The following is a 72,089-nucleotide window of genomic DNA, read 5'->3' on the forward strand; positions in this document are numbered from 1 at the left end:
GTTGGATGTGCTTAATAACAGCATAAAGTCATTTCCATACAAAAACACAGACAAAGTAAACAAACCAAAACACATTTCGAAAGGAAGCTTCAAGAAGGGTACGGTTGCAGGCAATGGACATGAGAATTGGGCTTTGTTGCGCTTACTTCCTTTTTTAATTGGATGCAAGATACCCCAAAATGAACCTGCTTGGATGATTTTAATGGACCTCAAGGACATTGTTGAAATAGTTGTTTCACACAAGCTCTCAGAGGCAGCTCTGTGCCGTCTGTCTTCCAAACTGCAGGACCACCGTCAATTGCTTACTGATACATTTCCAGAGTACAAACTTAAACCAAAGAACCATTTCATTGAGCATTACCCACATCTAATGCGTTGTTATGGCCCTCTGGTGGAATTATGGACAATGCGATATGAGTCGAAGCACAGCTTTTTTTAAAAAGTGGTTCACGACACCAACAACTGGAAAAATGTGCTGCTTACTCTCTCCATGAAACACCAGCAATTGTTGGCCTACCACCTGGATAGCCCTAACCTTTTCAAGGAAAAGCTCATTGTTGAAAGAGTGAAAGTGGTCACGGTCTCAGAATTGGATACCACACTGAGGTGTGTAATTGAGAGGAAGTATCCACATCTTGATAGTGTGAGTCTTTCTAAATCCGTTCAGCTACATGGCACACAGTATGCAGAGGGCATGGTTTTATCTTCCGGCCAGTGCAATGACCTTCCAAAATTTCACAAGATTGCAATCATTCTGATAAATGCACAGGAAGTGACGTTTATTTGCCGAACACTTGTTTCAAGGTACATTGAACATTTACGATCTTATGAACTTGTTGAAAGCCAACTCTCTGAAACTGTTGCCTTGGATCCAGATCTGTTGATAGACTATCACCCTCTAGAACAATACAAAGTTGGTGGGAAACTGATGGTGACCACAAGGACATTCATCCTCAACTAAGCCATTAAAAATGGTATGTTGATGAGTCACTGTTATTTCAATTTAAATGTGTTTCTGTGTTTAAATTTAACATTACCATTGCAGTTGTGTTGTTAACTTCAACATTTACCCCCCCCCTTTACAGACTTTGTTACTTCGAGTAGTTATCTCTCCAAAAGAAGCCCGTCGAATCCTGCTCACAGAGATACCAGCATCTGTTGACCAGCTCATCGATGTACTTAAAGACAAAATCCAGTTGGAAGGTGATTTCTCACTCCAGTTCGAGGACCCCGATTTTTCAAATGCATTATGTCAGTTGACTCAAATGTCAGAGTTGCCAGATGGGCGTGCTGTCTTGCACATTGTGTGGAACACTGGGGAATCTCCCCTCAGCCGATCTGATAGCCATTCCATTGGCTCAGTGTCCTCCCTTGACACAGCCAGCTTACACTCTGAGGACCGTAATGAGGCGCAGAGGAGCCCTACTCGTTCCTTCCAGGGGAGCTTGTTCGAGTCCCTTCCTTCTACCTCCTCAAGTTCTGTCCAGGGGAGCTTGTTCAAGTCCCTCCCTTCTACCTCCTCAAGTTCTGTCCAGGGGAGCTTGTTCGAGTCCCTCCCTTCTCCCTCCTCAAGTTCTGTCCAGAGCAATACAGATTCTCCCCAGACCCCTTTAAGGCGTACAACTCGGTGGCCAAATCCATTCACAATCCCTAAATTTGCGTATGATGTTGAGCTGAGATTGCGTAAGGGAAATGACGTATATGAAAGAACACAGAAGCGCCTCATTCTTACAGGAGATATGAGATCTGACATTGTGAATAAACTTTGGCAGAGTATTTTTGATATCAGAGGCGCCTATCCCAGTAAGGATGAATTAGTATCTGTTGCGTCTGGTCTTCTGGTCAAGTATCCTTGTCTAAAGGAGACAGATAGTGTAACTGGCTATGATGGATGGCTGAAGAGTCTTCATTATAAGATGGGCAACTTCAGGGCAAAGTTGCGCCGTGCAGGCTGCAATGAGGTGATGGTGAATACAAAAAGAAAGGGAGAGGATGGAGTGGCTGCTCCGTTCATCCTGAAAAGGGCCAAACGTGGAGAGGTCAACCATGTTCCAGAATATCCAGACAACCATGATGGTACCACTCTTGAGGAGGAAAGGCTTGCACTGATTGAAGAAATGAAGAAAAGGAAAAGGAACATGGGTCTGATTAGGCAGAAGATGGAACTGACTTTCTCCCATCGTCGGAGAGAAATCGTAGAAGTGCAGCCTATGGTGTCAGAAGTCCAAGAACGATGGCCTGCACTGTTTTCTCATGAGGAGGTATGGATTTCCTTGTGTATTTGTGTACTAATGCTCATTCCTGTTGCTTTAGGCTGGCATGACTACCACATTAAGCCCTGACATGGATATTATAATTAAAGACTGTTTTGTTGCTTGTGTCCAGATATCTGAAGAATTTTATCGAATCACCAGCAGAGACCTCCGGGCAACTTGGAATGCATCCCTCGACAACTATGTCTATCGCCTGATAAAACTGTACCGAGCCAGAAAAGCAGCTTTTGGTCCAGATATGGAGATGTTGCTGAATAAACTTGATGAAGAGGTGGGTAAAGTGCCCCAAACTAAACTACATGCAAATACAAAAATGACTTTAAATCATCAAAATCAAACATTGACATTTGCTGTTTACAGATATTCTTGATTTGAGTCATCTTGCTGCGTTACAATGTGTTTGTTTGTGTGCACATGTTCACAGACAACAGACATTGTGCGTCATCGAAGGACAGCAGCACTGAAAGGCCTTCCCATTTTTGTTCGTGACGATGCATCACAGTTCTATTTGAAGTGTGTGGTAAGTAAGTCAAGAGCAATTTGGTGTGATTACTATAGTTTTGCAGTGCCTTTTTAATATCTCCCCAGAGACTGGAAAAGTATTGGCTGGTAGTCTTGTGACTAAATGTGACTGTAAACAACTAAATAAGGATATGTGTTGTTTAATGGGTGACAGCAACTGTTACAGGGTGTCTATCGCTAAAAGATGTCGCTGTGTCTGATTTTTACCATCAGGACACAGACCCTGAAGAATCGGTAGTTGCAGGAGTGCCCGTTGCAATACTGACCGTCTATGTAGATGATGATGCTGCCGCATGGACAACAGTGACTGACATCGCCATCGTCTTGGAAGGGGCAGTAATACTACACAACTTACCTGACCTCGCAGCTGCCTTCGCCTGCCTGTTTGGCCTTTTGTACACAATGGACATAAACTATCCAGAGCAGATGAGGTACACCTTCGAGGCTATCCAGAACATCTTTTTCGAACTTGGATCAAGATGCTCACAGCGCACGCGATCCTTGAAAGAGAAGCTGTTGCTGTGAAGCCTGTGTATGATTGACACTCATGTGGACATCAACACGCATGCACTCACACACAGCTTTGTCATAACTCCTGCATGAACACACACACACACAAAGCTCTTCTTTGCCGACTACCACATTAACAGGCCTGTACACACACATTGTTCTCCAACAACTTCTCCATGAACACACACACACATATAGCTCTTTGCTAACCACTACATGAATAGGTCTGTACACACACATTGTTCTCCAGAAAACTTCTCCAAGAACAAGCATGCTGCACAAGCACATAGAGAGGAAAGGAGCAGTTCTTAAGAAGCTCAGTTCACAGGGCACTAAGCTCCTCTGTGCTTTCTTCTAGAAGCTAAGAAAATTCACTGAGTTCATTGTGGGTATATTTTTCTAATATATGTGGTTTATGTACACCTGCTACTCTGCTCGCCAGCATAGCTCTCATATACTGTACACACTGTTCTCTCACCCCACACACAGACAGACAGAAGAGCAGTTCTCAAGAAGCTCAGTTCTCAGGGCGCCAAGCTCTTCTGTGCTCTCCCCATAGCAGTTCAACATGTGGTTTGTTTGTATCTGTTGATATAGTGCAATAAAAATTTTGTATTAACATAATTTTTTGTGTGTTGAATGATGGGTAGTGAGTTGATAGAACTCAACTTACAGATAACACTACAAAATCTGAGTTTGTAGAACTCAAAATCTATATTTCAAACTCATAAAACAAAGTTGATAGAACTCAGAACTTAAAGGTGAAACTGAAAAAACTAAGTTAGTGGAACTCAAAATGTATGAGTAAAATACATTTTGTGGGGGGGGTGGGGGGGGGGTGGATTAAGGGGGGGGGGGTCAGTGGATCTAGCCTTCCTCCAGACCCTGCTTGGTCTCCAACAATATTAGGTTTGAAACCAAAAAATAAAAAACCCGTCAGAAAACCACCATAAAATCCCTTAATCCCCCTAGGCAAATTGCCCAATTTGTGTCCAGACTTGGATGAACTGAGTAAATCAGATCTTCCTTTATCTACAGCCCAGACGCAGCCTAGAAGTTTTCAACATGAGGGCGGATTATAGATATTTAGGGTCCATAAAATGAACAACAGGAGAAAACATAGATGAGTTCAAAATACTTTTTGAAAAATAATATAGATTTTACAGTGGTATACCATACGCTGATGGAGATGAAACACCATATCAGCAGCAACTAAAAATATGTTAATGAGAGGTTTCCAGCCACATATCTCCGTGTGGGTTAAAAAACATTTAATCACACTGGCAACATCTAATGTAAGAACAGTACTGGAATATGCGTGCCACGCTGAAAAACATGCTAAAAGGGAAGTTGGTGTGTCTGGAGGGGCTAAAATATTCTGGTCCAATTCTATATGTGACCCAGTGTTGGGATCTGGAGATCTGCCACCTGTCTCCAGCAGAGAGCGCTGTGGGTCTCCTGGGCTGGAGCCTCCAGCACACCTGAGGATCATCAGCCCATCAGGAGACCTCCTACATAAGCAGCAGCCAGACCTGTCTTCGACACTGGAGTGTTGACCAGTTTTGGTTAGCGGAACCTGAGCCTCTGTTCACTTTGAGAATCTCTGTCTGCTCAAGAGAGTAACTAGATTCGAATCTGCCTCTGTCTTCTCTGCTCACAGGAAAGCCCGACTGAAGTCTATAGCTCTGGTGGAGCTTTGCTTGGAAATCTGCCTGCCTGCCCTAGGAAGCGAAACCTGAAGATTATCAGTCTGGATACCCCAGCCAGCTCTCATGGGAGAGCTGGGACATCTACTCAAGGTCTGTACCTCACTAGCCAGAAGCTAGACGCTGCTGCTGCTGAGCTCTCTGCTGAACTCTCTGTCTCTGGACCCAATTGTTTCCCCCTCTCCAACAATCTGTCGGAACTCCATGAAGGTACAACCAGAATCAAACACCTGAAAAGTCATCACCGCTGCCTGGCTAACCAAATCATCCATCTCTGCAGATTCTCTGTGATTCCAGTCCCGGACCAGTACCAGAACCAGTTCTTTATTACTCTGTGTGCTTCTCAATTAATAAACTGTTAAACTTTTACTCCGTTTCCTGTGGTGTTCTGCATGTGGGTTAAGTCTCTTAAATCCATCATGACACCCAGAAGAAATATTTTCTGTCCAAGCCATCGGACCCCCATCCAGGAGGTTTCCGAGGAGGCAGGGGTGGCCCTAGGGACGGTGGGGGCTTTCAGCCGAGATAAGTAAAAACAGATGAGGGGTGCTGGAATTTTGGGTCACCCAACCATGCTTTAGGGAGTGTCCCAATCAGATACAACCACCTCATTAGCGGGGCAGGGGGAGAGTCCGCAGGGGCTGTTCTTCATCTGAGGTTCTAGAGCACAGGGGGATCCTGAGCCCTTAAAAACAGTAGATATGTATGGAGCATTGGAGCTATTAAATGCATTAAAGCAGGCATCCCCAAAGTCGGTCCTCGAGGGCCGCTGTCCTGCAGGTTTTAGAGGTTTCCTTGTTTTAGCACAGTTGATTATGATGACTGAAGTTGAGCAACAGCCTGTTAATCAGCTTTCAATTAAAATCAGCTGTGCTGGAGCAAGGAAATCTCTAAAACCTGCCGGACAGCTGCCCTTGACGACCGACTTTGGGGATGCCTGCATTAAAGGAAAACCATACATAGTACTTACAATTAATGGACAGCATGTTACTTTTTATGTGATTCAGGAGTCTGTAAAACTTATATTAAAGATAATGTAGGACTAAAAGCATCTAAAATGCACATGTTTGTACAATCAGCAAATTGTCAAACATCCCAAGAATGGATGTGAAGGGCAATAGAAAAAAAAGACCTTCAAACAGGAAAAAGGTTGCATGCTCCTGTAGTAATGTCATCAACTCTACCCATTAATCTGTTAGGATGGACTTGATGGAAAAATTAAGGAATTTTCCCCAAGCAGGGGGGCATGAAGGCTGAACGTGTAGAACATGTAATGGCGATTCAGCAAAATCCTCTTGTGTTTACATGCACTATGCTTACTGTCTCTACTCCAACTGAAAGAGAAAAGTGAACTTATGCAAAATGCTTGAAGCACATTGTCAGATCCACAGGATGAAACTCTGTTAGTTGAACAGTAGACCACTATGAATGTGTGCTTAACCCCAGATGAAAAGTTTGCAAAAATGTTTCTTAAGCAGGAAATTACGATCATGGCTACACAAAATATGTACACAGATGGGGGTGCGCTAGTGGCAGTTACTGTTATGATTTCTACTCAGATGTAAGGAATGTACCACTTACCATGGGTAAATCATTTGTCATTGGTTAAGACCAGTGAAGCACAGTGGAGAGACACAGGCCTGCGTTTAAAAGCTGCAGAAGGCGCATCTGATTTCTATCTATGTCCGCAACACACAAACCAGGCTGGCTCTATAGCCCTAACACAGAACTATGTAAACAGCCTTATAAAATTCTGTTCAATGCAGAAGCTCAGGTCCAAGATTTAGTATGAGATAAAACAACTAAGCATTCTTTGCTATCACAATCTGATGAAAATGATTTAAAAGATATTTTAAATGCTTTGTGGTCTGGAGGAAAAACAGACGTAGGACTATTGACAACTGTAGATCCAGTTAAAATAGTTCCTAAATTGCAATACAGATTGCGGATAAAACACAATCGGCAAAAGCAGAGGAAGGGATTAAGCCAGTTAAAAAAAATGTATTCGGTGTAGAAACATGTCTGTTATTTGGGCATGTTATTTCACAAGAAGGTAAAAAGATACAGGAAGAGTAAAATAACTCCAACAAGCAGTGGTTTGACTCTGAAATAATATATGTTAGACCATACAAATTACTGTTGTTCACAACACAAATGCCACCTAAGGAGGATCACATCACAGAGAAATGCTGCAGTTTAAAGAAGTGTCCTATGCAAATTCACTGCGGGAAGGATTGCCAGTGACGGCTGACCAGCACCACCAAACAGCAGTAAGAACTCTCACACTCTCTTCTTCAAAATCAACCTGCCCCCATCCTCTGGTTGAGTCTAATCCACCTGTGCTTCTAGAGTTCCTGCCACAACTGCCCCTAGGCAACATCCACAACATTGGAAATATTTATATGTTCTGTTTAAATATAATTTTTAAACAGTATTGTCTTCTTAGAGTGTTCAGCATGTGGGTTAAACAACTATCTAAAACCATGACTCCCTTGACTTCTGCATTCTTTTTATAGAAGTCACTGGAACTGTTGTTAGTCTCTCTTTCTATAGCATAATCCAAACTATCGGTGGTGGTTCTGAATGGGTAGGGTTTTGCTCAGAGAACCGGGCCCCTGGTTCATCATAGCTGTTCTCCATCTCCTCATGAAGCTACCAGATGGTCCCTGTTGGCCGGTCCAACCACAGCCTGCTGGATCGTTCACTGAGAGCGAGAAATTATACTCAAGTAAGAGCAGCACGACTTTAACAGATTTTTGCTGGAGTAAAAGAAAAAAGCAGCTTAAAAAATTACTGAAGAATAAAAAGTATTTGGTAAAAAGGCTCCTAACTGATCATAGCATCTGATGGACTTCATGAAATGATGTAATCAGACAGAGCAAAAAGTTTCTGTTAAAGACTAAAAGTTTAAAAATTTCAAACCAACCTTTACGTTGGATAATGTAACAATGACAGGGTGATTACCTGCAGTAATGATGTCGACCTTTAACCTTATATAACGCAGACCTCCATGTGTCATCAAAAGCTCAGCAGACTAAAGAAACATGAAAACATCAAAGCTTGTGTAGAAAATAAAACCTTTACTACTCCTGAAAGTACTTTAATGTGAAAAAGTTCCTGCTGTAAATTTCCCTCCTCACCTTCAGGGCCTCTGTAAGGTTTGCCCTGCTGGACATCATCTGCTGAGCACCAATGATTTAGAAAAGAAATCCCCACCATCTTCCTCCTGGACCTTTAATGGACATTCATCATTTATCACGTTATCAGTATTGGGGTCATTCAAGGACTGGGGGACATTTTATGTCCCTACCTTAGATTTTTCATTTAATGATGTACAAAATATAGAAAATGCACCTGTTAAGTAAATTACAATTATCCAGACACACAATACAACTGTACATGTAGTAAAATTGATTCCTAATATTTAAAATACTAAATAAGTCGTGACAAAATCTCACATCAAATATGACAGCATTTTAAATTTATTTTATGCCAAATGTATCCTATGTATTTGTAGTAATACTTTTAAATTTTGTTCCTCATAATGAAATGAAATTCTAAGATAACAACCCCCTGTGTATCTTTTTACCAATTATAGGTAAAAAGATACATGTTGATGGGTGCCAGGAGGAAATGAGAAAGAAACATATTTTTGATAGTCAGTAATACGATCTTCATTTGATGTAACTGTAATGAACTCAGAATGTTAGACCCAGAATTAGAGCAGAGACAGGGAGGGGGAAAATTCAAATAGTTTTTTCTAAAACAAACAGGAATGCGGGGCTGCTCGTCAGCTGCGGGGCGAGTCTCTGCAGAGATAGGAAATACGAGTCAGTGACTGGATTGTCGGGATGATCACGACCTGGAGCAAAACTCACTGACTTGATTCAAAGTTCAGTCCAATCACGGAGCAAAGAGTTGATGCCAAATGGGAGGTTAATTCCCAGCTTGCTGCGGGCGCCACCCCCAGAGTTCCTAGAGAGAACACAGAGCAGGTGCCATCTGACGCCGAGCAGCAACAGTGTCCTTGAGGGGAAATCCAAAGCCAGAGTCAGAAGACAGGTCCAAGTTAAGAAGCCGGCAGAATCCAGAAATCAGTCCAGAACAGATCAGACAGGGCAAAGCAAAACTCGGGATCCACTTGGCAGAAACAGGTCACAATGAGGAAAACAGAACAAAGTTTACAACGCTAGAGATAATCTCACCAAACTGGTCAAATAACCTGGCGCTAATGGAAGGCAAGCAAACATGATAAATAGCTGAGGAACTAGGTGGAAATGATCGCCGTTAATCAGCCGCTGGAACAACTAGACAGGTGAGCAGGAGAAAAGAAAAAAACAAATCATCAGCACCAAGATCATGGCAGCAAGAACAAAAAATTGATAAAGTATATTTAATAAAGTGAACGACAGAAGGTAAAGGAACATTACACCCTGAATTATATAGGTTTATATGTTTAGTGATCACAGTAAAAATGTACAAGATTTTAAAATGGAAGTTAAAAATGTATGTTTTATTTCAAAAGATGATGTTTAAAATAATCAGCAATAACAGTTTGGTTTGTTAGATGCCTTCATTTAGCTTTCATCTCTTCTGTTGCTTTAAATCGCTTTCAGTTTGTTGTTTATGGTATGTTTGTCTGCAGGTAAAGATCAAAGGGAGTTAAATGTTTCTATGATTGGAGGAACCAGAATCAACCAGATTTATCAAAGCACAGCAAAACCAGACCAGGAGGGACCAGTCTAAAGATCATTAGCCCTTATAAAAACCACAGATGAAAACAATGAGATGGAATTCACACATCTCTATTTATTCACTGGATTGCTAATAGCCCAAAAAAAATGTAAGCCACTGGCGACCATATTGGTACTCCCACCTCCCACAGAGTTATGCAGTAAAAATGTCTACATGTGTAGCATTTGGCTGCAAAAACAAGCAGTTTGCCGACTGCGGGGAGACATCTCACAGGTAATTTCACATGATCAATTTAGCACTTTTGGCACATCTGTATTATAATGCTCCATTAACACATTACTTTTATTGTGATAGATTGTATAATATGTTATATTACATTATTTATACACTTCATTTAGTTTCTATATGACTATGCAATGTGGTGGGCCTATTTGTTTTTTATTATAAGTTACAGTAATCTACTGATGCTATGAAACAGCCAGTGTTTATCAAAATGATTAATTTATCTTTATTTTAAAAGTTGTAAGTCCCCTTGAAAATGAGAAAATCATTGTTGATCAATGTTGTAGCGCACATATTTTTTACATTGCGACTGGTCTAACAGTCCCAATGTAAAAATATTGGTACTCCATAGGGAGTACCAATATGGCGGCCAGTGGCTTCACTTCAACCCCATACTACCAATGGGCCATCAGCAATTCAGGGAATAAATAGAGATCAGAGGTGGAACTGAACTGTCGACTTCCTGCTGAAGATGTTTCCAAGCTAACCTCTCAACCAGCGGGACTTCACCTCAAGACTCACTCAGGTTGAAGGTTGTTCATCTACAGATTCATTCTTCATCAGAGGAGCTTTCAGAGGATTAATCAGCCTGATTAATAGGACAGATGATCAGAGGAGCAGAGTTTTTACCTCCATCATTATTACAGGGACTAAATAATGGGTAGAGTTTGTCAGTGAAGCAGCAGCCAGTAAAGGAGTAGATCAGAGCTGCAGCATCTACATCATAGAAGGAGACCAGACCCTCCTCATAATCCACAAACACCCCCACCTTCTCAGGACCAGGATGGAGATGCAGACGGACTGGAGGATCAGCAAGAGCTACATACTCATTGCTTTTCCTCAACACAACAGTCCAGACACCATCCTCAGGACTCAGTGTGATCTTTCCCTTCCTGTTGATGGACTCTCTGGCCACTCCTAAACTCCAGTCAGTCTTTCCTTTAACCTGAACCTCAAAGTAAAATCTGCCTGAAGAGAAACTCTGACGTCCTAAAACATAAAGATAGATAGAAAATCTCTCTGGATTGTCTGGTAGATTCTGTCCTTTAGTCCCACAGTAAACCTGTTTTCCATCATCAGACAGGATGAGTCTAGGATGAGCTGTATCAGGATCCAGAGTCACATCCACTGCAGACTGCTGGACCCTCTTCATCTCAGCCTTCCTCATCATCTTCATCTTCTTCCTGATCTTCTCCTCCAGCTGAGCCACAGCTCTCACCACAGTCCCCTCATATGATGGTGGACGGACTCTGACCTCTGTCCAGTTCTTGGTGGGTGGAGCAGCTTTCAGGGAGGAGAAGCTTTGGAGGAGGTGGAGGTGGTCTTCAGACCGGGAGAGCTGCTTCACCTCAGAGCTCCTCTTCATCAGCTCAGATATTTCCTGTTCCAGATCTTTGATGAAGTCTTCAGCCTGTTTCTCTGCAGTTTTCTGTTTGTCTTCGATCTCCTTGATGAGCTTCTTCAGGCCTCTCTCAGCAGACTCCATCAGAGCAGTGAAGACCTCAACACCTTCTGCTTTCTCTCTGTCTGCAGCATCTTTACTGATCTTCACCGACTCTTTGATCTCCTGAATCTTCACTCGTCTGTTCTGGATCATCTTCTGAACTTCATCCTCTGTCTTCTTCAGCTCTGCCTTCTTTCCTTCAGTTTCTTCTCTCAGAGGAACAAACTCGTGGTTCTTATGGTCCAAAACAGCACAGAGCAAACAGACACATGTCTGGTCGGTCCTACAGAACAGCTCCAGAGGTCTTTCATGCTGCAGACACATCCTGTCCTCCAGGTTCTCCACAGGCTCCATCAGCTGATGTTTCTTCAGACGTGGAGCTGTCAGATGAGGCTCCAGGTGAGTCTGACAGTAGGAGAGGAGACACACCAGGCAGGACTTCAGGGCCTTCAGTTTGGTTCCAGTGCAGACGTCACAGGGAACTTCTCCTGGTTTGGCAGCTTGTTGCTCTGAGATGTTGATGCTAATGGCTTCCTGCTGAGCTTCACGTCTGAACTTAACAACCATCTCTTTGATGAAGGTGTTGATTTCCACCTCAGGTCTGGTCTTAAACAACTTGTTACAAAAAGGACACTGACATTTTTCATTTCCATCCCAGTGCTGAGTGATGCAGGCTTTGCAGAAGTTGTGTCCACATGGTGTGCTGACTGGATCAGTGAAGACATCCAGACAGATGGAGCACAGGAACGGATCCTCAGACCGCAGGTTGCTGCTAGAAGACATGTCTGAACTCTGAGGACAGGAGACAGAGATCAATGATTAGCAAGATGTTCCTGATCTGAAGGTCTGACATGATGTTCTGATCAGGCTACATGAGGTGAGTTCAGTCAGCTGACCAAAGGAGAAGAACATCTGATCACACTGACAGCAGGAGGCCTCAGGAGCAACAGAAGCTGTTATTCCAGGACCTGTTGTCTCTCAGAGAGGCAGAACGTCAGCTTTCTGAAACACTGTCAGTGTGAAACCAGATGCATCCTAACATCAGTTCTTGTTCACAGACTGTCTGCCTCACAGGGCAACGCTGACTGGTTCCAACACCTCCAAAAACATCAGACTTGGACATCAATGATAAGAGCTAGCTCAAGAGAGCTAACTGTTGATCCTGTGTTTAGTAACCAGTACTCACGTTGCTGTTGCTCTTTTTGGGCAAAGACTGTAGATCTTTCTGCTGTTTCAGCTTTTTTTTTGGTGGTGGTGCCATTGAGCTGAAATTATATAGCAAAACATTTTAGCTCCTGTTGATATTAGCTTGAAACACTGACAAAGTTAGCAGTTCACTGATGGATTAGTGAACATCCCAGGATCAATATCATTTCATTTAATTTGGTTTAATTTCATAGCATCAAGTCCCAACATGTCATCTGAAGGCACAGAAACAATTTTATCAGATCATTCAGACAAACCCAGCTTACACCACATGAAAAGTGAGATTTTCGTCCCCGTAAACTCCCGCAGATCTCCCTGATTTTCGTAAGTTTCCGACAATTTGCAACCCGCGCTTGTCCCCGTTTGTCAGTGCCACAAATTGTCGGGAACGGACTCTGACATACCGATCAGCTGTACTAATGGCCCTAATTAGCATATGAATGCAGCAAACCCGCGCGGCTGGCCAGGTCTGGCTTGAATAACCTTCTCAGTATTGGCTGAAACCACTATTCTCAAACAAGTAAAATCGCTCGTGATTGGCAGCACAACCACACGTGGCCACGCCAGGCTTTAATTTTCTTACTGAGTATTGGACGGAACCACTTCTTTTTAAACAAGTAAAGTCGCTCGTGATTGGTTGGCATATATATATATTTACATAAATATATATATATATTTACATAAATAAATATATATATATATATATATATATATATATATATATATTTACATAAATATATAGATATTTATTCATATATTTACATAAATATATATATATTTATTCATATATTTATTCATTCATATATTTATTCATTCGTATGGTGTGTATTTATGTTATCCTACACTACTACACAATTATTATGCTACCATCAAGGACATGAATGAATTTATACAGGAAATGAACATTTGCCAGGAAGCTGTTTATGCAAAGAAAGAGCTTTATTAAAACACACACAACTATATACAACGCGTATCCAAACACATGCGTTTCTAAAAATTAAAAGTCCGTGAACGGTCCGTTTGCTTCCTCGGGGTTGGAGGTAACTGGCAGCATTCCCTCCGAGGCAGGTCCGATGTGCAGACGCCTACTGTGCGTGGCCCTGTACTTCGGCATTGCTTCTAACCGGGACTGCAGCTTAACACAGAGTTCAGTGAGATCCGGCCTACGAAATGGCGGCGACCGTACAATCCATCCAGAGACACCGCCAACGACGCCATCTTCGTCAGACATCATGTTGACGGTGGCGGACTTCCAGAGTTCCACTTCCTCATCTGCTAGCACACTCTGCCTCGCTTTCAGCAGCTGAAAAAAAAACAATGAATCAGCGCACTGCGTATGGACACAACACATCTATTAATGCACCTGAAAAATAGTCACCAAATAAAGTTTTACCCTCTTTCTTCTGGCCCGACTCCGAGCAGATTGCTTGGCAGCCTCCGCACGCAACGTGTTCTCTGGCTGCGTATATCTGAAGCTCCTGCGTACCGTCTCAAAATACGTCTTACAGGCAGCTGGAAAACAATTAAATGAGAGTGGTATGAATAAAAAAAAAATCAAATGCAAGTCACAGTAACAAGGAAGGAGAAAACATTAAAACAAGTCTCTTACACACAATGTCGTCTTTATCAAAATCTGGACTTGCTGATATGGCTCCGAGCAAATAGGAGGTCACCGCCTCATTGTGAGGCGAGATTAGTCTGTGAAAACAAAATGTACAGCTATGATCGGTATCTATCCGTATCTATTTCCTTTTAACGCAGAATGAAAACATATTCTTTAAATCTTACCCTTGCTCCGGTTCATAGCGCCTGCAATTTGTCTCCGAGTTGTGAAGACGGCGTACTGCTTCCTGTAATCACAAAAAATACACTTTAATAAAGCTTGTTCTTGCAAGGCTACTATTAGCCGGAGCTTTAGGCTAGGCTGCTTTTAGCTTACCTAGCTAGGCTAGGTTGTCTTTAGCTCACCTTGCTAAGCTAGGCTGCTTTTAGCATAGCTAGCAGTAATCGAACATATATTTACCGCTAGCGTGGGGTTGTGCACCCGTCTTCTCTTCCTCGAGTTCGTCTCTCCCGCACAGATGTTCGACTGCAGAGCCGCCATCTTGTCCTCTATGGACAGCAACCTGGAGTGTACCGAATTCTTCAGCTAAGTGAGCCGCTCATTCATGTCGGCAGTATGCTGGGCAAGCTGACGAGACAGTCCACAGATAGCAATCAGCAGTTTCTTCTTGTCAGTCTGCGGACTGGCTGAAAGTTGTGGATCGCGACCAAGAGCAGTTGAAGGCTAGTTGAACGCGAGACGTCGTGCAGCCATTGTTCACATACCAGCAAAATCCAAACAAAGGAACTGGAGATGAAGTTCTTCTGTATGCTGGTCTCGCGAGAAGTAGTAGTTCACAAAAGCTCACACGTGATTGGACGAGGACTCGAAGGCTCATCAGGCTCCTCCAATCACATACGACGTCATTGTTATACGGAAGGACTCGCGAGACCAGCTCGCGTCTGGATGGACAATTGAAAATAAAATAAAAAAATTTAAAATTAATAGTTTAGAAATAAGTCAAACAACACCAGTATCAACTATACCTCCCTGGATTCTACCAGAAGCAACAGTAGATATGTCAATAATGAAAAAGAAACAAGATAAATCAAGTGCTGTAGATAGATCTTCAGTGCAATTACATTTAGATAAATATTATCAATATGTTCAAATTTATACTGATGCATCAAAAATAACTGAGAAACTAGGAATAGCATTTGTAGTACCAGAATTCAATATAAAAATAGGAAAACGAATTACAGATGGATTATCAGTATACACAGGAGAAATGTTGGCAATATTATTAGCTTTACAATGGGTAGAAGACATAAAACCATTAAAAACAAAAATATGTTCAGATTCAAGCTCTGCATTGTTAAGTTTAAAAAATAACCAAACAGATAGTAGGATGGACATTTTATTAGAAATAAATCATACACTGTTCAGAATACGAAACATGGGGCTGATAGTTACATTTGTGTGGGTTCCAGCACATATTGGGGTAGAAGGAAACGAGAGGGCAGATAAAATGGCAAAAAGGGGAATTAAACATTCTATTAGTTTTATAGTTAAAATAAGTAAATCAGAAGGAAAGAGTATTATTAAAGAGAAACTTATGGAAATTTGGCAAAAAAGGTGGGATGAAGATAAAACAGGAAGATGGTTTTATAAAATTCAGAAGATGGTAGGAGAAAGAAGAAATGGAAGAAGAAATAGAAAGGAGGAAAGAGTGATAACAAGGTTAAGATTTGGTCATACAGGACTTAATTATACACTTTTTAAAATACAAAAACATAAAACGGGCAAATGTGATTTCTGTGATAAATATGAAACCATAGAACATGTTATATTAGAATGTCATAAATATGAAAAAGAGAAGATATATGAGGAGAGAGTTTGAAGACATTAATTTATTAGATATACTGAGGAAAAATTTAGGGAGTAAACACATACAAATAATTATTCGATTTCTAAAGAAAACGAAATTATTCCATAGAATTTAATTATAGTAAGTGTGTTTGTGAGTGAAGGAATGATATACAAAGCTGTGAACAAATATGTATATATTTTTAAGTGTGAATGTATGTTTAGAAGAAGTTAGGGTAGAGTATATGTATATATATCAGGATAAATACTTAAACCATCACGAACCACACTCCATACCAGTAAGTGGCGGTAATGCTACTAACAGTTTGTTGCCAACCGCCATAAAACTCGACAAGAAGAAGAAGAACAGCTCGCATCACTCCATTCTGGAAGGTGGCGGTAATGCACCTATAAATTGTTTGTTTCTGCCAGTTGAGCGCATTGCTAGAAGATGTGTGGTTAATACATCCTCTGTGCATTTAAGTAAGACCAAACAACCCAGTCTCATGGGAAAATGTACCCCCACTACGTTGGTCCACACTGCAAAACGTAGTGGAGGTACATTAATGGCCATTTTTTGTGGTACTGTTACATTTCTTCTGCCTATACGCTTTCTATTGTTTTACGTCCTAGTCACGTGACTTTCAAGATTCCAGCTGGGAGAAGAAAAATATATATATATATGGCCGACATTCGCTCATTTTTTTGTGGAAGGATTAATAACTTGAGTTTGTTTTTGCATTAAAATGAGTTTTGATTACATTTCTAGTGAGAAATGTATAGTTTGTTGCCAGAATATTTACTCAGGGAATGTACATATTCACTTGCTTGTTCGTTTCTTGCAAAGATTTTTCAAGTTAATGTGAAACTGAAACGTTTTGGTATAAACATGGCTGAGATTTCTCTAACTTTTAGTGGGAAAATCAATAATTTCAATCAGTTTCTGCATTTAAATGGGTTTTGATTTCATTTATACCAAGAAGTGTAGGGTTTATTTACATAATATTTACTTAGTGAACATACATAATCACCCTCTCATGGTACATTTTCCGATGAGACTGGGTTGCAACCTGGTACATATATTCCTATTCCCACACACCCTTTTTAGAACCATCAGAATATATTTTAAGGTAATTATAATATGAGTTTGCTTGTTGGAATCATTAACTGCTTTAAAAAAATATTATTATTATTACTATGCTTTTCAAAGAATTTAAAAGGGTGTGTGGGAATAGGAATATATGTACCAGAGTTCAAAATACACATTTCTAAAAGAATTTCAGATCAACTATCTGTTTTCACAGCAGAGATGGTGGCAGTTATACTGAGTTTCCAATGGGTTGAGGAGGTCAGACCAGACAGGTTGGTGGTCTGCACGGATTCCAAAGCAGTTTTAGAAAGTATTCAGGGAGAAGGAAATAATAGGAAAGATTTAGTATTAGAAATTCAGCACAGTTTATTTAGATTATACAGGAGTGGCATTGATATTTGGTTTTGTTGGGTTTCAGCACATGAAGGGGTAAAAGGAAAGGAAAAGGCAGACAAATTAGCAATTAGAGGAGGCTATAACAATTACATTTCCTTTAGGGAAAGGGGAAGGAAAATCATTTATTAAGAGGAAAGAAACTGAAAAATGGCAAAAAAGGTGGAATGAAGATAAAAAAGGATGAAGGTTATATAAAGTACAAAAGTCAGTATTAAATAGAAATATTAATGAGAGAAACCGAAGGGAAGAAATAATAATGATCAGATTAAGAGTAGGTCATACTTATTTAAATGACAATTTATACTTAATAGGGAGGAAAAATAATGATAAATGTGAAGGATGTGGAGAGATAGAAAATGTAGAACACGTATTGATGAACTGTAAAACATCTGGACCTGAAAGGAAGAAATTGAAAAGAGTTGAAAGGACAGGCCAAGAATGGAGTCTTAAAGGATTATTGGGAAATAAAGGAAATATAAAAGATATTTATAGATTAAGGAAAGCATTATTTATTCATCTTCAGAATACAAAATTAAAAAATAGAATTTAATAGATGTAAAACAATGTTGCTACACACTCATGAACAGTAGGTGGCAGTATGCCCGCCCCTTCCCTAGAGCCCGGTGGGAGCGAAAACATTTTGAATGGAAATCAATGGGGAGAAATTAATAAACTTTTGGTCCCAGTCGCTCTCTGTCACTGATTCCAGATATGCTGGTTGTGTATTTAAATTGTTTTGTTTTTTTTGAGTTCCTCTTTGGTCAAAATCTGGTCAAAATTCATCAATGAGATCGCACCAAACAGGAAGTTAATTGCACAAAGGATCCGGTAGATTTCCAAATAAAACACATCCGATCTTAACCCATGATCCTTTTGTCAACATTAGTTCTCCCGTATGCCACGACGTAATGCATTGATCTGAAAATCAACCTCAGACGCAACGCACGCAGTGGCGAGGGTTTGATCCGTCAGATGGAGTTAAATCACAAAGAATTCAATGTTGAATCGGGGCGGCAGCTAAATGCTAGGCGATGGGTAGCAGCCAAAACGTTGCAATTTCACATAATCCTGACGAGATCCGAAAAACCATAGCAAAAACTAGCAAGCGGGTGATTATGTATGTTCACTAAGTAAATATTATGTAAATAAACCCTACACTTCTCGCTATAAATGTAATCAAAACCCATTTAAATGCAGAAACTGATTGAAATTATTGATTTTCCCACTAAAAGTTAGAGAAATCTCAGCCATGTTTATACCAAAATGTTTCAGTTTCACATTATCTTGAAAAATCTTTGCAAGAAACGAACAAGCAAGTGAATATGTACATTCCCTGAGTAAATATTCTGGCAACAAACTATACATTTCTCACTAGAAATGTAATCAAAACTCATTTTAATGCAAAAACAAACTCAAGTCATTAATCTTTCCACAAAAAAATGAGCGAATGTCGGCCATCTATATATATTTTTTTCTTCTCCCAGCTGGAATCTTGAAAGTCACGTGACTAGGACGTAAGACAATAGAAAGCGTATAGGCAGAAGAAACGTAACAGTACCACAAAAAAATGGCCATTAATGTACCTCCACTACATTTTGCAGTGTGGACCAACGTAGTGGGGGTACATTTTCCCATGAGACTGGGTTGGAAAAAGTCACGGCAGTCATGCCACTATGCACAGTAGTTGAGCTCTAGGAGACTGTGATCTCTACAGACCCCTCATTCTGATTCTAATGTTGTTTGCATGGAATGCACATTTTACCAACTGATTCTGATTAAAACTAATTTTGAAATAAATTATTTTGTGTATTTTTTTACATAACATTTGCATACACAGTAATCTAGCGTACTTTAATTAAATAAATCAATTCAAGCTAAAATGTAAGAGTCTATAATTAGGCCATACTGAGCCTGATCTATTTGTACCATCTATTTGGGGGATATTTATTGCCACAGTTTGGGCCACTTAATACCAATTTAGCATCAAATAAATGAGGCAGCCTACCTCAGCATTGTTGCTGACCTTATGTCCTCATGACCACAGTGTACCAATCTTCTGATGGCTACTTCCAACAGGATAATGCGCCATGTTATAAAGTGAATCATCTCAGACTCATTTCTTGAAACTTTTCCACTTAAGTAATTGTGAATTGAGCATATTGACAGACAACATTTTATTTTTTTCTCTTAAATGCAATTTTTTCTTTAAATAATTACTGTTCTAAATGTATTGCTCTGTCAGCTAAAGATCTGTTTTGGTCTCTATACTTTAATTAAATAAATCAATTCAAGCTAAAATGTAAGAGGCTATACTGAGCCTGATCTCTTTGTATCAGAGATTTTCTTACCTTTTAGAAAAATGTCACTTGGGGTAAAACCCCCCCTGCAACCCTGGTTTGCATTTGTATAGCTCACAGCATGTTCATTTACATGTTAAAGCCTCCCCTAGAATTCCATGGGGGGGAGGCATGGGGGGAACACTGCCTAAGAAAGTCCACGTCAATTTCTGACAATTTACGGGAGTTTTCGGCGAAGCCTGCAAATTGCTGTAAACTGCCGCTAACCTGAAGTTCCACGACAATCTACAGTGCCGCATATTGACGAAAATCCCACTTTTCATGCAGTGTTATTGACTCTTCAGCAATCCCTCACCCCAAGCATGCATGCAGGGAAAGTGGAGAGGAAATCTCCCTTTGAACAGGAAGAAACCTCCAGCAGAATCAGGCTCAGTGTGAGCGACCATCCTCTGAGGCTGACTGGGGTGCAAGGAGACAGAAGCAGACGTAGAAAAGGAACATGAAGCACTGATCTATGAATAATTTCTATGTAAGGGAGGGTAACAGTAAACCAGCTCCATTGGTGGTTCTGTCTAGGATTACCATGACTCTCAAAATATCTTGTTTCTCAATATGATAACAAACTAACAACCAGAAATTATTCAAACAGCCATAATCATGGTGGCATCCCTACAGACCATTAGACCTCATTTATTTAAAATATTTTCTGTATCAGACAGTCTGCTCTGCTAAATCAAGCTAGTTTAGAGTTGGTCATGAGTTGCTGAAATGGACGACATAACTTTGTTAACTTTACCAGTTTTTTTCATGTCATCATAAACTGGCAGGAGGCAGATCTTTTAGTTCTCAGGCTCCTCTCCTGTGGAACCAACTACCAGTTTTAGTCCGTGAGGCAGACACCCTGTCTACTTTTAAGGCTAGGCTTAAAACTTTCCTTTTTGATAAAGCTTCTAGTTAGAGTGGCTCAGGTTATCCTGAGCTATCTCTATAGTTCTGCTGCTATAGGCTTAGACTGCTGGAGGACATAGGGACCCCTTTTTCATCATTCTGCTTCATTCTATCTCTATTCTCCCACTCTGCAGAATCTGTTAGTTCAATCTCTAACGTTCTGCTCTCTCTGCTTTTTCTCATAGTAGCTTCATCTGGTCTGTTCCTGTTTGGCTGTGACTCCATCCTGGAGAGAAATATCAGCTGTGCTGCTGCCATCAACACCTTTGTTTCTAGATGTTGGAGATCAGCCTGTTTTCCAGTGTAGTCCTGTTTCTCTGACTGTGACTAACTGGATGTGCTCTCTTCATCCTCTGACATGGGAGCTGGCTCGGAGCTTTTCGGCCTGGCTGTGTGTTTCCTGGACGGGGCCGCCTTTTACAGCTGCTTTTTGTATCTCTCCTTCTGTCTCCTTGAACCCCAGTTGACCTCAGCAGATGAACGCTCACACTGAGCCTGGTTCTTCCTGGAGTTTTTCCTCTCCACTGTTGCTACAAGCATGCTTACTGTGAGAGATTGCCTTCAAGTCGATGTTTTCCTTAGAAAATCTGACTATCTCCATTACTGAACTGTAATGGAGATAATAACCAACATTTCATGGACTCAGAGGTTTTACTGGGATCAGTCTGACTGGGTGTGTCTCTCTGTGGACTTTAAGCTGGGAGGATTCTCCCTGTCATTGACTGAGGCAAGGGCGTAGGAATATGTTTACAATTTGGGGGGACACATGTCGGAAATCTGAGATTCGTAAATATTCAACAGAAACATATCTTAAGTACGCTACTTAAAAAAAAGGCTATTTAATCTTTCACTTTATTCCTTTATAAATGTGTCTTGCAAAAATAATGCATTTAAAATTTACATAATGCATTTGTTCATAAGATTAAGCAAAGGGAGGTGTCTTTCAAGGGCTTCAACCCTTGGCATATTTAGTGTCTGCATCACACTAGAAAATCAAATATTTCAGTTGGATTAAAAACAATTCAGTAGGCCACACAAGTGCAAAGTTTGATATGTTTTATTTTGTCAAACTTGCCATAATGGTCAAAAATGAATTTATATAGATTGACTGACAGAGGGAGCTGACAGTGTGTTGAAGAATTATGGACAGACTTTGAAGCATCTGGTTCAAAAACGCATTCTAAACCTTTGGTAGAAATCCATCTATCCTTCCATTTTCTGTACACCCTGTCCCTTAGTGGGGTCGGAAGGTGCTGGTGTGGGGTACACACTAGACAGGTGGCCAGTCTGTCCAGACCTTTGCTAGAAATAGCGCCTTTAATTCCAATTTGCAGTACAGAACAGAGAAAACTACAGAGTTGTCAATGTTGTGTTAATCTGTTTATAGTCTAAAAAGAGGAGCCAGCAGTTTATTTGAGGAAATAAAGGTGCAGAAGTTAATTAGTTGGTTAATTAGTGGTTGTGCAGCAGTCCGCTTTTTTTCTCAGAATTTTGGATCTTAATGTAGATGGGCACCAGGAATGAAGAGATGTGGAGCACTCAGCTTCACTGACAAAGATGTGAGTTGTTTGAGGTGGCCAGTGACACATTGGTGGAAAATGATGGAATTAGGCAACTTTTTACATGCCCGAGGGGTTCCCTCATTAATGGAGGTGCAGAAGGTCATTAAAACAAGAGAGCTAGTCTCTGAAACAGACATGGCTATGGCTTAATGCTAACATGTTTGTTATATTACATTTGTGTTGTGTTTTCCAAATAGTGTAGAAAATGAATGGTGGGTTTATAATGTTTACCTTTTATGAGCAGGACAGGAAGCAGAGAAGTGTAGCATTACCTCCAACTAGTTAAACTCATAATTATGAAGTTATTCAACAAATTCCTCAAGTAAAAAAGTGCAACTTTTATTTTTTATTTCTTTTTTTTTTTTTTACCAGAGTTGTTGATTAATTTCAAAATTATGTATTCCTTCCAAATTTCCAAATCTGAAGAATTTTTTAAACCAATATCTACATTATTTAACATTTAGTTTGTTTTATCAGTACTTCCTGTTATATTACTTTAAACTTATATTTTACATTTTCTTGCACAGCAAGCTCAGCAGATTTGAAATTGTGTGCACAAGTAGTCAATCTTTACTCTAAACATATATTCTGGTTATTTTTTAGTTAGACCTTCTTGTTTTTATATATCTGTATAGTACCCCCCCCCCCCCCCCCCCCCCCAAAAAAAAAACACTGTAAATTGATTAGAAATATCTCAGATTTCTGAGAAAAAAGTCAGAATTCTGAGAAAAGTCAGAATTCTGAGAAAAGTCAGAATTCTGACTGAAATACCCATGTTAAACTACAAAAAAAAATCAAAAAAAATCAGTTAACCTTTTTTTTTCAGTGGCCCGTACAAGACTAAGATGACTAAACCTTCTGAGTGCTCAAACACTCAGCAGTTCAGAGAGGGGAGGGGGAGTACAGTGACGTAACGCTATGCTGCGCCTTCAAAATAAAAGCACGCTAGTTAAAAAAAATGTCAAAATCTAATATTTTGCGGTACAATTTTTGGGGGGGGACATATCCACCTGGCTTTTATATTGGGGGGGACATGTCCTCCCCGTCCCCCCGCTTCCTACGCCGCTGGACTGAAGCTATTCTGTGTATTTCTTAAAGCAGCAAGATAAATTTAGTAAAGTTTAGTAATGACTATAATCATAAGTTTGCTGTTGATGGTAGAAACACAGTGAATATTATCAGCTGTACTCACCGCTGTTGATGAGGAAGAAAGACGAAACTCAGAGAGAGAAACTAGTCTGGACTGAAGCTCTGCTGTTACTCACAACCTTTGAGTTTCATTTATGGTTAGTGACGCTTAACCTTATCTCTCCACCTCTACTCCACCTCTATTTGCTCCTGTTTTTCTCTGGTTTTCCTCCTTCAGATAGTAAGGATTATTCCTAGTTAATCATTTTCATGCTTGACAAACCCACATATTTCCTGCCTGTTAAACATGGTAGATGTATAACAGTTTTCCTGCCCATGGTCTAACACTGTAATATATAGAGGCTAACGTTTTCCAGTTTATTTATAAATCAGTTAAAAACAAATACATTAGTTTTCAGTATCGCAGATTGTTATGTGCTTCGGGCACATTATGATTTTTGTCCATTTCTTTTCTTTGTTTTCTTATAAACTTTAGTTGAAGGATCTTTTGTTAATATATTTTAGGATTCTTTTAGTAAATTAATTATGTTAATTTGTGGTGCTGTCGTCCGCCTATAAATAGGCTGGCCTTCAGCACGTTAAGGCGCGTTCCTTTCCAACCTCGTTTTGGACGCCGTTTTCCACCTGCTTCATTTGCTCCATCGTGCGCGGTGCGCACTTGTCTTGTCGCTGCGGCCTGCAGCGGACGTTCCAGCCTGCCATGTGGTATTTTTGTTAACCTTTTCTTACTTTTTTCTTGAGGTTTTGGCCTGGCGGGACCGGTAGTCCTGTTTTCGCTTTTTCTTTTGCTTAGGTTATTTTGGCCTTTAGTCCGGTACCAGTAGGGGCTTCGACGGCCCTGTATAGGGTTGGCCCCCTGCTGTACCGTTTTATTCTGTTTGATCGGCCTGCCAGGTCCAACTTTCTGTTGTTACTTTGGGTTTCCTTTTTTTACTTTTTGGGGCACGGGATTTGAGGGCCGTTAATTATTTTTCTCTTCGCAGAACATCTGAAGAAGCCGAACCAAGAACAACTAAAACGGAGAGAAATTATTAATAAAATATCTTTTTTTGAACCCTCATTTTCGTCTCGTGTCCTCAAATATGTTGTGTCCTTGGTGGGCGTAACATATTTTTGGGGGCTTGTCAAAACAAAGTTTGCCTTTAGTGCCCTCCGATATGTTGTGTCCTCGGTGGACGTAACATATATTTGGGGGCTTGTCTTAACGACTTTACTTTGTTTAAATATTGCCTTTCGTGTACCCGAATATGTTGTGTCCTCGGTGGACGTAACATATTTTTGGGGGCTTGTTTAAGCAAAGTGTGCCTTTTAGAGACAGGTCGTGTCCTACGGTTGGTCCTTGTTTGTTGGCGGTTGTGCTGGGTTTGTGTGTATTTTTGCGCAGCTGACGCGCGTTGCGCTGATTAGTTAGAGCATTCGGTTTTGGTGGTGCTGTAGCTTTGTTTGTGCAGAGGTGTTCCTGATTTGGTGTGGCTTGATTCCAGGGGTAAACATGGAGTTTGACCTGGATGAGTTTGTTCGAGGGCCCACATTGGACACTTTGCATAAATGCACAAAGGATCTGTTGCTGAACGTGCGCCCGCTCTGCATAACTCTATCAGTTGTGTTTCCAGTGAACGAGATGACGCAGGTGTCGGGGTAGCTGCAGATGCACGGGAAGCCGAGCATTTTGAGGTTATTGTGGATTGGACGATTTGACTCTGGTGTTTTTGTGGCTTTGTATGTGTGCTTGACAGTTTGTGTGGCTAGATTCCAGGGGTGGACATGGAGTTTGACCTGGATGAGTTTGCTCGAGAGCCTACATTGGATGGAGTGTTCCTGATTTAGTGTGGCTAGATTCCAGGGGTGGACATGGAGTTTGACCTGGATGAGTTTGCTCGAGGAGCCATATTAGATGTCTTTAGTGAGTGCACGAAGGATATTTTTCCTGCTGCAGTTTTAACACAGAGTCTTGATGAATCGCCGAAGGAAACCTCATTTGCAGCTGATCCGTGTCGTTTAAAGGAACTTCAGGTCAAATTTGGACAGCTGGCTTTGATGGAGAAGGGGCTGTTTTTTGAAAAACGCAGACTGAAGTTGGTGAATCGGATGTATTTGCTGCGCTTGGTGGCATTAAGAGCGCATTGTATCATGTCTTGGATATGAAAGTTTTTAACCTGTTTTTATTGTGAGAGGGGAAGACAATGTCGTGGCCGACGCACTCTCATGACTCTAGTCCCGCTTTCCTTTTTTTTTCTCTGAATGGGTTGAGCTTTGCTTCGGACCCCATTCAGAGTCTTTGGGTGGGGGTGTTATGTGCTTCGGGCACATTATGATTTTTGTCCATTTCTTTTCTTTGTTTTCTTATAAACTTTAGTTGAAGGATCTTTTGTTAATATATTTTAGGATTCTTTTAGTAAATTAATTATGTTAATTTGTGGTGCTGTCGTCCGCCTATAAATAGGCTGGCCTTCAGCACGTTAAGGCGTTCCTTTCCAACCTCGTTTTGGACGCCGTTTTCCACCTGCTTCATTTGCTCCATCGTGCGCGGTGCGCACTTGTCTTGTCGCTGCGGCCTGCAGCGGATGTTCCAGCCTGCCATGTGGTATTTTTGTTAACCTTTTCTTACTTTTTTCTTGAGGTTTTGGCCTGGCGGGACCGGTAGTCCTGTTTTCGCTTTTTCTTTTGCTTAGGTTATTTTGGCCTTTAGTCCGGTACCAGTAGGGGCTTCGACGGCCCTGTATAGGGTTGGCCCCCTGCTGTACCGTTTTATTCTGTTTGATCGGCCTGCCAGGTCCAACTTTCTGTTGTTACTTTGGGTTTCCTTTTTTTACTTTTTGGGGCACGGGATTTGAGGGCCGTTAATTATTTTTCTCTTCGCAGAACATCTGAAGAAGCCGAACCAAGAACAACTAAAACGGAGAGAAATTATTAATAAAATATCTTTTTTTGAACCCTCATTTTCGTCTCGTGTCCTCAAATATGTTGTGTCCTTGGTGGGCGTAACATATTTTTGGGGGCTTGTCAAAACAAAGTTTGCCTTTAGTGCCCTCCGATATGTTGTGTCCTCGGTGGACGTAACACAGATTTAAAGACTTTGTGAAGAATCTAAAAGAAGAAATACTTTACTGTAATGAGTACCAGAGGAGTGTCTCAGGAGTGTATTTTCCCGCCACTCATATTTCAGATATATTATTAGCCATTAATTATAAATTAGTGCAATGATTATGAAGCCTGTTCTTTTTTTGTGCTTGCCTACTTTAGCTTAAATTTTTAGCCTACATATAACATGCAGATAAACTAAACTATTGTTGATTTTTTTTTAAAGTTACTGTTGTATCTTCGCTTTACTTGTATGGCAAACCAGCTCTACCATATTTGAAAATGAATACAGAAGTAAATAAATGCTCAATAAATAAATAAGCATATAATTATACAATATACAAATATAGAGTAAACAAATAAATACATGTTGAAATTTAATTATTGTTGGGATCCTCAGGCTTGCCCACCAGAGGGCGCCGAGGATCCTCTTCTGTTCTGTGTTTCTTTCCTTTAGGACTGGAGTTACTGCTGGGATCTGGAGATTACCCTCTGTCTCCAGCAGAGTGCGCCGTGGGTCTCCTAGGGCTGGAGTCTTCCTGCACACCTGTTGTTAATCCTCTCATCAGGAGACCTCCCCTTTATAAGCCCCTGCCAGACCTTGCTTCCACGCCGCTGTGTTGATCTTAGTTGGTCAGCTTCCAGAGCCTCTGTTACTGATTAAATCTTGGTAGTCTCTAGAGTGAGATCTGATTCTAATCTCTCCTTTGTCTGTGCCTCACCGGAACCCTGTCTCTGGTCTGAAGCTCTGGGAGAGCTGCATCACAGGAAACCAGTCTCAAGCCTGAAGCTCTAGGAGAGCTTAACCTGCTAATCTGCCCTGGTGAGCCAACCTGAAGGTTCCTATGTGGAATCACCCTGAAGAATCCTATGTGGATATTCCCTGTTGTTCTCTGCAATGAGCTGGAAGCTCACCCTGAAGAATCCTAAGTGGATGTTCCCTGTTGTTCTCTGCAATGAGCTGGAAGCTCATATCAAGGTCTGCCATGCTAAGCCTGAAGCTAGATGCTTAGCTTCTTATAAACTCTGCTAACCAACAGTCTCCAGTCCCAGTCAAGACTCTAGTGAACCAGCCCTGAACTTGTTCCAGATTAAGTTCTTTATCGTGTGTTTGTGAACCATAATAAACTCTGTTGAACTTTTACCCCGTTTTCCGTGTGTGTTCTGCATTTTGGACTTAACTCTAAGAACCCATCATGACAATTATACAGTGAGACATAAATGTATATATCTCTATTAATTAGCTTCTTTATTTATTTACCTTATTTATTATTTTATTTATTATTGTTATAATCTTCAAATTTCTTTATTAAGTATTTTTTAAGTATTTATTTATGTGCATGTTATAATATCTTTCTGTTTTAATCTTCCTTTGTATTTTTTTACCCTATATATTTCTTCAAATTTCTGCTGTCATGATCGAGGAGATTTTTCTGACCCACATGCTGGAAACCACCAGCATGTCATGTTCGGCTTAATTTGCCTAACCCACATGCAGAACACTCGGAGGCAGAAGAAAAAGTTGAAAAAGTTTATTGAACAATAAATGTGCTACAATGGATCAGGTTCAGTGTGAGGCTTGACTGGTCACAAGAGAGTTCTGTAAAGCAGCGGTCCCCAACCACCGGGCCGCGGACCGGTACCGGTCCGAGGGTCATTTGGTACCGGGCCGCACAGAAAAAAGTATATATTATATATATATATATATATATATATATATATATATATATATATATATATATATATATATATATATAACGGCGTTCGCGGTCATGGTCGTGGAGTGTCTCTGGATACGTCCAGCAGACTAACGTCGGGGTCACCAGTGTGGAAATTGCAGTAAAGTCCAAGAGACAATTTCTCACGTTGAGCACACCAAAGCGTGTGTCGTTTATTTTTCAAGGAAAAAACTACTAAATACAAAATGGCGCTGCCCAGCAAAACCAACCGGCGTCGGGCTACACGTCATCACGCCTTCATAACATTTAAAGGGACCGCGATCCCTGAACCGTTATGCTTACAAGCAGTAACTACAGACAGAACCAAGTGCTTTGTTTACTATGAACGGTTTGTAGAACCACACTTAATAAGAAAGGTGAATTATGTCGGTTACATTCACTACACACGTCCCCCCAGAATTCACCATAACCAAAGTAAAAACAACAGTCAACGGGGAGGTGGGCGTATTAACCGCCCACAACGGCTGTGCTGTACCGAAGGTCGATGAGACCCCACTGCGTCATGACACGGGTGTGGGGCATGGGGTGTGGGGGGCCCGGGAGGGAGGGGGGTAGGGGATAGGGGCAGAACCGGAGGCCGTCCGCGTCGAGGGGGTTGGGCCAGGTCAACAGGCCTGGCCACATCCAAGTGAGCCGGTTTGAGACGATCAATGGAGAATCGCTCCGGTTTACCGCCCCTCTCCACCAAAAAATGTTTGTCCCCTGCCTCCAAAACACGGAATGGGCCCTCGTACGGCAGGCGTAGCGGTCCCCTGTGGGCATCGTGACGAATGAAAACATAATCAGCCGTCTGAAGCCCAGTGGGAATGTGCGACTGAGGGAGGCCGTGACGGGAAGTAGGGACAGGTGCGAAAAGCCTTGCATTATCCAATAGAGTTGACCGCTGGAGAGTAGCAGACCAAGGAACTGTGGTGTTAGGGACAAAATCCCCCGGGACCCGCAGCGGCTGACCATGAACAAGTTCGGCGGAGGAGGACTGTAAGTCCTCTTTTGGCGCGGTCCTGATGCCCAGCATCACCCACGGAAATTTGTCGACCCAGTTGCCGTCCTGGAGGCTGGCACGCAGGGCAGCTTTCATTGACCTATGGAAACGTTCACAGAGTCCGTTAGCCTGTGGGTGATACGCAGTTGTGCGGTGGAGGTCTACCCCGAGGCTCTGTGCAACAGCATTCCACAGCTCCGACGTGAACTGCGCGCCTCGGTCAGAGGATATATCCGTTGGCACTCAACACAGGTGCTAGCCCAGTCCCTAACGTCCTTCTTAAGGCCATGCCAGACAAACTTAGCTGCAACCAGCCCCTGTGATGCTTTCGAACCTGGGTGGGAGAGACCATGGATGGCATCAAAAACTTTTCGTCTCCATCCTGTGGGAACTATTGGCCGCGGACTGCCTGTGGAGACATCACACAGGAGCGTGGTGCCAGCATCTCCAAAAACCACGTTCTCGATCTGCAGCCCTGTAGTTGAGGTCCTCAGGAGTTGCACGTCCGGGTCTGTGGTTTGGTCCCCTGACATGCGGTGGTAATCCAAACCAAGATGGACTGCCCCCACCATGGCCCGTGACAGGCAGTCTGCCACGTAGTTGTTCTTATCAGCGACATGTTGCAAGTCTGTAGTAAACTCAGAAATATAGGACAGATGACGCTGTTGGCGGGCAGACCACGGCTCGGCCACCTTGGCCATGGCAAAAGTCAGTGGTTTGTGGTCCACAAAAGCAGTGAAGTGTCGACCTTCCAGCAGGGAACGAAAATGTCTGATGGCGAGGTAGAGACCCAGCAGCTCCCGGTCGAAAGTACTGTATTTACGCTCGCTGGCGCACAGCTGACGGCTAAAGAAAGCCAGCGGCTGCCAGGCCCCGCCTACCCACTGCTCGTAGACAGCACCGACAGCGTAATCCGAGGCGTCCGAGGTGATGGCGATGGAGGCTGTTGGAGAAGGATGCGCCAGCATGGTGGCATTCACCAGGGCTGCCTTAATGTCGGCGAAAGCCTTGTCCCTGCTCTCTGACCAGTCCACGAGGTGCTTGGGCTTACCTTTCACGGCCTCGTGCAAAGGCCGCATAAGCTGAGCAGCTCGAGGTATGAAACGGTGGTAAAAATTCACCATGCCGAGGAACTCCTGCAAGGATTTGACAGTGAGCGGGCGTGGGAACTGTGTTACTGCCTCCACCTTAGATGGGAGAGGGACAGCACCGTCCTTAGTGACTCTGTGTCCCAGGAAATCAATGGTGGACAGACCAAACTGGCACTTGGCGGGGTTGACAATTAGCCCGTGTTGGCTAAGACGCTCAAAAAGTGTTCGGAGGTGCGCCAGGTGCTGAAGCTTGGATGTGCTCGCTACAAGGATGTCATCCAAGTACACAAAAAGAAAAGGTAGGTCTCGTAGAACAGAGTCCATGAGGCGTTGAAAAGATTGTGCGGCGTTTTTAAGGCCGAACGGCATGCGCAGGAACTCAAAAAGACCAAATGGCGTGATCACGGCAGTTTTGGGAATGTCCAGCGGGTGCACCGGCACCTGATGATATCCCCGGACGAGGTCCACCTTGGAAAAAATCACCTTGCCTGCCAGGTGAGCTGAAAAATCCTGTATGTTCGGCACCGGGTATCGGTCGGGCGTCGTTGCCTCATTAAGCCGCCGGTAGTCACCACATGGGCGCCAGCCGCCGCCCGGTTTGGGGACACTGTGGAGGGGTGATGCCCACGGGTTGTCGGATCGACGGACTATACCCAGGCGTTCCACGTTTGCAAATTCAGCCTTTGCAACGGCAAGCTTGGTCGGGTCGAGGTGCCGAGAACGGGCGTGGACGGGTGTACCAATAGTGACGAGATGGTGCTCCACACCATGCTTAACAGCGGATGCAGAGAAAGTGGGCTGAGTAAGCGCTGGGAAATCGGCAAGTAGACAGTGGAAGTCATCTGAGGCTGAGAGCATGCTAGATAGTCGCATGGGGTCAGTCCCGCTGAGTGTGCACGTATAAGAACAAAATGTGGCAGCGTCAATCAAACGGCGTTTTTTTACATCCACCAACAGTCCCTGTGCACACAGAAAATCGGCTCCGAGGAGGGGAACGGCCACCTTTGCAGTAACGAAATCCCAGCCGAACCGCTGTCCTCCGAAACACAATTCAACGTACCTCGTTCCGTACGTGCGGATGGGGCTACCATTGGCAGCTTCCATAGGTGGGCCGTGGCTGTCGGTCACCATGTCCAAACGGGATGCGGGCAGGACGCTCCTCTGTGCTCCCGTGTCACACAGGAAACGCCGTCCGGAGATGCTGTCGCGGATGAAAAGCAGCCTGCCTACGCAGCCGACACTCATGGCCACTACTGAGCGCCGGCCCCGGCATTTCCCGACCCGCCGAAACTGCATGGTGGACGACATTTGTTAGCCTTGGGTCCAAACTTGGCATGATAAAAACACAAAGCTGGAGACTGTTGGGGGCCAGAAGATTGCTGCCGACGAGAAGTGGCTGCAGAGATGAGTGTGGAGCCGTCCAGCGTCGCAGGAGCGATGTGTGCGGGCAAAAGCGCGGCCACACAATGTTCCTGACTTGCCAGGAAGAATTTGTCAGCCTCCTCAGCCAGCCTCCGACAGTCAGTGATTGTGGTGTTGGCTAGTGCAGCCCTGACTTGAGAAGGCAGCTGACGTAGAAAAAGTTGGATGAAAAGAAAATCGGGTCTGTGTTCACCCAAGAGATCCAGCATACGGTCCATGAGCTCAGATGGTTTGCTGTCACCCAGTCCTTGAAGGGAGAAAAGCCTGCTGGCTCTCTCAGCGTCTGACAGTTCAAAAGTTTTCAGCAGGTGGGCTTTGAGCGCTGCATACTTCTCAGTTGCCAGAGGGTTTTTAAGAAGACTGACCACTCTGGATGCCGTTGAATTTCCGAGAGCCGACACAATGTAGTAGTACTTTGTTTCATCCGCGGTGATCGCACGCAGCGCGAATTGCGCTTCAGTCTGGGCAAACCATGCAGACACCGACGCTTCCCAGAATTCGGGGAGTTTGAGGTTAACGGCGTTCGCGGTCATGGTCGTGGAGTGTCTCTGGATACGTCCAGCAGACTAACGTCGGGGTCACCAGTGTGGAAATTGCAGTAAAGTCCAAGAGACAATTTCTCACGTTGAGCACACCAAAGTGTGTGTCGTTTATTTTTCAAGAAAAAAACTACTAAATACAAAATGGCGCTGCCCAGCAAAACCAACCGGCGTCGGGCTACACGTCATCACGCCTTCATAACATTTAAAGGGGCCGCGATCCCTGAACCGTTATACTTACAAGCAGTAACTACAGACAGAACCAAGTGCTTTGTTTACTATGAACGGTATGTAGAACCACACTTAATAAGAAAGGTGAATTATGTCGGTTACATTCACTACATATATATATATATAAAACTGTTTTCTCCCCCCTCAGAGAGTATAACGCTACACCTTATGTCAAAAATGATGGATGATGACCTTTGACCTTATGTCAAAAATGATTGATTATGACCTATGACCTTAGGTCAAAAATGATTGATGGGTTATGACGTATATGACATGACCTTATGACTTTTGAATTATGAACTCTATGACCCGCACCTGATCAAAAGAATTTCTTATAACCCTTTTATGACCCTTAAATTTCTGCACAGTCACGCATCATCACATTTTTGCTTCATCAATCAAATTCTTGAATATAAACATTGTTTTCTTCCCAATCAAAAAGACATGCCAGCTTCTTTTGCAGGGTAAGCAAAGACAGTCCCCCACACATGGAATTTCCCTCCCACCGCCCATCCTATCAGACACCCCATACACACATACACAAGAACTATGAACTGTATGTCCCACACCTGAACAAAGGATTTTCTTATGACCCACAAACTTCTGCGCAGTCAGGCATCTTCACATTTTTGCTTCATCAATCAAATTCTTGAATATAAACATTGTTTTCTTCCCAATCAAAGACAGTCCCCACACAAGGAAATTTCCCTCCCACCACCCATCCCATCAGACAACCCATACACACATACACAAGAACTATGACTCCATCATCAACCCCCCTTTCCTAAGCTAGCCAATGAAAATAGGAGGGCGGAATTATGTCCTCTTTAAATATTGCTGGGGAGAAAAGTTTCTGTATTTTCAGCAAGAGAAAAAAACACTTACTTTCCTACCGACAATGTCAAGAATTCCGAGAGCTATTCTTAAAAACAGAGAACTACGCTCTGCATTGGAAAAAGAATCGGTGTTACCTGAGCAGCTTGAAGCAGGTGTAAAAAACGAGATCCGTTTTTCCGTCTGCAAAGAAATGGAGGACGAGATGGGAGAATTCGGGATCGAACCTTTGGTGAAAGATGCTTCATCTTCGACAACCCTGGATGCTATGGAAGACTCTGAGACCGCGCTGTCTGTGAAAGATGCTTCAACTTCGACAACCCTGGACACTATGGAAGACTCCGAGACCACGCCTTCCCCGGACATTAGACCGGCCGAAGAAATGGAGGATGCGATGGAGGTGAATAAAAGATGTGCGTTGCCGAGCGGAACATCTTTATTATCCGAAACGCCAATTTCCGTATTCCAAGCTTCAAACCACCCTCTCGAAGCTCCCAAGAAATCATCGTTGTATCTCCCTTAGAAACACTGCATGAAGAATGGTCTTTAGAGGATTCTGGCATGGTTGGGGCGTGGGGATACATCTTCAAATACGAATCCGGTGAGCTCTACCTTTACCAACTGGATCAAGAAGAGATGCTCACACCGTTTTCCAACACATGCAACCTTACCTATAATGACTGGGCAGTGCTGAGATTGGTGGTCCCCTACAATACAGAAATAAGTGGGGAATTGGCTACACCAGATCGGTCAGAGTTGATCAGTTTTCCATCCGATGTTGAAATCGTCAACGGAGAGATGCTTTTTAGCGCAGTTTGGGAAACAAAATCTACCACAAACGGGGCCTGGTCTCTCCGAGCGAGCAGGCGACGTAGCTACGAGGCTTTTTCCCCCGACCTGTTTGTTTTAGAAGTTTTCAACATAGAAAGTGGGATCTTTAGGACCATGCTGGAGATACCTTTTAGTGTATGGCGCCAAAAAATGTTCGAAATTGGGGATCGAATTTCCAACCTGTTCCGGAGTTCGCGCTGCTGGCTTGACATTCTGACTGTGAAAAAAACCCTCTTTTAGACACGCCCTCGAACCTCTACCCTATATATTTAGCGGGTGGAAGCATACCGGCACACATCTCTTCAAGAAGAGGCGAACCTATAGCTGATAGAATGGGTTCGTACTGGGATTTATACTCTCCTATTTCCCCCACACTGACTCCATTTCTCCCACCTTCACCACCACACAGCAAAAAGTCAAGTGTTGATTCAACTCTGATAGAGTTGATTTTAACACTTTTTCAGGGTTTATATAGGTCCACACTCTTCAGAGTTCATTTGACACAGTCGAAATAGTTGAATATTTAACACTGTAACCGAGTTCCTTGTTTAACTCACACGACAGAGTTGAATTAAGGGTGTGTGGACATAATGGTTAACACTGATCCAAAAACAAAACTTAACTGTTTTGTTAGAGTTGATTTAACACCTTCAAGTGTAATCTTCTAGAAAATAAGTCACTTTATGAGTGGTTAATTATAATAAAACAAAACTAAAAACAAATCCATTTTAGATGCTTTATTTTTGCATTTTTAAAATGTTTCCAACATTTTAAATTGTGGTACAATGAACAAACATTCATTAGAAACACCATATGAGTTCTGAATATCAAATGGCTTATTAAATTTAAGCTCTTGGATTTTTACAAGTAGTGTTTCTTCACTATGAAGAACCCTGAAAGCATGAAAATGATCATCAAACCTCTCTGTGAACAATTGTTTAGATAACAAAAGAAAAGTGTTGTCAACTAAAAGTATATCACTTATCTGACAAAACACTGGCATTTCCTCTTGCATTGTACTACAAACAACAAGTCCAGGTCTGTACTCAATACCATCAACTTTAACCCAACTAGTTGAACAAACATCTTCTGATGAAATTATTTGAAGCATTTCATTACTCACCAGATCTTCATCTTTAAGTAAAAAAGGTTTGACTGGCCCATGCTCATTTTGTTTAATAGATATTGTCTCCCAATGATGAGCTATGGCCATCTGATGCTTTTTAGCAAGGGACTTCGTTATATTTTTGAAGTTTTTAAAATAATCTTTAAACATTTTATGTTTGGCTTCAAACCTCATAGACCACATATGTAACAATGGGCCTATTTTCCTAATAGAAGATGGGTAGTGGATCATAAAATGATGCTTAGGTATCAAGTTTCTATGGGGGTATAAGAATTTAAAAAGTCTGTGGTGCTCAACAATCAAATGCTTCAAATATATAGTCATACCTATAGTAAGGATAGGAGAGAAGACAATGTTCATTATTTCCAGTAACAACAGTAGCATGTACCAGTTTTTGTCTCCTCTAGGAATAATGTCCCCAAACAAAAGTGGAATATTTTTAACAAGACACAATGTCTGAACAGAATTTAAACCTATGCCATTTCCAGAACTTTCCAAAATAATTTTTGTGGGACGGTTTTTCCTTTCTAAATAGCCATAATCAAAACTATAAATCCTGGAGAGTAAGTCTTGTTTTGAAATGAGGTTTTGGGTAAGATATTCAAAAAGTAATTTGATCTCATACTGAGCAACACCCTCAAGAAGATCATGCATTATATCAAATGAATGGTTGTCAGAAACATGAAAATATCTCAATGAATTAAGTGAAGATTTTTTTTTCAAACCATATAATGACTTTAGCTGTGGGTTTTCTTCAAGAGCTTTATAATGCATTTCAAAAATCTCCTTTCCTCTAAGTATTACCTTAGGATCATCCTCACTGTAGACAGTCTGACATTCGCTTTTTTCTATTAAACAAATCCGACAAAAGTAATGACTACTAAAAGATTCATTAAAACCAAGGATTGTGTGCATTCCTAAATTATCTCCAGTTATCTGGGAGATGGTGCCATATACTGGCTCATCAGAAAATGGAAGACTAAGGCCGTGGCTTTCTAGATTTTTTAGATCTTTCAGAAATGGCTCCAGAATAGCATCAAAACCATATTTATGGAGATCTTGTACATGAAATAGTGATATCAAATGAATATTCATCAAAACTGAATTAAATTTAGGAGGAAGGTTTCTTAGAACAAAGTAAAGACTGCCAGTTTTGTGAATTCCATGTTTAGAACCCAGGGGGTTGGCTGGTTCAAAATCGTCATAAAATATCTGAATTTGTAAGGCATGTTTTTTGGCTGAAAACAAAGGATGTGTTTTATAATAGCTTCCATCAGAAAAGTCTGCGTAAGTCTCTTTCTCTGATCCACACTCTCGCCTAAGCAAAGCACAAATTTCCTGATTTCTGCACATGAACTGTAATGTTTCCAATATCGGCACATATACAAAAGTTTCCTTCACAGGTACTTGATCATATGTTCCAGTTTTCTGATTTCGTCTGCTGTCATATCTTACTCCTAGTGTTATCTCCACTGGATCGACAACACCCCATTTAATGTTGAAGTATTTGTTTCGTTTCCATTCTGTATTTAAGTTTGTGAATGGATTTTCAAATTGTTCGAATGACTCATTTATCAAAGAAACATTAGGATCAGTCATGGGTAATGCAGAAATAGCAGTCTGCTTTGCTTTTAAGTGAATCTCATTCGTTAGTTCTTCTAAATCCCCCACTATTGAGGACACAAGGCTGCCAGAGATTCCACTGCCTTGTAATTTAGCTACTATAGATTCACACATCTCTTTAGTTTGGTCTTTAGAAATCTGTGAGGGAGTGCTCTCCTGAGGTGAATCAGAAGAACAGGACTGATTTAGGGGGGCTAGCTGGTCATTCAAAGCATCAGCTTGATATGTTACAACTGGATTACAAGAGGATGAACTTGGAATGGCTAAACTCTGCGAAATGTGCTGAATGTTACTGTGAACATTATTAAGATGCTTTCTAAAACCTGTATATGTCAGAAACTGATGCCTGCAGCCTTGCTGAGAACAAACCAATTTGAACTTTGGTCCAGGATAGTAACTATGTTCAACTCTTAAATGTGAAATCAACTGCTGGCTGCTTGGATACAGGTTCTGACATTTAAAGCATCTCAACATTTTTACCTTGACTTACTCACAGGAGAGCACAAGGGGCTGGTTAAGCAGCCTCGCTCTTAAGTCTCTGACTCTGGGTGATTCCTTCATTTTGCCAACATCAATGTTATACACTGTTGTCTGCAGAAACGTATAAAAACTCAATAATGCAACATCATAAGAGACATTGAACACAAAATGTGCTTTGAACAACTCATCAAATGCTCCCAGAGAGCGGTTTGCCTGGCATGGGATGAGGTGTTTATCCATGACTATGTAGAAGCTGTCAATCTTGCTCTTCAGACGCCCAACAGCAAGGAGGTATGGCATCTCCGTTGACCCCGGAGATGTTCCTCTAAACTGCAGCATGACTAAGATTTAAAAAAAAATAATAAAGCAAAAAATAAGAAATGAGACAGAGCTACAACCATTAGAAAAAAAGATTCAACTATCTAACTAAAGAAATTCATGTCTAACCAGACATCTTCAAAGATGCGCAGTTACCACCAGTATTTATACATGTCTATAAAAGCAAAGTGACAAAGTACTGTACATTTTTTTATTTAATTACCTTGTGAAAGACAACGAGTCTCTCAATTGCATCCCATGCACTGATTTTTGGAGACTTCTGTCCTCCAGGTGGTGGTGGAAGGAGATGTAGGAGCAGTAACAAGGAGGCCATTTCTTGGTCATAGGCTGATGACAGATTCATATAATTTAGTGTCAGAACTTTGACAACATAGAGCCAGTGTTGAATACTCTGAACAGTCAACCATGTTCAGATATATTTTGGTACTTACTAGATGCCGCATCCTGGTCATCTCCAGGGACTTCCGCTGACTGCACCAAACTTCTCAACTCAGGTGTTGAAGTGAGACGCTTGGCCTCTTTGATGACATTTTGCTTGAAGAACACATCCCACTTCTGCAGCAGTCTGGAGGAGGTTTCTTCATTAAATAGAAGACTGAAGTCTTGATCAATCTATATTAAAAAGCAGAAATCCAACTATCAACACTGGATATAACCTTGTATTTAAAGATTTTAACTCATTTGAAGACTTACTAATCCTTTTGTGTCCAGAAATCTGGGAAACATTGTCAGAATGTCTGTTCTTCCACTGGCATCTCTAATAAGTTTCTGACGGTGTTCAAAAGTCTCTCTCATCTTCTGAAAGATCAGGGACCTGTCTGTGGTGTGGTTAAGCAACGACATGGCTTCCTGGCAGGCATCACCATTTAGCTGTCTTTCGACGATCACATTTCTCTGACTATTTGGGCCTCCACTTAAAATCTCTTTGGAGCTACTTGGTGCCACAGGAGATCCTCTTCTAGCCTTCCTTTGAATTGTTTTGAGACGCCATGAAATGTATCCTGTGCTGCTTGCTGCATCATAAAAGTGCTCCTAAAAAAGGGAATAAAGAAAAACAATCACAATTTTTATGAAAAAAACACAGTTTTGGGACAAAATGAGACATCACAATTGGTAAAGAAAATTACATAGCCTTTTTTGGTGTATGGATCTTTGAGGGAAGGGAAGAGCGTCACTATTCCGAGGGCATACTGCTCTCTGATCGCTTTAGGAGGAAGGTGCCTAACAGCAGATTTCACATTAGAGACAAATAGTCCATTTTTACAGAGATTATAAAGTGTAAAAACACACCTACCCATGTTCATCAGTCATGTGAGCCACCTGTATGTTTACCATCTGCCTTCTTGTGGCATCACTTAGGGTTTCTGTTGCTTTATACTCCTGCAGAACTTCTTCACCACCAGACTTGCTTTGAAGGACACCTTCAACCCGCTATGAAATGAATGAACAGAAAGGAAATTTATGGTGATATTCGGATTACTCAAATATGTCACAACAGGGTTAAAGAGTTTAGAGGCACACAAAATATATCGTTACCATTTTGGCAGACAATGCATTATTAGCATTCTCAATTTTTTGCATCTTCCATGGGATCTCATCCATTAGTATTGTTGATGTTGATGCATCTGAGCTGAAGCTTGAGTCAGACTCAGAAGCAGACCTTTCAGAGAACTCTGAAGAAGAAAATCCATTTCATCTTTTTGTAAAATCTTTATGATGCTTGACTTAATTTACTTTTATATCTCACCATCTTGGCAGTAGACCTTCAACACAACATTGCCTTGTTTAATGAGGTCACTGAATATTTCTTCATCAACTTCAGCATCTGTTCCATCCTTGTATGCAACTTTGGCATCAGGTGGCAGGCAAAATCTTTCAATGACTGGAAAAGCAAGAAGGCAAAATTTTGATTTGAATGCTCTAATCACCAACTGTGTCATTAAAATATGAATTACATTTTTTTGTGTTGATCATACAATTAGCTTGGAGATTAGAGAACATATTGCAAAACTGAAAATAAAATTGCTTATCCCTTTTACTCACCATAGATTTGTAAAATAAGTGTTGAAAACTAAGTATGTATTTTCCCTAAATACATTTTGTACGGAAGAGGATTAGGGCCACTGGAAAAAAAAAAAAAAAGTTAACTGATTTTTTTTTAATTTTATTTCAGTATAGTATACTTTTTTTTCAGAATTCTGAGATTAAAGTCAGAATTCTGACCTTTTTCTCAGAATTCTGACTTTTTTCTCAGAATTCTGACTTTTTTCTCAGAATTCTGACTTTTTTTCTCAGAATTCTGACTTTTTTCTCAGAATTCTGACTTTTTTTCTCAGAATTCTGACTTTATTCTCAGAATTCTGACCTTTTTCTCAGAATTCTGACTTTTTTCTCAGAATTCTGACTTTTTTCTCAGAATTCTGACTTTTTTCTCAGAATTCTGACTTTATTCTCAGAATTCTGACTTTAATCTCAGAATTCTGAGAATAAAGTCAGAATTCTGAGAATAAAGTCAGAATTCTGACTTTAATCTCAGAATTCTGAGAAAAAAGTCAGAATTCTGAGAAAAAAAGTCAGAATTCTGAGAATAAAAGTCAGAATTCTGAGAATAAAGTCAGAATTCTGAGAATAAAGTCAGAATTCTGACTTTAATCTCAGAATTCTGAGAAAAAAGTCAGAATTCTGAGAAAAAAAGTCAGAATTCTGAGAATAAAAGTCAGAATTCTGAGAATAAAGTCAGAATTCTGAGAATAAAGTCTGACTTTAATCTCAGTATTCTGAGAATAAAGTCAGAATTCTGACTTTAATCTCAGAATTCTGAGATTAAAGTCGGAATTCTGACTTTTCTCCCATGTTAAACTGAAATAAAATTTAAAAATCTGTTTACTTTTTTTTTTTTTTTTCCAGTGGCCCTAATCCTCTTCCGTAATTTTGTCTTTCATTTACCCTGCACAAAGGTTTAACAAGAAACCAACCTTTCTCATGGAATTGATGAAAATCAAACTTCCCTTCAGCTTAATCCAACTTCACATACTTTTGCACCTCACCATAGTTAACCTGGATCAACATTTTACTGAAGCATGGAATAAACCTAAATAAAGCAAAATACAACTTATAAGTAAAGTGTTCCCCTTAGTGTGCAATACATGTCTGCAGTAGGAACATCTCAGCGGCCCCATTGAAGTTCAGGTGAAGTCTAACAGGCAGGAACCTTTACATTCCCACCACCAAAAATCATGATTTTAGATGGCAAAAAATCATCAAACTTTTATCTTTAATGATTATATGGTCCAATATGATTATTACTTTTAAGTGTTACCGTTACAGTACTTTTAATTGTAAATACAACGGTTGCTAGCTAACAACCCACACGTGGGCTGCTAGCTAGCACTTTGTGTAAGGTTGTTGTAAAATGGACACATTTAGCTGCCATTCAATGAAGTATTAATTATGCAAAAAAGTCACATCAACTTATTCTATCAATTTAATAGTGCCTGGTCAAAGATTTAGAAAGTTGCTGTTACCGTGTAGTCGAGCAGGAGACGGAGAAAATGGAGCCGTGTTCAGACTGCACTCAAACGAAGACAGTGAAGAAGGGGGCGGAGCTTATTTTTCTCCCAGCAGAGTAGATTCAACACGGGCCCTATCAACTCCTGGAAATAACTTGAACATTGAGCACCATTTAAATCTCTAAGTGTTAAAACAACACTTAGTGAGTTAAATTCAACTCTAAAACATTTTACTCAAAAATGTTAACTCTTTAATTTTTGCTGTGTACCATCCATCGCCGGTGCTTTTTCCAGACGAAGCTAATCATCCACCACCACCAGCGCCTTTTCCAACCAGCACACATCTCTTCAAGAAGGGACAAACCTAGGATCAAATTTCCAACCTGTTCCGGAGTTCGCGCTGCTGGCTTGACATTCTGACTGTGAAAAAAAAAACAAACCCTCTTTTAGACACGCCCTCCATCCTCCACCCTATATATTTAGCGGGAGGAAGCATACCAGCACACATCCCTTCAAGAAGAGGCGAACCTACAGCTGATAGAATGGGGTCGTACTGGGATTTATACTCTCCTATTTCCCCCACACTGACTCCATTTCTCCCGCCTTCACCACCCTACCGTCCATCGCCGGTGCTTTTTCCAGACGAAGCTAATCATCCACCATCACCAGCGCCTTTTCCAAGCGAGACTAATGAAGTAAATAACCTGAAGGAGGAAAAGAAATTGCTTCCCGCTCTTTCAGAGTCTGATGAAGACAGGGCGGCGGGAGCCTCACCTGATTCGTCCGAAGACGATCAAACCAACCTCGTCGTGCATCCGGCGCAGACTCCACCGATTATAAACGGGGAGGTGGATGAGGATTGGATCTTTTCCTCACACATTGCTATAGTAAAAACAGCCGTGCTTCATTTGCTTAACAACGTCGCTTTGGAATATAATCGAGAGACTTGTTACGGATGTCAAACAGACCACCCGAGTCAACTACAGCATCAATGTCTCGAAGCATTGAAAGAAGAATTCTATCAGACTAACTTTATCACGCTTCAACGCCGACTCAAAACACCGCAACTCATTCCAGCCATTCAACATCTGATGAAAGAACGCAGACAAGAAGCGGAGGATTTCAGGGTGAAGATAATTGTGGAGACTCTTTTGTACGAACTCAGATCTTCGTTCGGACTGTGTGCCGCTGTTGAAGAAGTGTATCGGAACAACAGAGAAATTTACAAAATCAGACAACTCTGTACTATTTCAAACATCTTTGGTCGCACTGAATGAATGATGTGCTATTTAGTTGCTTGTTTATCTTCTGTATCACTCGGAAGTGATTGAAAAAAAAAAGAAAGAAAAAAGATAAAAAAAAAAAATAACAAACGTTTTTTGTTTTTCATTCCTATTTAGTTTTTTTTTTACATTTCAAGTTTTTACATTTTGTAGTTTATAGATGTGATTTGAAACGTTTTGTTTTTACATTTTAAAAGTTTTGTTTTTACATTTTCTAGTTTGTAGATGTCATTTGAAAAGTTACATTATGAAGAATTTTTCTGGGTTTTGTGTTTTTGTGTTTTGTTGTTTTACTCGTTTAACCGATGTAAATAAAGGAGAAAAGAATAAAAAAAGTCTGGTTATTTTTTGAGTGCTGATGTAAGGAATAGGATGTCTGACCGTGAAGCTATAAGAAAAGTCTACTATAACCCTTCCAATCCTGGAAGTTTTGGGGGAAAAGATAGGTTAAGGAGAGCTTTGCAGAATGAAACTGGGGAAAATATTAAGGTAGCTGAGGTTGAAGATTTTTTGTCGGAGCAAGACGCTTACACTCTCCACAAACCGGCAAGACTTCATTTTCCAAGGAACAGAGTTTTTGTCTCGGGGCCGATGAAACAATTTCAGGCAGATCTTTGTGACATGCAATCTTTAGCCGACCAAAATGACGGATACAATTATTTATTAACGGTAATTGATTTGTTTTCCAAAAAGGCTTTTGTCCGACCTCTTAAAAAAAAGACTGCCTCAGAAGTAGTAAGGGCGATTGATTCGGTGTTTAAAGACAGTAAAATTCCTAAGAAGATTCAAACCGATGCAGGGAAAGAATTCTTTAACAAAGACTTTAAGGCCTTAATGAAAAAATATGGAATTATCCATTTTGCGACAGCCAGCGATGTGAAGGCCTCCGTCATAGAGCAATTTAATCGTACCCTCAAATCGAGAATGTGGTGATATTTCACCGCTAATAACACACGGAGATATCTGGATGTGCTTCAAGATCCTGTAAAAAGTTATAATGACTCCTTTCATTCCAGCATCAAAATGTCCCCTATGGAGGTTTCCTTTGAAAATAAAGACCAAGTCCTGAGGAATCTTTATGGTCTGAAGGTGGGGAGAGAAAGAAAGAAGGCGGCAAAGAGGAAATTTAAGAAGGGCGACCCGGTTAGAATTTCAAAGTTAAGAGGGGTGTTTGATAAGAAATACGAACAAAGCTTTACGGATGAAATCTTCACCATATCCGAATGCGTCGATCGTTCTCCTCCTGTGTATAAATTAACGGACTATGATGGAGAGCAGATCGAGGGGTCTTTTTACGAAGAAGAAATACAGAGAGTCAAATTACCCAAAGACAAGGTATACCATGTGGAGAAGATATTAAAACGACGTACGCTCAGAGGTCAAAAACAAGTGTTTGTAAAATGGAAGAACTGGCCTGAGAAATTTAACAGTTGGGTCAGAGCGGCAGACTTGAGCGAAGTATAAAAAACCCCTGCACTGAACCCACCTCCGACACTTTACCATGGATCCGGTGAGTGATGACGACGGATTCTATATTACATTACCGTCTAACAGCAGCGTTGACGTATTTAAAAATAATACCGGATGTAGTTTCCACGTAAATTTGGGGCAGCATATAAATTTAGAAGGTAGATGGCAGGTTGCCTTGGTAGAGATTTCATATCCCCACACGTGGTTAAACGTCCTTGCAGAATCGGCCTATTTTGAATGGCGGGAAGCTGGACGGGAGCAGTTCTTCCGGCAGAATATAACGCACGGATATTACGATGAAATGACACAATTCAAAGCGGAGATTGAAAACCATCTGAGAAAAATGGAAAGTGATATATATTTAAAGTTAAATATGATCGAAAAAAGGATATTTTGTCAAGCAGGGGGTCGGCACAATATACGTTTTTATCCTCCTATAGCTTACATGCTGGGGGCAGAGCCGGGGAAATCGATTTTGGCTAGTAAAAGAACCCTTCCTCACCCTTTTGATCTAAAAGGCGGTATGGATCTTCTGTATTGCTACAGCGATGTAGTCGCTCCATAGGTGGTGGGCGACGCTTATGCCCCTCTCTTACGTACCGTGAAAATAGAAGGCACATACGGCGATATTATCACACAACATTTCAAACCCGTTTCAAAAAATCATATTGAAAATATCCACGTAGAAATAAAATCCGATCAAAATGTACCGATTAATTTCAGCTACGGAAAGACTGTCGTTAAACTACATTTTAGACCAGTCTCTTCGAAGCATATGAGGAGAAGAGACATACAATAAAACGTGTATTTTACACAGATCATTCAAGATATATATTTCTGGGAACAACGTTCATATCGTCACTTCACCATAGACTCCCCTTCTGAACTATTTTACCCCGCTGTATCGGAGAGAAGCAAATAAATAAAAAATCACACCATGGCGCGTATCGGATTGAATACGGATCCCCATAGGCTTATACATTATTACCAAAATCAGGTCGGAGGCGATTTAGGAGGATTCAGCGGCGCCCCCGTGTTATACGGGCGTGGGATCGGACCCATATTTTCAAGATTATTCAGATTTGTCTCACCCCTATTTAAAAGTGGATTTTCTATGGCTAAACCTCATCTTAAAAGAGCGGCGAGCGGCATAGCCTCAGACATGATCGGAAAAGCTATGAAGAAGATATCCGGAAATGAACAGGACGGTTCAGGGCTGATGCTTTTATCGCGACGAAACAAAAAGCGTCCACCCGGAGAACGTGTTTGGAACTTTCAAAAACACAAGAGCGTTAAAAGAAAGAAATCATTAGGAAGAAGCAAGGCTAAGAGCAAGAAATCTGTCAGGAGAGGAGATATTTTTCAGTGAGGAGGAGAAGACATGGCTCTACTGCATAAAAAGTCCCCGGAATGCAGTTTGACGGAACTGGACTTATTTTCCGCTCCGATGATGCAACTGTCTATAGAAGATCGATTTTTTTATCTGCGGCGAAGGCGATAAATATTTGGATCTAAACGACACACTGATCCACCTACGTCTCAAAATTACTAACGTGGATGGTAGCGACCTAGCGCCGGACGCTCCCGTCGGATTAATTAATTATCCTTTATATACCATTTTTAGTCAGTGCGATGTGACCTTGGGAGATAGACTTATTTCCCAATCCAGCGCTACTCACCCGTACCGATGTATAATTGAAACATTGCTCAACTATTCAGAAGATACATTAAAGAGTAAATTCAGCGCAGGTCTTTTTTTTAAAGATACGGCCGGTGCTATTGATTCAATCGTTACCACCAACGGACCAAACCACGGATTGAATCGGAGAGCCGCTTTTACGGCAGAATCTAAAGAGGTTCATCTGATAGGAGCTCTACACGGGGATATATTTTTCTGCGAAAGACTCCTTCTGAATTCTGTTGATATGAGAATTAAATTAACACGAGCCAGCGATGCGTTTTGTTTAATGGGGGCTCGCGATTCTACTTTTCGACTAAAGATATTAGGGGCTTGTCTTTTTGTGAAAAAGGTCTCAGTCTCTCCCGCCATACGCTTAGGTCACACTTCGGCGTTGATGCGCGGTAATGCGCTTTATCCGTTGTCGAGAGTTAATGTGAAGACGTTTTCTATCCCAGAAAATTCAAGAATTTGCAACCAAGAGAATCTATTTCTGGGGGCCATACCTAAATATGTGGTTCTAGGCTTAGTACACCAAGAGGCCTTTACTGGGAGGAGAGATTTATCCCCCTTTCACTTCAGGCACATGAATTTAGAGTTTCTGGCGCTTTGCAGAGATGGAAAATAGATCCCTGCTAAAGCTTTTCAGCCCCAGTTCAATGGCGGGAACTCTGCGAGGGAATTTTACAGCATGATTACCTCCACGGGTCGTCATTTGAAAGATCATCCACTCGCCATCACTCGACGGGACTTTGATAACGGATACACACTTTTCGTTTTTAATCTTAATCATGGAGGAGATATCGAAGCCCTATCCCCGGTGTCACACGGTAATCTGAGGCTGGAAATGCGCTTCAGAGAACCGCTACCTCACACCACTACACTCATTGTTTATGCCTGTTACGATTCTATACTGGAGATTGATTCAAAGAGACAAGTTTTGGTGGACTATTATTAGGTATGAATAATCATCAACCGCTTTCATTTTCATATCCAATTCTTCCTTGGCCGAATGTCTAATAGAAGTATCCGGCTGGCTCAGACGTTTAAACTGGTGGGGTGAAACCAGGTACATTTTTTGGGATGATCTAAGAGCCATTATTTCCTGGCAATTCCAACCAATAATTCACCTAAAAGAGGCGCTAAAGCTCCCAAGATTTGGAGAATAAAACCCCCTTTCTGAGATTTGAGGGCAGTCCGCTTTCGTTTTATTCCTACCCGTTTATCCGCCAGTAGTCTGACTATCTTTTTTCTTGCTTTTTCAATTTTTGATGTTGAGAAGGAGATAACTTGATATTTCCTTTTAAAATATTGAGAGAAATTTCACACAGAGCTTGGAGAAAGTCGGGTGAGCAATGTGCCAATATATCTTTACGTTTCTGAGGAGTAGCGTGGTACAGAGCCTTTAATAAAGGCGCGTTTCTTTTTATACGGGCGGACATGATCGATAGGAACCACCTACTTTGATCTGGGGAGATAGATGACGGGCCACTGGTGAGGAAGTAATCCTGTTCTCAGTCTATACTCATCTGGACACTTTGGTGTAAGATCTACGATTAAATATCCAAAAGGTTGACTGGTAGCGTCTTCAAAACTCTCCAGGAAAAAATCCTTCTGGGATGGGAAAATTTGGCGGGCTAATATATTGATTTGGAGTTTATCTGTTGGACTTTTAAATAGAATCATATAGTTAGCATTCAAGCTTATGGTTCGACTAAACTTTCCTTGCTGAAATTGCTGTAATTAGTAATACGCTCATGTTGGCATGGTGTCGAAACTGTGTGAATATCTTGGCCACCTGTTCACTTTCTCCAGCCTGAAGGATGAGGTCGTCTAGAATTACCAGATGAGATTGATCCGGAGGAAATAATTCCTCGTCTTGAAATGAAGATGGGAGACTGTTCACAAAGTTAATTCTTTTATTTCTTCTTTGCAAATCAGCGTACAAACTTTGAAATGAAGTATAAATCCAGACAACATTTTCTGGTACACAGTTTAATACATCTTGGAGATTATCCATCAATATTTTGACAAAAAAGCTTTTACCCACTCCAGACGGGCCAGAAATGATTGCAGAAAAAGGACAGTTTAGTCTAAAATCAAAATGAACTTCTTTTGGCTCAGTAAAACAAGACATTTTTTCCCCCACTACAATCTAGTAGCCAAAAGGAAGGGTTTTACCGCATTTAAACAGTCTTCTCTTGTCATACACAACCCAAAATGTTTTCAGGAATCATGCATTCTTCAAGTGAAACCCGCTTTTATCACGTCTAATGGTTTGCTGAGGAATCCCTGTAGAAGCAGTCTCCTGACCCTGGAGAAAAGCATCAACCAGCCTCTTCATGCTCTCAAAATTGACATTTTCAGAAGCCTGCATGTTTCGTGTTATGCCTTTTGCTTTCAAAACCACTTTTTTCTGACGGGTCTGATAAGCATAACTCTTTGGACCTGTGGACAGAAAATGTTCTATGCTATCCCCGTTTAACTCATCGCTTAATTGCCCCAAATAATTCCCCGTTTCCAGCAGAGTCAGACCCTTTCTGGTAACGTAGATTATACTCTCTGTGTCAAAATACAAAACTCTGTCTTGCAGCTTTTGAAGGTAACTCAACTTTTAATCTAGCGTAGGCCGTAGTGAACGCCGCGATAAAGACGTTGTTAGTTCTGTTTGGGGGACTAATAGATTTTTTTGTCCATTCCCATTGAACAAGCACGTTTTCAGGATTCAGAAAGTGAAAATATTTCACGTTTGTTCCCTGAAAACAACAGTTCAAAAAATTCCTGCGGTTCTGATAAGATGTTGGTCTGGGTCTGATCATTTTTCTGAGCAAACTTTCCCCAAAGACTGTTGAGACATAACTTTGCAACTTGTCTTTTTGCCGGATTTGTCTCAATTTTTGAATATTCTAGTTGAATACCTTCATTCTTCAGGAAATCTGCCATGTAACGCTGTTTCCCCTCTTCATCGCTCACGTCGGCGGGAAAACCTGATGATTCCTGTTTGCACTTTAGAAAAGTATTTATATATCGGTCAAAAATGTCATTACTTTGTTTTTCAAAATGCCATACAGCGAGGATCTTTTCAACCCTATACCCGTGCTGTAAGGCCTTATTAAGCTCAAATGAAACCCAGGTTCCCTTTAGGGATCTTTCTTCTTCGTTGTGATTGCAAGGTTCTTTCTGGTTATTGAGTTGAGCGCAGGTGCGGCACAGAGTGAAAACCAATTTACCTTTTTCGGTCTTAAAGGGAAGAATTGGAAAGAGCAGACCTCGTGGTGGGGAAACGATAGCTTTGACGAACCCGAAATAGTTTGTGGGATCATCAAAGTTGTCGTAAATGATCTTTGGATGCCCTACAGGGAAGTAGTGCGTTTTCATAACGGAGGGATATAACGAGATGACGTCTTGGTAAGCCACAATCTCATCTGGAGCGGCAGAATATTTCAACGTGACGGCGTTGGTTCTGCCTCCAAACAGAGCATCTCTGGGGAACAGAGGTTCAGGCAGGGAACTGTTTTGAACAAATTCTTTAACGGCGGCACAGTTTCTTTTTTTCTCTTCCCATTCATGCTCCCAAATGACTTCGAGTTTTAGACCATGAAGCGATTCCAGAATCTGCTTTCTTTGGAGGGTGGCTGCAAAGATTTCTTCGTAGCTCGCGCCTCTTAACGGACAAATGGACAAAGGATTAAAACAGGAAGGGCAACCGTGGAACAGACAGCCAAAGTATTCAAAACCGTACTTGACGTCGCCTATTTCGGCGTAACCGTCCAAAAAATACGACCCTACTCTTTTCTCCCCTAAATTAAGGGCGTGTTGGATGAAGATGTTTCTGGAAAAAGCCAAGTATTCCAGCCATTCGATCAATCCGTTTGAGTACGGCTTTGTCTGTCCGCGATACCCGAGCGGATCGGGTATTGCCAGCGTATTTGAAGTCAGGAAATTTGCCTGAAAAGTCTTCATGCACGCCGAGGCGATTGTAATGCGAGAAAATGGATCTATATGGGTATCGCTAAAGAACTGCTCTCTAAATTTTTTGCAGCCTTGAGAAAGGATTTCAACATCGTTTTTACAGTAGTACATTGCCTCTTTTTCAAAAGAGAATGGGGAAGCAGAAGCGCTTTTGTACCAGTTCAAAAACTTTTCTTTTTCAGGCGGTGACATATTTTCTATTCCGTAGGCGTGTGGTGGGGGAAGCGGGCCGACGTAATTCAAATTTTGTTGGGATGAAAATTTGTGTGGAAAGAAACCTTTACTTTTATCGTTAAAGCCTAAAGCTTTCGGCATGGCACTGAGTTTCATAGGTAGAAATGAAACACTATCTATAAAATTCAAACCATAGTCTGGGTCGATAAAACTGAGAATTTTACAACCTTGCATAATGATGCGAGGTTTTATTCCCATCTGAACCATGGCATTCAGAACCAAATAATAGTCAAAAGATCTACCGTTGTGCGCCAAAAAGACAAATTTGGAAAACTTTGGTCTTCGAAAGTGGAGAATAAAATCTTGAACGCATTTCAGACCAAAGGAGGACCATTCTTTTCCCGACGAATCTTTTGCACAGACGAGGAAAGGAACATGTTTGCTTTCGTCGTTAACAAAGGTCTCAATGTCAAAAAAAACTAATTTGTCCTCTAGTTTTTCATCTTTCTGACAGGGTTGAATGAAACACTGGTGCTCTCCCTCACCCAAATCTGGAGATATTTTCTGTCCGCATATGTGACATTTTCGAGGTGGACATACATGGGGTTTGCCGGGAGTAGAGATGGGCATATAATATTTTCTTCCACACTTTAGACAAAATGTATGCATCTCACAATTACTGGCCCGTGTTTTTGCTATCGGTCTTTCTTTTTTGATTTTATGTTTCGCATAACAGGTCTGATTGCGACATGTCATATTGCAGTCAGAGCAAAAAACTGGTGAGGAATCATGCTGAGTACAGCCTGGATCGTTGCAGACCGGACAATAACCCCGACAGGAATGTCTGTCTTTTTTTACAAAAGGGGAAAAGCAATAATCGCATACGTAATTGGCACCCAGAAAACCTGTTAAGGATTTGATTCCGTAATAATGTTGGTTGAATAGAAACAAGAAAAGGGGTCTTGATCTGTCTGAAAAATCTGTCTCAAATTTAGAAAGAGGGCTTTCATTTACTGAGCGATAATATATCACAATCTTTCTGTTTAAGATTTCTTCAAATGTTTTGACATCTGAAAAGGAAACTGGTGTTTGATCAGAAAGTCCTGCCTGCCTTTGCCACGCTCTAGCCTGATGACAAACCTCTATGTGGGAGAGATTCGGATATGCTAAACAGGCTAAATTTTTTGCAAAGCAAAGTTGATCGCCGTCATCGTTAATCACGATTAAATGTCTTCTCTTTCTTTTTATTAATTCTTGGTCTACAATTTTTTCAAGTTTTAGTCTGCCACCCCCGTGAGGATTCCGAATCAGCTGGAGAATGAATTCCACATTATCCTCTTCGGTTATTGCGGAATTAGATTGTACCAAAGTATCAGTAAATTTTTCAAGTTCCTCCATGATATTTTCCCCATTATCATTTACAGTAAAGTTTGTGTGACGAGACCCACCATCGGTTACTAGTTCAAGTTGTATGACATCATATCTAGATGCGAGCGGTCTTATTCTTTCAGCCAGATTGGATAAAACATTCATCATGCTGAGGAATATTTCTGCTAAATCTCCCTCTGAACCATTCTGATTTAGTGAAAGCCGTTCCCTAATTTCCACATTGTTAAAATTTTCTCTGTTTAGGGTTTGTACTCCTCCCCCACCACCGGATTGAATAACATTTTGAGAAGGAAGGGGATGGTTTAACGGTAAAAGATTTTCACTAGAAGGAGAATGTCTGGAAAATTCCCTCAGAGCTTGCTCCAAGCTAATTAAGCGTTCTAGATGATTTTCTTGCTGCGGAGGCGGACTGTGAGAAAGAGATGTATCTTCTAAGGGAGAGGTCGGATTTAAAGGCGAACCGGCATCAATTAATGGGCTTATATCATCGGCAATATTTCGCAAATTCTGTAAAACCGCTTCAGAGACAAATTCATCTAAAGAATCTGGTTGTGCTGCATTTTGATTTTCACTAGAAGGAGAAACATTTGGAGATGTGTTTGACTGAGATAAATGCGGGTCAGACATGTTTATTCACTAGACTTTTTTTCATCCAAGAATGTTCCTCATTATATAGCACATATTCACCAAGATGGACAAAAGGTAGCCGGGGTCTTCTTGGTTGCCTGGTGCATTCAGAAGCTCGCCGACAGCTGCCAATGCCTGAATAACCATGCGCTCGGGAACTTCTTCTTGGTTGCCGGCTGCAGACAGAAGCTCGCTCACAGCCGTCAATGTGTGAAAAGCCAGGTGTCTGGATTCTTCTCTGATGGGAATGCTGGACTGGCCGATTCAATTTCTTACTGAGGAAAAAAATAAATAAATAAAACGAATTACTAAGATTGACTTAAAAAAAAAAAAAAAACTTAATAAATAAATAAAGAGTATTTACCTTCATTTCTCTGTCTGTTTGTTATAGTGAGAAGGGGTGAGTCTAAGAGAGAATATATATAAATATATATATATATATATATATATATATATATATATATATATATATATATATATATATATATGTCTGTCCAGAAGAGCGCAGTCCTAGGAACAGCTAAGATACTGCGCAGAACCCTCAAACTCCCAGGCCTCTGGTAGAGGAACCGAGCTTGAGGATGACACATACCACCCCACGAGGGGTGAGAAAACAGTTTTTTTTTTTTTTATATATATATATATATATATATATATGATTATATGATATTAAAACTCAGAATTAATATTATAATTTTATTTTCTTACCATTGGTTTCGGGTGTTGAACTAAAAGTTGGTTGGTCAGATCTTTCTTGAATCGTATTTTCAATTTTTTGATCTTCTTCACCACTTCCTGCTTCTGGTATATCCTGGACTACAGTTTCTCCGCCATTATCGGTTTCCTGGACTACAACTTCACCGCCACTTCCTGCTTCCGCTATATCTTGAACTACAACACTTCCTGCTTCCGCTATATCCTGGATGACAGCGTCCCCTTGCGCATTGTGTTGGACCAGCGGCACTGCAGAAACGATGGCGGAGCGTTTCCTTTGTTTTCCTGCTGAGGAAAAAAAAAATTATGCACTTTAGTAAGACCGACTTAAAAATAAAAAATCCTAACAACTAACTAAATTAAAAAAGGCTATTTACTTTCTTTTCTCCATTTTGAAGAACGCCGGACTTTCAATACCTTCCTTGTAGCGAGAGGCTGAGTCTAACAAAGAAAAATATATATGATTATATGATATTAAAACTAAGAATTATTTTATTTTTTCTTACCACTGGCTTCAGCTGGTGTCGAACTACAAGCAGGCTGAGCAGATCTTTCATTCAGAATGGATGTCTGTGAGAAAAAAAAATAACGCACTTTAGTAAGACCGACTTAAAAATAAAAATCCTAAAAACTAACTAAATTAAAAAGGCTATTTACTTTATTTTCTCCGTTTTGAAGAACGCCGGAGTTTCAATACCTTCCTTGTAGCGAGAGGCTGAGAGTCTAACAGAAAAAAAAAAAAATATATATATATATATATATATATACATATATATATATATATATATGATTATATGATATTAAAACTAAGAATTAATTTATTTTCTTACCAACGACTTCAATGGGTGTTGAAATGAAGCTCTAGCGAAAGTTCAATTGAAGAAACTCTGACTTACCTCACATCATCAGAAGCCGATCCGTCTCCGAAGCGAGCCAATCAGCTTTGAACTACTCCACCACGAAGCCCAATCAGCGTCCTGCTTCCACTTTATAAACTCCCTCAATCTCACCACAGCCGCTATCCTGCAATCGCAATGTCGGATTCCGATCCAGACGACAATTCAATTTTCCCCGCTCGGAGAAACTCCCGTCTAGCCGCTCTCATCTCCTTCTTCCGCGTTACACTCCAAGGGTATATTGCCAGGCTCCGACCTAGACTCTGCTCAGATGTCTTAACGAGCCTCCCTCCTACCTCCTCGTGATTCATCTCCCTCGCCTTCCGCTTCAATCCGCTTCGATTCCTGGCCGCAAAAGACATGCAAGTCCTCCGCTCCCCTCGCCAGGCGCAGAAGGCCTCCCGGATCTGTCCCAGCAGCAGTCACCGCTGCGCCCGCTCCTTCTCATCGTTTCGATGCAGCCTTGGACCTTCTCCAGCTTCCTGATTCATAGCAGCTCCCCCGTCTAGTCCTTCTGGCGCTTAACAGCTCTCAGCCTCCCTCCGCTCCACCGGACTCTCTCACTCAATCCTTCGACGCTGTCCGCACGCTCCAAACGTGGGAATCCCTGCACTGCCACGCCATCCCTGCCGCTGTCTGCTCAGACGGACCTCCCCCTCCCCTCATTCACATTAGGGAACGCCCGCCGGGCCAGCCTTAGGGTAAGACGTATTCAGCCATGTTTTCATTCATAATTTTCTATCTATTTGAGTTTGCTCTTATGCTTCGTCTGCCTCTATCAGGCATACTTATATTAACACACATGCTGATATTTTCACTGGCCTCGTTCTAATTATTCAGGGGAATATTTTAATTTAGTCTCTTATTCTTCCCTCCCCTGAAGTCGATCAGCGGTCGCATCAGCAGGTGACTTAACAGTTTTTCTTAAATCATCCGATCTCCGTCTACCAGAGATCTTTCTATTGGCCAAAATTTTTGGCCGCATTCAGCATCTATCGTGATTACTCAGAGCTTCTGCAGGAGGGCCATCCGATCAGTCTGTCCCCGCCGTGCACGCTTCATATATATCGTACCTCAGTCTTAGCAGCCCGTCATCTTACCACCCCTTATTATTACTTCTGATTATCGTTCTGTCTTCTTCTTCTTCTTCTTCAAAAAAAAACAAAAAAAAAAAAAAAAAAAAAAAAAACACAAAACTGATGTTCTCCATCAGTCATTTCTAAATGCCAATTGCGCTCCTTGCTAGGTCAGCTAATTTGCCATGCGCTTATTTCTCAAGGCCGCGCCTTCATTCCCAGTTGCTCGATCCGGCAATTTCCGTCCCTCTCCTTGGTCAGATTACTGAACGTAGGCTGCCGTTCGGATCTCCTGGTCTGACTGCTTCTAATTGGAACAAATTTCTTTTCTATGTCGACATTATCTATCTCCTGCCATGCTTCATAAAATTTTTTACGGATGCTGCATCCGTAGGTTTTGGGGGGTTCTTCAGGACAGGTGGTTCATGGCCTCTTTTATTCACACCCATTATGCTTGTGTGAGGTCTAACCCTAGCTAGCTTGCATCGTGGGGCTTTGGGAAGGAATCGCGTCCGCCCACTGCGATAACTTCGTAGTAGTTGAAGCCACTAATAAGTCACTCCTCCTTCCAGTCTCTCATGCCTTCATCAGAAGCATCACTGGCAGCAGTCACTAACGTTTCATCATCTCAGTGCGTTATGTTCAGGCATTCAGCACTTTTATTCGCCCAAGCATTACCCTACGTCCACTCATGGTTCTTCACCACCTCAGGATACTCTTAGAATCACGTGGCCTTCCCTCTAGTAGGTAATCTGGGCATTCGTTCTGGACCGAGCAGCTGCATTGCAGCTACTCGCGGGGTTCTGAGGCTTCCCTCAGCTCTGGGCCGATGGCTCACCAGCCTATACCTCATTCATCCGCCCAGAACTCTCACCAATTCTCTCAGCTCAGTGCTCTCTCTGCCTCTAGGTAACTCTATTACAAATACTGGTGGTGGTTCAACTAATTTTCATAATTTTCTGACCTAATCACGACTATCCTCTAACTCATTTTCTACTCCCACTCCTTATCAGTTTTCTTCATTATTCCCTGCTTCATGCAGTCTTCCATGCTGTCTCCTTGCTATTCATGCTATCTTCATTCTGGCTCGCATTCATGCAATCTCACCTTTATGACAGGCATTATATGCATTCTCCTGTGTGTCACGTCACGTCTGGTCTGTGTCTCGTCATGCATCCTTGACACCATTTAGCGTGCATTCCCTAATGCATCAATTCTTCATATATGTAACCATCCGCAAGAATCATCCGCAAGATTCATTATCAGACTCATCCGCAAGATTCATTATCAGACTCATCCGCAAGATTCATTATCAGACTCATCCGCAAGATTCATTATCAGACTCATCCGCAAGATTCATTCCCTAATGCATCACATGCTCCCTATCTGTGTCTCGTCGTGTCCCGTCATGCATCCCTTACGCCATTTTGCTTGCATTTTCAATGCATCAATATGCACCATGTCTGCGTCTCGTCATGTCTGTATCCCGTCATGTTATATGTTCTATATGGACTCATCCGCAAGATTCATTATCAGACTCATCTGCAAGATTCATTATCAGACTCATCCGCAAGATTCATTATCAGACTCATCCGCAAGATTCATTATCAGACTCATCCGCAAGATTCATTATCAGACTCATCCGCAAGATTCATTATCAGACTCATCCGCAAGATTCATTCCCCATGCATCACATGCTCCCTATCTGTGTCTCGTCGTGTCTCGTCATGCATCCCTACGCCATTTTGCTTGCATTTCCAATGCATCAATATGCACCATGTCTGCGTCTCGTCATGTCTGTATCCCGTCATGTTATATGTTCTATATGGACTCATCCGCAAGATTCATTATCAGACTCATCTGCAAGATTCATTATCATCGTCATCATCATGGAATCATCATCGTCATCATCATCATGGGATCATCATCGTCATCACCATCATGGGATCATCATCATCATCATCATCATCATCATGGAATCATCATCGTCATCATCATCATGGGATCATCATCGTCATCATCATCATGGAATCATCATCGTCATCATCATCATCATGGAATCATCATCGTCATCATCATCATCATGGAATCATCATCGTCATCATCATCATGGGATCATCATCGTCATCATCATCATGGAATCATCATCGTCATCATCATCATCATGGGATCATCATCGTCATCATCATCATGGGATCATCATCGTCATCACCATCATGGGATCATCATCATCATCATGGGATCATCATCATCATCATCATGGGTTCATCATCATCATCATGGGTTCATCATCATCATCATGGGTTCATCATCATCATCATCATCATGGGTTCATCATCATCATCATGGGTTCATCTTCATCATGGGTTCATCATCATCATGGGTTCATCATCATCATCATGGGTAAATCATCATCGGTAAGTTCTCGGCGTCAACCGTGGTCGCCATCCTCATCAACAACCTGCCTCGGTAAGTTGTTTGCAAACCTTCTCAGCATTTCATTACGCATTCTTTATTCTGTCCCTAGCGTATGCCCTACGAGCATACGGACTCTCCGGCCTTGACCTCGGCTTTTTGGGGGATCATCCCTATTCACATTCATCTACTCATGCATGTTAAAGTATAATTCAGCATGAATGTTCCTGCCGAGGTCTGAGTGCCAAAGACTATACTTTCTTATCAATAAATTCTTCTAATTATCTTTTCTCTCTGTGTGAGTTTTTCAGATTGAAATGAAGCTCTAGCGAAAGTTCAATTGAAGAAACTCTGACTTACCTCACATCATCAGAAGCCGATCCGTCTCCGAAGCGAGCCAATCAGCTTTGAACTACTCCACCACGAAGCCCAATCAGCGTCCTGCTTCCACTTTATAAACTCCCTCAATCTCACCACAGCCGCTATCCTGCAATCGCAATGTCGGATTCCGATCCAGACGACAATTCACCCACCTCCATCCCCTTCTCCGCCATCGCAGCTGAATCATCCTCCATGACACGACTTCACCTCAACCTCATCAGAGAGTATTAATCCCAGTTGTCACCATCCCTCGTCTCATCGCATTGGTCCGGCAGAAGACCACCATGTTGAGCCCGGTTCTGCCAGAGGTTTCTTCCCAAAGGGGAGTTTTTCCTCTCCACTGTCGCTTCATGCTTGCTCATCATGGACACTTCACGGTACCTGCATCACCGAGCAGGACCTCTATATCCCGAGTCTGAGTGAAGCCCCGGCGTCAGCTCCCTCAGTCTTCTAGTCCCACAATTCTGCCCACCAGTTTCAGGCCCGGGGGGAACATCCCTATTCACATTCATCTACTCATGCATGTTAAAGCATAATTCAGCATGAATGTTCCTGCCGAGGTCTGAGCGCCAAAGACTATACTTTCTTATCAATAAATTCTTCTAATTATCTTTTCCCTCTGTGTGAGTTTTTCAGATTGAACTACAAGCTGGCCGATCAGATCTTTAATTCAGAATGGATGTTTCTGCGAGAAAAAAAAAGTTTTTAATTTATTTACTTTTTATATATGACCAGCGTATATTCAACACACGGGACTAAGATAAAATATTTTTTAAGCTTACCCCTTCTGTCTCTTTCTCCATCCGCGTGTAAATCGCTCCCCGCCTGGGCTGCAGCTCCCTCCTACCCAGGTTCCGCAATGTGTTCGACCCGCGGCACAGTATGGGTGAGCTGGCCGGCTTGATCAGACCAAGGCTGCTGTGGAGCGCTCCTCATCTGGGCTGCAGCTCCCTCTAACCCAGGTTCCGCGATGTGTTCGACCCGTGGCGCTTGCCCAAGAGACTGGGTATTGGATGTCAGCGGCTGCTCGGAACTTTGGTGGCTGATCGAGCGAGAGCCTGGGAGCTGAGGAGACAGAGCACCCTGCTGCCTGACGGGTCGAGACCCTGGGGGATGCGCTGTGGCACGGGCAGATGACACGGGCAGATGACACTGGAACTGACGGATAAGGAGCTGGACGTCTGGTACCACCTGCGCACACACTCTCTTGCCAGACGGAGCTGGGGCTGTGTAGAGGAGCTGATTGGAGCGGCCTGGGCTGCAGCGTTCCCTGTACAGCCTGCGGCTGGAAAGCCTGTGGAAGATGTAGAGGTAGGCGCCCATTTTGCTCTCCTAAATAAACCGCCGGATTGCTATTATTTTGGTGGAAACTGTTTGGTTGTGGAAGAAATTCTCTCTCTGTTCGGTTATTTGGGGTGTTTTCAATCGCTGTGATGGTATCTGGAAAATAAAAAAAATTAAAAAAATAATTGTTATTTTTTCTATCCCGTTTTTAATATTCTTTCTAAATAAAAGTCTTACCCAAAAAATCTGACAGATGAAAATCCTCGATATCGGAATCTTGAAATAGATGAAAAAAAAAAATAGAGCTTTTAAAATGTAAAAAGAAGCGGATCTTGTTAAAAAGAAAAACTTTTACCTAATACAATGATAGGATTAATTTCCGCCATTGAGATCTGCCCTTAAACAAGAAATTAAATAAATGAAAAAGAGAATGTATTTATTTCTAATAACGTAGAAAAAAAAATTACTCACTGTCTTTCATGCTGGAGACGCCTGCCTGACACTCTTAAAAAATGGGAATGGAGTCCCTCTGGCATACGGTCTTTTTGTAGGAGCTTAAATCCCTACATCTGTTGAGCTGTAAAATTATATGATGTTTTAGATAACACTAAAAACGCGGGTGTCTGTTTTAGAATGCGGGAAACGAATAATTGATTAAACACATTTTAAAAACCTCATTGCAAACCATTTGCTGTTTCACGCTCATTCTGAAGGGGTGGGGGTCTGTGGGCTCAGCGGTGTGTGTGTGTGTGTGAGTCTGATGGGTTGGGTGTAGGAAAAAAGGTGAAAAGTTTAAGGATGGGTGTCTGTTTTTAAAATTAAAGTTCTAGGGGTGTGAGTTTTTAAACTGTGTCTTCTTACAGCATGGGAATGAACCCAACAAAAGATTTACAGCTTGGATGATGGTAATAAATGGTCTTAACACAAACGAGGGCAGTAGATTGAGTGTTTTTGTGGAGTGATGATTAGGAAGGTTTCTGGGGGCTGTTCAAAGAATAATAGAAAAATACTTTTACAGCGCGGGAAAGGAGCAAAAGGTTAAAGTTCTGGGGTTGTGAGTTTTTTTAAACTGTATCTTTTTACAGCACGGGAAAGGAGCCAGCAGATGTTTTACACCTTGGCTGATTTCTGGAAGGATGGTTAGGAAGGTTTCTGAGGGGCTGTTCAAAGAATAATAGAAAAATACTTTTACAGCGCGTGAAAGGAGCAAAAGACCCAACAAATGTTTTACAGCTTGGTTGGTGATAATGTTGAACTGAGCTGAGGGCTGAAGATTGGGAAGCTTGATTAAAGCAGGTTTTGTGGATAGAAAAGTTAGTTGGATTGATTTAAAAAAGGAAATTTACTAACAATTCCGGTGTTTGTGTTTTTGTGAGTAACACAGACTTTAATGATGAATTAAACAAGTAAAGTAAATGGAGGCTTGCTGAAAGGACATCTGTATTTAAAATAAAATAAGATTTGATAGCTTATGTGGATAGAAAAGTTAGTTGGATTGATTTTTAAAAAAAGGAAACTTACTAACAATTCCGGTTGTGTTTGTGAGTAACACATTTTTTTTTTTTTAGCATAGCCTGATTTATAAAACCTTGAATCACAGACTTTAATGATGAATTAAACAATGGTCTTTACACAAAAGAAAGCTTGATCTGTGAGAGTAAATCCGTTTAGGAAAGTAAAACAGAGGCTTGCTGAAAGGACATCTGTATTTAAAATTAAATAAGATTTGTTAGCACAAATGGAATAGTTGAAACACATTTTTAAGCCTAATTTTAGGAAAATGTGTGGTTGATGTCTTATGAGGGAAGAGGCTGGGGGTCTGTGGGCTCAGTGGGCTCAGTGGGTGTGTGTGTGTGTGGGTGTGTGTGTGTGTGTGTGTGTGTGTATGGGATGGGTGGTGGGAGGGAAATTCCTTGTGTGGGAAGTGTCTTTTTTATTACCCTGCAAAGAAGAAAAGCGAATAAGAAGCTGGCATATCTTTTTTTGAATGGGAAGAAAACAATGTTTATATTCAAGAATTTGATTGATGAAGCAAAAATGTGATGGTGCGTGACTGTGCAGAAGTTTATGGGTCATAAAGGGTTATAAGAAATTCCTTTGATCAGGTGTGGGTCATAGAGTTCATAGTTCATAAGTCATAAGGTCATGTCATATACGTCATATGCTATCAATCATTTTTGACATAAGGTCATAGGTCATAAGTCATCAATCATTTTTGACATAAGTTGTATTACTCATCTACTTTTACAAGCCTGTACTTTGTTACTTTTACTTGAGTAAAGAAGTTTAATCAGTACTTCCACTTTTACCAGAGTATTTTTTAATACAAGTATCTGTACTTTTACTCAAGTACGGAAAGTGAGTACTTTTGTCATCTCTGGTGATGAGAGTCCCAGATGCAGATTATGAATTTTAATACATTTTAATTTCAAAAGTGCTTTTTATAAACAAATCTCTAAACTCTTACAGGAAATTAATAACTCGTAGCTAAAAAAAAAAACTTAAATTATTACAGAAAAAAAGTAAGTAGTGCATAAAATAAGGTGAAATTAAAAGTTTAAAAGAGAAAAATCTTGTAAAATGGAGGAATTACTGTAACCTAAAATTAAATAAAAAAAAAACAAAACAAACAAAATTAAATAGAGAAAAGTAAGGTTGATGAGAAAAGCAAATATGAGAAAATAAGATGAGAAAAGTTTGTGACGAGAGGGGAACGTGACTTAAAGTGACTGAAGGATGAAGTGGGGCGACTGACGAGACGACATTCCTTTCCTGAAAAGGCTTCTTCTTTTCTATGGTAAAGATGAACAACTTTATTGTTATTATTATTATTATTATTATCATTCATTTGAAACATTGAAACTCTTCCTTAAACTAACTATTGTTTTTTTTTACTCCCTGCCCTTCAAACATGGACTCCCTGATCGGAGCCGCTCCTTGTGGATTTCAGACCTGGAGGAGATGCACCCCTCCCATCAGCCCGCCGGAGAAAGGCAGCCTGATTCAAGCATCAATCTCCCCCCACCCCCCCAACTCACACACACAGACACAGCAACCGGATGGAAATGATGGGTTAAAATCTGGGGAAAGCAACACAAAAGGATTTTCATCTGCTCTGAACCCCTGACCCTAATAGCTCACCTGAGCTGCAACCTGCTCCACAATGTGTGTGAGTGTGCAAAAAACCATGAGGACAGAGACACTGGGGACATTTTTTTTTTGTGGAGAAACAAGGAGGAGGTGCACCAACATAGGGCTTTCCTTCTCTCCGGTGCTAAATTATTTTTAATTATCTAATTATTTGTTTTGTTTGAGAAGTGGCTGACCTTTTTGGACTGAGGTGGTGGAGCTCCAGGACTGAAACCGCCTGTTGGCAGCAGTCAGTAAAGGGTAAAGTGATCCATTATATATTTTATTTTATTTTATTTTCCATTTCCATAGACTTCCAACTATGCAAAAAAAACTTGATAACTTTCTCTTATTAGATTCCTTTCTGCATCTTGCAATGAAGAAAATGCTGCTGACAGACTGACTTTCTTCACATGACTTTATCTATGGGAAAATGTCTAATGAGGGTGATAATGAACGGCCTGGTTGGCTTTCACTAAACCATGATTGTTTTAGAGTCAGTATAATAATTTTTGATCAAATTAGAACCAACCTTAAATATCTAAACCAAAAATTATCTTTTTAAAAGGAAAAATTCAGCAGCAACTGTCTTTTCCTATGTCGGCTTCAGGACTGGAAAACAAAACGTTTTTTATCAGGCCTGTGGTTGTTTAAAAACAGGACGGGTCTCGTTTTGTTCATTTCCTGCTGTCACCATGTTCCATAATGTTATGGACGGACCTGGAGATGAAAACTGAGGCAAATCCAGAGAGAGAAAAGGGTCCAAGCATGGTCTGACACAGTAGTAGTAAAATGTGCACAGATTTTAGTCACAAACCAAATTCTCTATTTCCACAGCAGCCACTGGGAGAGATTAGCTTCATCTCTTCATGATTTTGTGGTTGTTGCTTTGTCCCTGTGCCATGAATGTCTGAGGTTCTGACTAAGACAGAGAAAAGCTGACTGTTGCTCTGACTTATGAAAATGTAAACAAAACAGCACCTTATAGAGGAAATAGAATGAATAACATAATCCAATAGGATAAAAAATAATAATCTAAAGTTATGTGTCAGTTTAATCTGAATAAGAAAAACTAAATGAAAAACTAAGATAATTTTGTTTTCCTTTCCTCCAAAAATATTAACACACATGTATATCATTAAAACATATGATCAATGAAATCAGCGATTTTCATCACGTAAGTGTTCAAAATAAATAAACCTGACAGTTTTATCAAATATATGGGATGTAGTTTGGAAAATGCAACTAAAATATATGAAAGCTATGAGTTTATTAACTAATATTATAGATTTGCAAAAAATAGATAATTAATTCCTGAGGATTTGAATCAAAGTGGTATATTTTCCTGAGAGAGTGAAATAATATTAATAATAATTTTTGGAACATTCAAAACAAGTATGTTTAAAAGAGAATGAAATCTAAAACCTGCTTAATGGATTTAAATCTAGGATGATAAAAAACAAAAACATCCTAACTTTCAAAATCAGGACTGAAATAGCACCTGACATAAAGCTATAAATGGTTGATAATGCTTTCTACTGGGACTGGGACATAAAAGAGGATTAGGAGTTTTCACCTGAGAACGCAAAACACCCCCCCACAGGCTTTAGGTAGAGGGGGGGCTTTAAAGTTGAACTTTAAGGGACGGCAGCAGAATGCGTCATAAGATGTTCTGGGCCGGATTTATCAAGATCCAATTTTGCGTGCAGTAATTTGTGCTCGCAAATTGGAATTTTGCGCGAGGGGCTGAACCATGGTTTGCGGGTGATTTAACAAAAGCGATTGCGTAACTGGTGGCAGGTGCAAAACTGTTGGAGACGCCCTATTTAAATGATGGTTTTGCGCGTTTTGTGGTTTGCGGCAAAGTAGTTTGTTGTTTGTGCAAACTAGTGCATTAAGAAATTTTAATCTTACAGTGACACCCCCACCCCCTCCAAAAAAAAAAAAAAAAAAATATATATATATATATATATATATATATATATATATATATATATATATATATATATATATATATATATATATATATATATATATATATATATATATATACACTTTGGCAACCTTTATTCCCTAAGGTGGTATGTGGCTGAATTTCTACTTCACTGCAGTAAGAAAAAAAAAAAAAAAAAAACTGGTGTTTTGTATTGGCCTGTAGAAAAATGCACATACCAAATGGCTCACAAGAAGTGACTGTGGATAAGATGACTGTGCCTACGCATCCCTGCAGCATTGGCATGTTGCTCCACAGGTGCAGAAGGGAGGTCGGGGTTCTCCGTTAGGGCGTCCTGTCCGACATTTAAAACGTCGGACAGCACTTCTGAAAACGAGATTGGGAAATCCCAGATGCAAAAAAGTGCAATGTTGCAAGGAGTTTAGTGATATCTGGTATTGCGTGGGTCCTCCTTGTGGCTGGCTCCAAATCCATTCGGAGTTCCCCCAACAGCTCCAAAATGGCAATGCTGGATAAACGATATGTTTTGATGATCGTTTCCTCGTTCATTCCAAAAATATTCACACGGAGTGAAAAAATGCGTTCTCTGCGTCTCCTTGCTTCATTTCCATGTCTCCTTCTTGCGACAATAACCGCTGCCATGTGTGCGCAATTACGCATACAGACCATTTGCACCTTCTTTTGAAACGTGTTAAATATAGAGTCAGATACCGTTAGCAAAAATTGCTTTCAGGTTTAATAAATCACTTTGCGAATTAATATATTTACATGTTCTCCTCCCACAAGACGCACTTTTGCGTGTAAACGCCCCATATTGGATATTCATTGCAGAAAAAGTACTAAATGGATAAGAGGCGCTATTTAGCACGTTTTAAAGACCAAATCCTTTTAGCACGCTGTTGATAGATCAGTTTGTACATTTTTTAGCGTGCGCAGTGAAATAGCTCACGTTTTTATACACGCAAACCTCTGATTGTTAGGTCAGAGGTGACGAGGTCTTCAGGGAGATCTCCCTATTATCCCAGGTTGGCTTCCAGCAGAATAGTAACTGGTTCGCTGCTTATTGACTAGAGTTAAAGTACCTGCAGATAAATAGACTGAAAAGCGGCCATTTTACCATTGACCCAGTTACAGGAGGTAAAGATGGGCAGGCTAATGGGTTGGTAATTGAGAGCAGAATAAATAAACGACCTAAATAAAATACTAAATTATGACTAAACCAGTAAAGTAAATAAATAGGGGAATAAAATTGCCTTATAAAGGAAAATGATCTATTAAGGTAATTCTTAGCAGCAGAGGACAGAAACGACTGCTAGACTTCTGGATGAAGTTTGAACACCTCAGACTGACTGTCTGATGTGCGTTTGGGAAAAACCAGCTTTGTTGATGTTTGTTGATGGTTCAGCTTCTTGCACCCCTGGTTTGGTGTTTCTTCACCTCATGAAACTCTTGTTTCTGGTTCTTTGATTTTGCTTCGCCTTGGAAACATCGTTCTTGAAATCAGATGGAAAGCCCATTTTTCTTCTTCCACACACATCATGTCTGGTGGAAGCAACAGAAGGCTGTGCTGCAGCGTCTCCCCTTGTTTACAGCGCTGCAGGTCCTCCCTCCCTCCTCTGCTGAGGAGAAGTTTGTTTGGATTTCTGCAGGTGCAGAAGTGATAAGGGTACCGAACACTAAGGAAGTACATTTACTGGGTAAGTTTGAAATTATGGAATAATTCAATAATTTGTGACAAAGTTAAAATTTGAATCTAAAGTTCTTTAAGCTACATGAACTTATTTTGATCTACTATTGTTTGTGAAAGGGTAAGATAACATCTGATCTTTCCTTCCCTCAGCTCCTTTAATTCAGACTGTTGGTAACTTTGACTCCCAGTTTTCCTCCCCATGAGCTCATGACGGGTCGACCCGTTCCTGGACCACAGAACGGACCAGACCTCTGACCTCTGGCCAGACTGGGACTGACAGGTGACACATTAAAATGACCTACAAGACCTTTTTTCCCCTTAGTCAGAGAAGGCTTTACAGAGGGACCAAGGTCCCTGGAGACCCTGATGGAGGACCTTCTCAGCCATCCTTCCATCCTTCAGCAGGAGGAGGTGTGGCTCAAAGTCATCAAAGAAAGTGATCAGAGTTCATCTGAGCTCATAAGGAAGGAACCAGGAAGAGCTTCAACAAAACAAATCAGAATAAAGGGGCAGAATAATCCCCTCTGATTGGTTAATTAACACATCAGTAGTCCACCTGATGTGTTGAGGACCAGCTGCTCTGCAGACAAAATTCAAAATGTCGCCTGTATAAGGGACCAACATCAACAGAAAGATGAAGACGCCCACCTGAAGATGTCTGACATCAGCTTTGGCTTTTTGATTATTTAATTATACAACATGAATCAGAAGGGAAATGTGTTGTATTTTAATGTAAGATTAACATTTTTAGTATCTGAGTGTTTGATATTAGTTTCTTAATCCAAAGAAAGTCCAAGTGTTAGATGAGCAGCTGATGGCTGATGGTCAGTATTGGCAGAGATTTCTGGATTAGAGAATGAACTCTGATGATCGGGTCTCAGCTACCATTGGGAAAGAGGAGCGCTGAGATTAAATCCTCCAACTTTTCAATGTGTGCTTTGACTGACCCTGATTCTGAAGTTTGGGGAAACAATTTTAAGACCAATCTTCAGCCCCTGGTTACACTGCAAAGAAGAGCCATTCGAATCGTTCATAAAGGAAATTATTTACATCCCACAAATTTATTGTTTTTACAATCCTCCAATTTAAAATTGTTTGATCTTGTAAACTTAAGAGCTGCGCAAATAATGTTCAGAGCGTCAATTGGCTCTCTTCCAGAAAATGTCTTAAAACTCTTTCAGGAGCGGGAGGCACTTCGCACTTATAATCTAGGAGGCGAAAATCGATTATACCAACCAAAAGTAGGAACTACCTTGAAATCAATGTGCATCTCAAGTCGTGGTGTCGCCCTCTGGAATAATTTAGCGGAGGAACACAAGTGTTGTGAAAATATAAACCGTTTAAAAAATATTTAAGCGGGATGTCCTGAGAAAATATCTGGAAGAGAGTGAGTGATGTTCTATGAGGGTGGGGTGATGTAGGGAGGGGGTTGCAGGGACGGGGAGTGTTGAGCCAGTGTGTTGTCTTGTATGCATGAGTGTGGATGGGTTGTTTGTCTTGTCTTTGTCTTGTCATTTGCAGGAGTGTCCTTGGGATGAGTGGGAGGGGATTGGACATGTATAAGCTTTTGCTTCTTCCATCCCCTTTTCAAGCCATGCAAATGTATTGTTTGTCATTATATGTATTGTAAAATGTGTGCAGGTTTGAAATAAACTTCTGCAAAAAAAAAAAAAAAAGACTTTATTCAGATGACACTGTTTCAACCCACCTCCAGCCCCTCCTTCACCTTCGTAGCTAAAGCTTCAGAGCGTCATTCCTCCCGGACTCTTACTGCCTTCCCCGTCTCATCTTAACCTGTCCGGCAGAAGACCGCCATGTTGAGCCTGGTTCTGCCAGAGGTTTCTTCCCAACGGGGAGTTTTTCCTCTCCACTGTCGCTTCATGCTTGCTCATCATGGACAGGTTCTCTCAACCTGTGTTATCCAAGCTGGACTTCCATCTTCCAGGTCGCTGAGTGAAGCTCTAGTATCAGCTCATGCAGTCCACTGCATCTCCCCATAAAGCTCAGCAGACCGTCTCTAACCAGCAGTCTACAGACTGACCAACTCCATCTATCTCCACTCCACCACCAGTTTCAGGCCTGGGGGGGAAACATCCCTGCTCTTTGCTCCTGTTCATGCATATCTATCAAAATTAAGCGTTATGTTTTCTGCCGAGGTCTGAGCACCAACGACAAAGTAATTGTATCAATACATTTCAATCTGAAAAACTCACAGAGAGAGAAAGATGCAATTAGAAGAGTTTATTGGTACAATAGTTTGAACTTTGGCGCTCAGGCCTCGGCAGGAAACATAAACGCTGGTTTATACTTTAATGCAGATAAACTGATGTATGAGAATAAGGATATTCCCCCCCGGGCCTGAAACTGGTGGTGGAGTTTAGATAGGTGAAGTTTGGTTAATCCATAGAGGCTGGTATACAGGGTGATGCTTGAGTTAGATGTCACTGAATGAACAAAGTTTGCATAAACTGTCCATGAAGAGCAAGCATGAAGCGACTGTGGAGAGAAAAAACTCCCCTTTGGGAAGAAATCTCTGGCAGAACCAGGCTCAACGTGGCGGTCTTCTGCCGGACCGTTTAAAGTGACAGGGAACTCCATGAAAGTCTGGAGGGAGTACACACTGGAGGTGAGGTTGAAGGAGCGTCGAGGAGGAGTCGGATGAGCTTACTACAATGGTGGAGAAGGGGATGGAGGTGGGTTGTCTGAATCAAAGTCCGACATAGGAGCGATGGATCTTGCGCTTGTTGAAGAGCAGGCCTAGAGATGATTTGGAGTGGCTTTAAGTAGGGTGCTGGAAGATGATTGGGCATCAAGGAAAGTGGCTTGAAGCGGGTTGGCTGCGTCGGAGGCGGATCAGCCTCAGATTGAATGGAAGTAATCAGAGTTTCTTCAGTTGAATTTCCGCCTTAGCTTCATTTCTCAAATTGTCTTTTCTCTTTGTGTGAGTTTTTCAGATTGAAATACTAAATAATGTTAACTGAGTCTTAGATAAAAAAAAAAAAACTTTCTTTCAAGAGTAAAAAGATACAAGAGAGTTCAGGAGGAGATTAAAGAGAAACAATTTAGATAATCAAGCTTTCAATCTTTATTTGTTGTTAGAAACAAAGCAAAATAAGGTTATGTTAATAAGGTTAATATCAATAAAAGGTACCACTCGAAAATTGATGTTAAAACATTTTTTATACATTTTAAAAGAAAACAATTATGTTTGAATTCAACAACAATAACGTCATTTGGTTTGTGCTAGTTGCCTTCAAAGGGAGATAATCGTCTCCATTGATGAAACCAGCATTTATCAAAGCACAGCAAAACCAGATCAGAAGAGACCAGTCCAAAGACCTTCAGTCCTTTTAAAAAACATACAAGCAGACATGAGGTCCAAATGAACAGCTAACTTCCTGCTGATGATGTTTCCAAGCTCACCTCTCCACCAGCAGGACTTCACCTCCAGACTCACTAAGTTTGGAGGTTTTCCACCAACAGATTCAATTCATCCTCATCAGAACTGTAGGAGGAACATTCAGCCAGACGAACAGGACAGATGATCAGAGGAGCAGAGTTTTTACCTCTGACTTTATCATAGGGACTGAAGAATGGGTAGAGTTTGTCAGTAAGGCACCAGCCAGTAAAGGAGTAGATAAGACCATCTACATCATAGAAGGAGACCAGACCCTCCTCATAATCCACAAACACCCCCACCTTCTCAGGACCAGGATGGAGATGGAGACGGACTGGAGGAACAGCACAAGCTTTGTAGTTATTTCGTTTTTTCAACCTGATTGTCCAGTAACCATTTTTGGGACAAAGTGGGATGATTCCCTTCCTGTCGATGGACTCACTGGCCACTCCTAAAACCCAACCAGTCGTTCCTTTAACCTGAACCTCAAAGTAAAATCTGCCTGAAGAGAAACTCTGACTTCCTAAAACAGACAGAGACTCAGAAAATCTCTTTGGATTGTCAGGTAGATGATACTCTACCTCTCCAACATTCACCTGCTTTCCATCAACAGACATGATGAGTTTAGGTTGAGCTGTATCAGGATCCAGAGTCAGATCCACTGCAGACTGCTGGACCCTCTTCATCTCAGCCTTCATCATTTTTTCCATATTCTCTCTGACCTTCTCCTCCAGCTGAGCCACAGCTCTCACCACAGTCCCCTCATATGATGGTGGACGGATTCTGACCTCTGTCCAGTTCTTGCTGGGTGGAGCAGCTTTCAAGAAGGAGAAGCTTTGGAGGAGGTGGTCTTCAGACTGGGAGAGCTGGTTTAATTGAGATTTCTTTATCATTAGCTCATTGAGTTCATATTTCAGATATTTGATCCAGTCTTCAGTCTTTTTCTCCTCAGTTTTCTGTTTGTCTTCGATCTCCTTGATGAGCTCCTTCAGGCCTCTCTCAGCAGACTCCTTCAGAGCAGTGAAGACCTCAACACCTTCTGCTTTCTCTCTGTCTGCAGCATTTTTACTGATCTTCACCGACTCTTTGATCTCCTGAATCTTCACTCCAGTGTTGCAGATTATCTGATCAACTTTAATCTCTGGCTTCTTAGATTTGAGTAATCTTGGGTACAGGTCGTTCCTGTTAATTTTCTTTAGAATCTGGCAGGTCACCTCCAGGCACCTACTAAGGTTGTAGGTCTGCACCATCAAGTCTACAATCTCAAAGGTTTTTGCTTTTTCCAGGTTTTTCTTCTTGAGTGTTGGAAGCCCAGAAAGGTTCTCAGGTCGCTGCAGGAACCACTTATATCTTTCAAACTCTTCCTCGTTTAATTCATCCAAAGTGTTCAGGATTTGCTCCTGCATAATCCCATCTCCTAAAAATTTACAAACAATCTGGGTTATATGATAATACAAGAGAATAACACTGGTCAACAGTTTTCTCTTGCTTAATCACAATTTTCCATTGTTGATCATTATTAGCTCTGTTTCCATTAATATTAGTACAGGTTGCCCCTGCAGCCAGATGTTCCCAGTAGTAGACCACTCAGAACTGAGGCAAAGAAACCAATAAATACCGCAAACCTACCAGATCAGAACAGAGAGACTCTATTAACTGGTGTCTGACTCTCCAGAGCCATATTGTGGGAGGTACAAGGTACTGATATAGACCTAAGCCCAACTGGATGTCATGTAAATAAGGTTAGTTCCTCTGTAATTCCAAGCATTGCTGTAATCTCCATCTTACCTGGATTTTCATCCTCCATGATGCTGGAAGTAGGTGAAAGGATCCCAGACATGTTTGGATCTATAAAGGTAAAAAAAAGAAATGAATATACCAAAAATCTGTAGAAAACATGAAGGCAACATAAAGCTTCATCTGGTTTGGTGAACAGGGACAATGAGGGTGAGTATTAATCTTTACATGAAGTGATGACCATGTCATTGCAAAGGACACATATGCAATTGCCGAGAGCGACATACACAGAAGTGCTCTAGAAAAAATGACTTTTTACATATTAGTTACAATTTTCTTTAAACTAGTACAGCAAAACCTCTGCAAACATTACAGACTATCCTAAATTACTATATAATGACAGACTTTGATTCTATAATGGCAAAGAAGTTTAGAGACCTAACCTAAATCAATTCCCAAGGCCAGTTTAAAGTTAGGGCCCTGCCATAAGCTTACACTACAGCCCTATCAGCAGCCCCTTTCTATGGTCTGTAAATCTGTGACGATTGTAGCCTTCTGCCACTATGAAGATGCAAAACCTGTCAAGCTCACATTATCTGAAAAACGAAAAGAATGAAAACTGTGAATATTATCAAAGTGAAAATATGAAGAAACTGTTGTGCCTAGGATAGCAAAAAGCTCTCAGACATCATTTTTAATCTTTACAACCATTTCACATTGGTTTCAATCATTGAATCTATCGGAACAATTTAAAGGATAATTTATTGATGTATTTTCTATAGTTGTGGGTGCAGCACAGTCAAATATTAGGCCGAACGGCTGAGAAGTATCCTAATTTACACAAATTAGCAAACAAACAAACAGATATGAAATAGAGGAACTGTGCCGAATTCAAACTCAAAATCTGCTTAATGAGAAGCGTGAGTGTTAACCTGTCTGCCAAATTAATTAATATCTAGCCTGGAAGCAAGGATGGATTAGAACTCAGAGCCATAGTGACAGGACCACGCCATAGCATAGCTGTTATGCATCAGAAGAGTTGTTTTTCATATCGCAATTTCACAGCTAAGATATTCGGGGTTTTTTTGTTATTTATTTAAATAATATCAATACTAATATTATGGAAGAAACGAATTCAGCCGGGAAATGATGCGGACATTAGGATACCCTTCAATTGTAGTTCAACTAGCTCTCCAGCAGATGCCCCCATTCTAAACTGTTTCAAATGTCTTGAAATTCAAAATTGCCATCACTTAAAAAATAACTGAATGGCTCATCCCACTTTAAGAATTTCAGTCATAATACATTAGGAAAAACCCTAATTGCTTATTGAAGGTACTACAATCCTATATCATATGTTCCAGAATCATATTACTTTGTTGAGTTAATAATAATACATTTTATATGTAATGCACCTTTACATTTCAAAAAAATCTCAAAGTGCTACAGGTAAAATCATCATAGAAGGGTAAAATCAAAATGTAAAACTAAACATTGCTTTAAAACA

General features: G+C 41.2%; 3 protein-coding genes across 4 annotated transcripts in view; all 3 read right to left on the reverse strand.

The window, feature by feature from the left end:
- Nucleotides 1-10,321: 10,321 nt before the first annotated feature.
- Nucleotides 10,322-22,080, reverse strand: LOC119775658 (E3 ubiquitin-protein ligase TRIM21-like). Of its 2 annotated transcripts, none has more exons than XM_038273713.1 (2): nt 22,076-22,080; nt 10,322-12,224 (listed from the first exon to the last, which is right to left on the reverse strand). In XM_038273713.1, the coding sequence occupies exon 2, from the start codon at nt 12,213-12,215 to the stop codon at nt 10,569-10,571; it is 1,647 nt and encodes a 548-aa protein (XP_038129641.1). In that variant the 5' UTR covers nt 12,216-12,224; nt 22,076-22,080; the 3' UTR covers nt 10,322-10,568. The 2 variants fall into 2 exon arrangements, with proteins under 2 accessions (XP_038129641.1, XP_038129640.1); XM_038273712.1 differs by lacking the exon at nt 22,076-22,080 and adding an exon at nt 12,619-12,687.
- A 15,657-nt stretch (nt 22,081-37,737) lies between these two features.
- Nucleotides 37,738-41,551, reverse strand: LOC119775663. The gene is made up of 9 exons (XM_038273721.1): nt 41,332-41,551; nt 39,555-39,689; nt 39,344-39,480; nt 39,102-39,238; nt 38,935-39,028; nt 38,501-38,839; nt 38,239-38,419; nt 38,010-38,134; nt 37,738-37,809 (listed from the first exon to the last, which is right to left on the reverse strand). Exons 3-9 carry the CDS (start codon nt 39,407-39,409, stop codon nt 37,738-37,740), a joined length of 1,014 nt encoding a protein of 337 aa, XP_038129649.1. The 5' UTR covers nt 39,410-39,480; nt 39,555-39,689; nt 41,332-41,551.
- Nucleotides 41,552-68,518: 26,967 nt separating this feature from the next.
- Nucleotides 68,519-72,089, reverse strand: part of LOC119775660 (pyrin-like) — a 3,735-nt gene continuing 164 nt past the window's right edge. Inside the window, exons 2-3 of the mRNA XM_038273715.1 lie at nt 70,634-70,693; nt 68,519-70,262 (exon numbers count right to left, since the gene is read on the reverse strand). Of these exons, the coding sequence (XP_038129643.1) occupies nt 68,905-70,262; nt 70,634-70,685 (1,410 nt within the window). The 5' untranslated portion in view covers nt 70,686-70,693 and the 3' untranslated portion in view covers nt 68,519-68,904. The remainder of the gene's footprint in view (nt 70,263-70,633; nt 70,694-72,089) is intronic.

The sequence above is a fragment of the Cyprinodon tularosa genome, unplaced genomic scaffold (assembly GCF_016077235.1).
Source record: "Cyprinodon tularosa strain WSP-4 unplaced genomic scaffold, ASM1607723v1 ctg889, whole genome shotgun sequence".
Taxonomy (NCBI): domain Eukaryota; kingdom Metazoa; phylum Chordata; class Actinopteri; order Cyprinodontiformes; family Cyprinodontidae; genus Cyprinodon; species Cyprinodon tularosa.

Excerpts from the sequence above, each read along its gene's own strand:
- LOC119775658 (XM_038273713.1), bottom strand. The coding sequence starts at position 12,215 with ATGTCTTCTAGCAGCAACCTGCGGTCTGAGGATCCGTTCCTGTGCTCC.
- LOC119775663 (XM_038273721.1), bottom strand. The coding sequence starts at position 39,409 with ATGGATGAGATCCCATGGAAGATGCAAAAAATTGAGAATGCTAATAAT. Across the intron at positions 39,239-39,343 it reads ATGCATTGTCTGCCAAAATG|CGGGTTGAAGGTGTCCTTCA; the intron begins GTAACGATATAT and ends TTCATTTCATAG. Across the intron at positions 38,420-38,500 it reads TTCTGGACACAAAAGGATTA|ATTGATCAAGACTTCAGTCT; the intron begins GTAAGTCTTCAA and ends TTTTTAATATAG.